The sequence below is a fragment of the Megascapheus bottae genome, chromosome 21 (genome assembly GCF_031878675.1).
Source record: "Megascapheus bottae isolate mThoBot1 chromosome 21, mThoBot2.hap1, whole genome shotgun sequence".
In the NCBI taxonomy this organism is placed as follows: Eukaryota; Metazoa; Chordata; class Mammalia; order Rodentia; family Geomyidae; genus Megascapheus; species Megascapheus bottae.
Window position 1 is genome coordinate 35,455,541 of NC_143529.1, and position 53,928 is coordinate 35,509,468.

The following is a 53,928-nucleotide window of genomic DNA, read 5'->3' on the forward strand; positions in this document are numbered from 1 at the left end:
CTTGGGATATGGCCAAAATCAAATGAACTTGGCTTACCTGGCAGACCTTTGTCTAATGGAGAGGCAGATGTAAGTCAGTGAGTTACAGGCTATGAAACATGCTCTGAAAGATTATGGACTGCAAACAGGACTCATGGGGTGACCAGGCTTCCAGGACTGAGAGGAATTAAGGGAACAGCTCCCTCTATGCTTCCAGAGGCCTTGAACTGCTTCCGTGTAAGTTCCCTGGAGTGTCAAAGCAGGATGCTCATACCCTCTGGTCCCAGACCTTTTCTTTTTTGTGTGTGTGGGTCAGGGAGCTTGAACTCTGCCTGGGCTCTGTCCCTTAAGCTTTTCAGCTCAAGGCTACTGCCCTACCCTTGAGCCCTACTTAAGATTAATTGGAGATAAGAGTCTCGGGTCCTTTTGTGCCAGGGTTGGCTTTGAACCTCAATCCTCAGATCTTAGCCTCCTGAGTAGCTAGGATTATAGGCGTGAGCTACCACCGCCGGCTCCCAGCTTTTTTTTTTTTTTTTTTTAAGTTTTGTGTGTGTATTGTATTGGGAATTAAATGGTACAAAGTATCTGTTTCACTTGTAAAAATAATTTCCGGATGTTTACAGTTGCTAATTGTTATATTTGTAATCTGGACAAAAAGGCTTTGAACCTTGATCCTCAGATATCAGCTTCCTGAGTACCTAGGATTACAGGCATGAGCCACCACATCGACCTTTGTAAGCAGGAGACACTGCTGGTGCCTCTTTCCTTGGAGAGCTCCAAGAAGGTCAGCCCCCCACGGGGCCGGGAGTTTGGCCTAGTGGTTAAAGTGCTTGCCTCGCATGCATGAAGACCCAGGTTCAATTCCTCGGTACCACATACATAGAAAAAAGTCAGAAGTGGTGCTGAGGCTCAAGTGGTAGAGCCCTAGCCTTGAGAAAGTCCAAGGACAGTGCTCAGGCCCTGAGCTCAAGCCCAGGACTGGCAAAAAAAAAAAAAAAAAAAGAAGGTCAGCCCCCAACTTGGACTTAGTTGAGACTTGGAATGCCTCAAGTAGTGAACAAGCTATCTTAGTTGTATTTCTGAAGCCAGCTCCGCACTTGGGGATTCTTCCTTTCCAGTCTAAGCTCACACAATTCCAAAGGCCTGGGTTAGGACAGGCCCTGGCTTGACTAGTGCTGAGCAAGTCTGTTCTAGTCATTCTGGAAACTACCTTTTCCTAGGACAGCCTCATTTCCCCAGCCATCATACTCTGGGCCCTCCCAGAGTGTTATGTTTCACAGGCAGAACAAACATGACCTCCCACCCTGGGAGCCTGTTGAGAAACTCAGGAAATGAATTGCAATACTGTCTGATCTGACTGGAGGCAGACACCAGGCTTTTTGACTCCCTCCCGGGCTGTCACCACCTGCTGGCTAGATTCACACTTCTTAAACCCTAGTTTCCTAAAGGTGAGTAACTATGTGTTGTGATACTGTGATTTATAATGGGAAATGCATATATATTCTTATTTGTGTTTCCAGTTCCTCCTGGCCAGAGCTCTAAAACTTTGTAAATTCCTGAGCAATGGAAGGACAAAAGTGGGCTGAGTTATTTGTAACAGGCCCCTTTAGACCACACCTTAGTTCATACAGGGATGGGCAATGACTTCTGGGATCTGCCTAAGGAGGAGAGCTGGTTGCTAGGAAACCAATCAGAGATTTGAAGGAGAGGAAAAAGGACCTGAAGGTTGTGCTGATCATTTACATAATAAATAATACCAATTACATAATGAAGGCCACATGCAAACTCAGCAGAGCATTTGAAGAGCACCCTATTTACTGAAGGTGTGGAGGGAAAGGTGTGTACCCTGGGAGTTCAGTTTTAGCTCCCTTCCCACATACATGCCTTCCTCCTTGTGTTTCTTAATCTGCTGTTCAACTGTATCCTTTGTAATACATCAGTAGTTAAGTAAGCTGTTGTCCTCAGTTCTATGAGCCACTTTAACAAGCAGTCAAACACAAGAAGGGGATTAGATGAACCTCTGGTTTGTAGCCACATCATACGGAAGATGTGGGTGTCTAAGGGTGGGTAAATCATGTGGAACTGAGCCCTAACTTGTGTGGCTTTTTTTTTTTTTTTTTGCCAACTCTATAGCTACTGTAGCTAGCATGGTAACTGAATTCTAGCCACCCTTCTTTTTACATCTGGGGTGTTCTGGGATGAGTGGGCAATGAAAAAGGAGCTGGTCTTTTCCTTATATGCCTGTTATAGAATCAATATGACATGTTTCAGATTCCTCTTTTGTGGTGAACCTCACTATTTGAGTGAACATCGAGCGTGGGAATAAAACAGTCTTACCAGCCTTTGTTCTCCCCTGTAAGAAGATGGCTATGCCTACAGCCTAGGACCGGTGCCAGTGTCCCTCACTCCCCCAACTCTCCCAGAAGATACATTAAAGTCTTTTCTAGTGCTTTCAAAAGGACCTAGAGTCATTACAAATGTAATTAGTTGAGATCATTTTGGATGAGACCTAACTCTATAAGACCTTGGCATAAAATATGCACATAGGGAGAAGGGGAAGAGGAGGCAAGGCCAGGTGAGGCTTTCACCTACAAAGAAGCACCACAGATTGCCAGCAAACACCAGAAGCTAAGGGACAGGCTCTCTATCCACCAAAGCAAGAAGGCAGTGGAGTCCTCCCAGATGGTTCTAGGCTGTCTGATACACATTTTGTTGTCATTGTTGTTTCTACCTTTGGCTGTTTGAGCCACAAACACTTGAATGTCTTGCTGTTTTCCCACAATATACATTTCCACAGTTTCTTTTTCTTTTTTCTTTCTTTTTTTCCCTCTCTCTCTCTTTTTTTTTTTCTTTTTTGCCAATCCTGGGACATGAACTCAGGGCTTGAGCACTATCCTTGGACTTCCTCAAGCTAGAGTTCTACCACTTGAGCCACAGTACCACTTCCGGCTTTCTCTATGGATGTGGTACTGAGGAATTGAACCCAGGTCTTTGTGCATGCTAGGCAAGCACTATACCACTAAGCCAAATTTCTGGCCCCACTTTCACAATTTCTTCTCTCTTTTAAAAATTATTAAATATTTTATTGTTATTATGAAGGTGATATACAGAGTGGTTACAGTTATATGAATCAGGTAAAGAGTACATTTCTTTTTGGACAATGTCACCTTTTCCCTTGCTATGTCCCAGTTTTTCCCTTTTCTCCTCCACCAGACTTCTTCCATCCCCTGTACTTTTTTTTTTTTTTTTTTTTTTGTGGATCATGGAGCTTGAACTATTCTTGGGCACTGTCCTTGAGCTCTTCAGAAGCTCAATGCTACTGCCCTACCCCTGGGCCTGGGCATTGTCCTTGAGCTCTTCAGTTCAAGGCTACTACCCTACCCTTGAGTCAAACCCCACTTCCTGTTTTCTAGAGGTTAATTGGATAAGAGTCTCAGGTCCTTTTGTGCCCAGGCTGGCTTTGAATCTTGATCCTCAGATAGATCTCAGGCTTTTGAGTAGCTAGGATTACAGGCATGAGCCACCTCGCATGCCTGGCCCCTGTACTTTTTCTTGTTCACTGGAGAGAACAAGATCATAAGTGCACACACTGTCTCTCTCTCTCCCTCTCCTTCTCCCTCTCAGGTTTATATATATATATATATTTTTTTTTTTTCAAACAGCACCATACCAGAGTTCATGCCAAATTAAAACTCAGCTTCCTGGTCAGAGCATGCAGGTGGGACCCATCCTCACACGCACTTGCGCTCACCACAATTAGCTCAAATCATTCTTTCATCACCCTGGCATGGGCACTGATGCAACCTCCACTGCTGAGATGTGGCAATTAGAATACAGAGCTATGAGCTCACCCAGCTGGGAAGGAGAAGAGGCTGTCTACTATCCACACTGAAGGGGAAAATAGGGTCTCAAAGTACAAATCTGAAAGAACTAGACTTGGTTATATGTAACAGAAAATCCCCAGTCATAATGGCTGCAGCAAGAGAACAGGGAAAGAGGTTAACATAGCTTCTTCCAGGGCCCACTTGACTTTCTGCTGTACGCTGTTTCCTCCAGCCATCTCTGCAGTGACCTGAATCTGGAGGCATCATCACTGTTCTGTGGTCTCAAACCTTGAAATCTTTGTCTGTTAATTCTCCTGGGTGTTCTGTGTAAAGTTGGCGTGCATGTGGCAGAGCATTGACAGCTATTAATGTAGGCATGGTGAGGACTCCAGTTCAGGACAGAGTTCTGGCAAAGGTCCCGGGGCACTCCCCAACATGTCTTCAAACTGGAGAATGACTCTTTGGAGAGAGGGAAAAGGAGAGAGAGAGAGAAAGAATAGAGACAGAGAAAGGTGAAGAGGTAGGTGGCGATAAGAAAAAAAAGAAAGCTACACTCTCAGGGGAAAGCTAATAAGGGCCTGTCTGATCAGAGTGGACTATGTGTTAAATATTAATTTAGCTTCTTTTGTATAAGAGGGCAAGATTTGCCAGCAGGGAGAGGCAGGTAGATTCCGATTATATAAGGGAAGTAGCCAGGAGCCCTATGCTTTAGACTGTCAGCCATTCACTAGTGTCACTTTAACTCCCTCCAGGATGCCTTGTCTCCTTCCGGCCTTTCAGAGAGTCCGTGCAGGGCTTGTCTTCTTAACACTTTGGGGCACGATTTTAGGTGGCAAGGTTCTGGTAGTCCCTCAGGATGGAAGCCACTGGCTTAGTATGAATGATATAGTGGAGCATCTCAGTGTCAGAGGGCATGACATCATGGTACTGGTACCTGAAGTGAATTTGTTGTTGAAAGAATCCCAATACTACACGAGAAAAATCTATCCAGTGCCGTATGATAAAGAGGAGCTGAAGAATCGCTTCCGTCTCTTTGGGAACCACCACTTTGACAATCGATCACTCCTGACCGCCGCCCAGACAGAGTACAGAAACAACATGTTTGTTATTGACATGTTCTTCTTCAACTGTCAGAGCCTCCTGAAGGACTCAGCCACCTTAAAGTTCCTCCGAGAGACGAAGTTCGATGCTCTGTTCACAGACCCGGCCTTGCCTTGTGGTGTGATCCTGGCAGAGTACCTGGGCCTGCCCTCTGTGTACCTCTTCAGGGGCTTCCCCTGTTCCCTGGAGCATGCATTTAGCCAGAGCCCAAACCCTGTGTCCTACATTCCCAGGTGTTACACGACATTCTCAGACCACATGACTTTTCCTCAGCGAGTGGTCAACTTCATTGCCAATTTCCTGGAGAGCTATCTGTTTCATTGTCTGTACTCTAAGTACGAAGTCCTGGCAGCAGAGCTCCTCAAGAGAGATGTGCACTTACCTGCCTTGTATCAGGATGCACTGTGGCTTTTAAGATATGACTTTGTGCTTGAGTATCCAAGGCCAGTCATGCCCAACATGGTCTTCATTGGAGGGGTCAACTGTGAGAAGAGTGGAGAGCTGATTCAGGTGGGTGGATTTACTAGTTTTAATTGCCCTGCTTCTTCAAGAGCAGGTGTAGTTGGCACAGGCTGTTCCTCTCTCTCATTTGGCTCTTCCAGCCATCTCTAACCTGGGATAATAAAATACATTGAAGGGGATGCCAGGAAAAGTATTCCTGAGTCTGAGGAGGTACCCAGGAATTTGAATGGACAGAGGAAGGGCTTGTGCTTAGCAATAGGAAATTTACTTGGCTGGGTGGTTTGAGGACAGTCACAGGACTCCTGAATGATCTTTGGAAATGTTCTAGTCCAAGAAGTGCAACTTTGAGCAAGAGGATCCGTCCAGGTCAAAAGTCACTTTTCATGTTTGTCCCATGTTCCCTGTGCTCTAAACCTGAGGGTCAGCAAACAGAGGCCAGGGGGCCACATTTCCCAGATGTGACTAAGTATCCAGGAGCTCTTTGGTTTGGAGGCTATACAGAATTTACTATCAGTCAGCCAGTTTTTATATTTTAAAGGGACTTAGCCACAACAACAAAGGACAAGTGGTGGGAATGAGTTTGGCCTGTGACGTGTTTCTTTATGTCTTCCTGATGTAGGACCCAGATTTGGAAAATAATGATCTGTGGGGTGATTTTTATTTTGCGTTTCAAATTCTTATTCCTTTGAAAGATTTGTCATTTCTTTTTTTTTTTTTTTTTTTTTTTTTTACCTGTGCTGGGCTTGAGCTCAGGGCCTGAGCACCGTCCTTGGACTTTTCTCAAGGCTAGAGCTCTATCACTTGAGCTTCAGCACCACTTCCAGCTTTTTTCTATGTATGTGGTACCAAGGAATCGAACCTGGGTCTTCGTGCATGCTAGGCAAGCACGCTACCACTAGGCCAAACTCCCAGCCCCTTATTTCTTTCATGCCAAATTTTTCTCTTTTGTGTGTGTGTACAAGTTTATTTTTTAAGTTGTATACAATAATTATACAAGGGGTTAATGTGCAAGTCTTAATGTAGACCAAGGTATTCGTTTCTCCTGGGTTAATTTGCAGTCAGGAATGTTTGTATTGTGTTTTAGGTATGAATTGAGCTTTTCTTTTCTTTTTCCTCTCTTTTTTTTTTTTTGGCCAGTCATGGGGCTTGAACTCTGAGCCTGGGCACTATCCCTGAGCTCTTCAGCTCAAGGCTACCATTTTACCATGTGAGCCATATCGCCAGTTCCTGAATTGAGCTTTTCTTACTATGCAAAATTGTATTCCAAGGGGGCATATTATACATACTGCATGTCCAAATGTGTGTGCCAGCTATACCCCCCACCAAGTGTCATCTTACCCATGTGTCAGCTCTAGGTGTGGTCCTGTGAGTATAGTACTATCCTTGTGAGCCCAGCTTTAATGAACATTTCTTTAATTTGCATTTTCTCAATGACTAATGATATTCAGCATATTACAGGTTTTTTTTCTTTATGTTTGTTTCTTTTTTGTTTTTTGTCAGTTGAGGGATTTGAACTCTGGGCCTGGGCTCTGTCTGTGAGTTATTCAGCTCAAGGCTAGCACTCTACCCCTTGAGCCACAATACCACTCCCAGTTTCCTGGTGATTAATTGGATGTAAGAGTGTCACGGACTTCGGTGCCCAGGCTGGCTTTGAACTTTGATCTTCAGATCTCAGCCTCCTGAGTAGCTAGGACTGTAGGTGTGAGCCGCTGGCACCTGGCTTATTTTGCTGAACTTTGACTTTTGCTTTCTAAGGAATTACACTATTTCTTTTCCAGAATTTTCTTTGTTAATGCGCTTTTCATCTGAAGGCCTCCAACAGTCCGGTACTATGAGTATTGTGATTGGATGACTTGAGACCAGGGCTGGAGAGCTAGAGGGTACTTAGCATGTATGAGACCCTGGGCTCAATCCTCAACAGCCCCCTTCCCATCCTCTGGCAACAGCTGCACATTCTGTAGTCTTACCTCAATCAATGACTTATGAAAGAAGAGATGATCCAGGCTTGGCATATACATGTGAAGTCTTTACTCAGGAGGCTGAGGCAGGAGGGTTATGATTTCCAGATCTGCCTGGGCTACATAGGAAAACCCCATCTTAAAAGAGAGCAAGAAGAGGAAGAGCGAGAAAGGAAAAGCCATGAGGGGTGAAACGAGAGAAGAGAGAGGAGCTATACTGAGGATTATTAAAAAAAAGCCTTGATTTATGGCTCCAAAAACACACCCATTCTACTTGGCAAACCCAAAATGCCAAGTCATTCTTAACAGGCACTTTTAAAGTCATTGCCCAACACAGAACAAAGTTTATAACACCACACTTTCAGTGTCTCCTGTGTATTTAATAACTGTTGTTCTTGGAAGATAGTAGATGTGAACAGTGCTGTTGGCTGCAGGTTTCCTGTGGTGAGCCCTCCTCTAGTGCAGCAAAGTGCTAGCTGAGCTTGTGTGTCCATAAAGTTAACAAAAGCATTAAGAAGGCTTGGGGGCTGGGAGTTTGGCCTACTGGTAGAGTGCTTGCCTAGCATGCATGAAGACCCGGGGTTGATTCCTCGGTACCACATACATAGAAAAAAGCCAGAAGTGGTGCTGAGGCTCGAGTGGTAGAGCTCTAGCCTTGAGAAAGTCCAAGGACAGTGCTCAGGCCCTGAGCTCAAGCCCAGAACTGGCAAAAAAAAAAAAAAAAAGAAGAAGAAGAAGAAGAAGACTTGGTAATGCTAGAAGAGACTAAATGATTTAAATTTTAAAAAATATTTTTATGTAGTTTAAAAGAACATCTGTCTTTACTGGGATATAATTCATACATGGTTGAATTCGCTCATTTAAATTTTTTCAGTCGCCCCTTACCTATAACGGATCATTCTTCCTATGTCCCTACCCCAGTCTTAGACAACCCTTAGAATCCTTTCTATCCCCAGTCTTGTACATCCTGGACATTTTGAATAAACTGAGTTTTATAATATATAAAATTTGGGGCTGGGAGTTTGGCCTAGTGGTAGAGTGCTTGCCTAGCATGCACGAAGACCCGGGTTCGATTCCTCTGTCCCACATACATAGAAAAAAGCCAGAAGTGGTGCTGAGGCTCGAGTGGTAGAGCTCTAGCCTTGAGAAAGTCCAAGGACAGTGCTCAGGCCCTGAGCTCAAGCCCAGGACTGGCAAAAAAAAAAACAAACCCACAAAATATATAAAATTGATGTCTACATTTTTAGCATATTTTATTTTATAGTTTATCTGTGTAGTGGCATGTATTACTATTTAATTTTTTTAGGCTGATCCTGGGAATCACACGTATGGGCTATGCAGAAGGCATCTTTGGGAACTGTTCCTGTAGTAACCCTGGGAAGTTTAGGCTATTGCATAAAAGCAGCCATGTGTAGTTCTGCATCAGCTCCATTTGGCCCTTAGTTGCAGTAGTTGCTCAGAGCAAATGATTACTGAAATCTCAAAGGGCTGGGTATATAGTCCCTGAGGGTGCCCAGGCTGGCACCTTGCTGGTAGGTTTAAGGAAACATGGCAAGATTTATTTTCCTTTGCTTTGCTCTTCTCTTTCTTTCTTTTTTCCTTCCTTCCTTCCTTCCTTCATTTTTTCTCTCTTTCCTTTCTTCCTTCTTTCCTTCCCTCCCCTCCCTTCCTCCCTCCTTCCTTTCTTTTTTCCTACATGCCTATGTCCACAGCTCCTCAGGAGGTAGAGGCAGCAGATGGTGAGGGGGAGCACTAGCAAGGCCTGATCTCAAAAACAAAAATGAAACCAACAAACCCCACTATAAGGGACAGGGACAGAGCTTAAGTGGTAGAATGCCTGCCCTGGGCTCAATACCAAGTCATATACACTTGCACGCATGCACACACACACGTACAAAAGAAAAATTAGATACAGAGTTTGGCCTAGTGGTAGAGTGCTTGCCTAGCATACACCAAGATCCGGGTTCAATTCCTCAGTACCACATACATAGAAAAAAGCCAGAAGTGGTGCTGAGGCTCAAGTGGTAGAGCTCTAGACTTGAGAAAGTCCAAGGACAGTGCTCAGGCACTGCGCTCAAGCCCTGGACTAGCAAAAAAGAAAGAAAAGAAAAGAAAAAAGAAAAATTAGATACAAGTCTTTTTCTGTTAGTGTATCTTAGAATATACAGGTAATTGAATGGTAGAATTTTTTGCCTTTTAAATCTCAGGAAACACATTTTATTCATTTGGAAACATGTTTTATTCCTTTAGAAGTTCATTGGTGTTTTCAGCACATTCTGTTAAAATAAAAATATAGAGGTATTATTTATGTGCAATGAAGCTCCTAAAGTGGAAATTTTAAATTTTCATACAGCCCAACTTAATGAAATTTAAAGCTTTTTTTTCCTTTTGGTGTCCCGAGAGAACTTAAAAGGTTTAAAGATTTGGTCCCATGTGTTCTTAGACAAGTCTAATGTGTGATAACAGGTGAGTGGACTGATTTAGATCAGGGGGCATTGTAAGCCCATTCACACACTGACTTGTATCTACCTGAGGGGTACAGAGTGGACTCAGACATTTATTGGGATTAGGGGAATGTTTCAAAAATGGCTGAGAATCATTCTCCAGAGCCCAGGGTCCTCACAACTCTCAGGGCACCATCCTCCTCCCCTGACCCCTAGCTATAACCCTTGAAGCTCTGCTACTCTGTCCTACTCTTTCTGCTACCTCTGAGCCTCGAACACCCCCTGGTGGACAATTACATCTACTGCCCTTCATGTGGGTCCATCCAGGAGGCTAAGGTCTGAGAATTGTGGCGTGAAGCCAGTCTGGACAGGAGAGTCTGTGAGATTCTTATCTCCAGTGAACTTCAAAAATTCAAGTGGAGCTGTTCCTCAGGTGGTACAGTATTGGCCTTGAGCACAAACTATCAGGGACACAACTAGGCCCTGAATTCAAGCCCTAGGACACTCACATTCACTCTTGTCTTTCTGTCTCTGTCTCCCTCTGTCTCTGTTTCTCTCTGTCTCTGTCTCTTTCTCTCTGTCACACACACACATACACACACACACACACACACACATTGGGGAGACTTTTACAACTATTGCTAAGGGGTAGTACTGGTCAGACAGGAGCAATGACTCTTATTAGACAGTAGAAGTTGTTCTAGGCATACTTTGAGATTCTTTTTTCATAATAAAAGCTTCAGTGAGATGATTTTAGGTTTGGAATCAGAACTATAGCCTAATTGGGGATACTGTTAAGCACGTTATGGCATTCACTTTTTGCTTTATATATCTTCATGATTGTAGTCAGGACTGACATGTCTGATTGAGAACAGCAGATGCCATGACTATGACCTAGTCTATAAGTAAATGTTTCTTCTGACTCAGCCTATGACACCTGTGAGAGGAAGGGCTGTGGCCTCACAGAACCTTGCAGTGACATAGCTACAGTGTCATTCTGGTATACACAGCAGGGCTGCGCTCCCTTTGATGACTTGTGGATATCTCTTGCAGTCCCATGTATATAGGAGATAACTGAGTATGGGCAGGGGTAGGATTCCATGTGCAGAAGCTTGCTGCCTCTTCCACTGGATGTGGTGTTTGACAGCTTCCCTTGTGACAGCAGCTGCTACATCAGCAACCACAGATCCCAGTTCTGATTTGTCAGCTGTTCCACCCACTCTCTTGCTTTTATAGCCATACCATATGAATTAAAGACCCTCAGCCTAGACTCAAGTCTTTTTGCATAGGTCTTAGTAGAAGGGAACAAAAGATAGGATTTGTCTTGTGAGTAGAAGGGCAGAAAAATATGTAGTTATGTGGCTGTAACTGAAGGAAAATTCATTTTAAAAAATAAGTAGATGGGGCCGGGAATTTGGCCTAGTGGTAGAGTGCTTGCCTAGCATGCACGAAGACCCAGGTTCAATTCTTTGGTACCACATACTTAGAAAAAGCTGGAAGTGGTACTGAGGCTCAAGTGGTAGAGCTCTAGCCTTGAGAAAAATCCAAGGACAGTGCTCAGGCCCTGAGCTTAAGCCCAGGACTGGAAAAAAAAAGAAAAAAAATAAGTAGAGAGGTTGCTGTTGAAGAATAAATAAGAGAATCGGGATCCTGGACTCCTGGGCTCTAAAAATAATCTCAAAGACTCCCCACAGAGAATATCCTTCCCAACCACACGTCTGCCCAGTGACTTCCTCCTGAAGATTCCCCCAATGGCTGGATGAAATAGGCAGAATGACACATAAATGATGAGATAGAAGGCTAGACAACAACAGGGAGCCTGGCTAATGTAATTCCAGGGCAATAAAATTAAGAGTAGTAGCAATCTACTCAGTATGTTTGAGGGAAACTCCCTGGGAGCAGGAAAAGCATTCTGGATTTGTGAGCTGTATCCATGGATAAAGATTTGCCTCATAAGGGTCTCCTGTAGGACTTCTTCATCTTAAAATCTGAACATAAGGCCTCAAATCCTCATGTGGACTTGATGGAGTGAAGTCCAAACACAGACCTCAGGAAGCATCGAAACAGCCAACATGAATATGCACCCTGGTGCCACACAGACTGGGGTCCTCAGCATAGTGGAGAATCTGGCTCCCTCTGGTCCTGAAGTGAGCAGCCCATGGGAGAAGGATGCTTTCTGAGCCCACTGTGTGTCACTGCTTAGGCTTCTGCTTAGGCTGGTTGTGTCCATGTGTGCTTTCGACTTTGGTGACTTCCATGAGGTGAATAAGGAATTCTTAGCAGACCTGTCAGTTGTGAGGGTCACTTCTCGACTTTGCAATCCTCCAGCTACTCTCATATTTCATAGCAGGAGTAGAGCCCTGAAACATCCTGGGTTTGATTCGTATCTCCCACTGTAGCAGATGAACCTGAGATCCATGAACCACTGTTTTGTGGAAGTTGGTGTAGGGGCATTCTGTGTTTTATAATGTACAGATTGCTAGGTATAATGGGAGAGAAGAATTTAAAGTCTCCTAATAGAGTTGTGCATTCGTAAGACTTTCCATTGAGAAAATCAAGTTAAAAGAGGAAAGGCTCATTTTGGCTCCAGGGTTCAGAGGTTTCAGTATTTGATTGGCTCTGTTGCTCTTTGACCTGTGATAGTACTGAAACATCGTGGCAGATCTGGCATGGAAGAGGCAGGAGCTGCTCACCTCATGGCAGCCAGGAAACAGACACAGGGAGAAGAGCATGTCATGGACAAGATGGATCCTTCAAAGGTCCACATCTAGTTATCTGCTTCTTCCAACTATCTCGTATCTGCTAAGGTATTGTCCTCAGGATTCCAACACATTCATGAATTGTTCAAGTAGAGTTGAAGTTATCAGCTCATGAACTGGTTTGAGAGATCCTTTAAATCTAACCAAAGGCCAGAAACATCTACAAGGGAGGTTATACTAGGGACAGAAGCATCTACCACTTCTCATAGCTCAGTGGTACCTTGTTAGAATGCAGCAAACAAAGGGAAGACAAAAAGCAATTGGTGCTGACAGCCATGTTTGTGGGGTTGAATGACAGCTGAGAAGTGAACTAAGTTGTGTCTCAAGGGGAGCTGGAATTATATTGAGATTTTGCCATTGTTTTTGCATTACACATGCAGCTAACTGAATAGTGTTTATAAATTTAAGCCTTCCTTGATATGGTTTTGGTAGATCATGGGGTTAAACTCTGGGCCTGGGTGCTCTTTAGTGCCCAGAGCCTGAGCTCTTTAGCTCAAGGCTCTACCACTTGAACCATAGCACCACTTCCAGTTTTCCAGTGGTTAATTGGAGATAAGAGTCCCATGGACTTCTGTGCCCTGGCTGGCTTTGAATCATGATCCTCAGGTCTCAGCCTCCTGAGTAGCTAGGATTATAGTTCTGAGCCACAAGCACTCAGCTGGAAATGGATTTTGTCATTAATTAACCTCCCTATATTATTTGGGGCCAGCGATGCTATTTTTACACTACTACTTTTGTTATTCGGCTTATCTCCACACTAGGAAGTATCCTAATTCCCTTACTCTGAAAGTTCACTTAGAAGTTCCATAAAGGAAAAATAGTCCTATATCATTCTTGAATGGTGGATTTCCTTTGAGCCAAGGAAATTCTTCAAATTAAATACCTGATAGTAGTTTAAAAGGCAGTTTTCCCCTTTATAGCCTCACCATTCCACGACATATCAAACCTCATTGTGGCATTTGCTCTTAGCTATTAAAAGTAGGCTGAGCTGCTACAGACCCCTGCCAGGCTCTTTGCTTACCATTGAACTCTTTGTTACCATCTTTAAACCTGTTGTGTAGAGACAAACACTCGGTTCTATCCTGTCTGGATTGGCCATTTCCACTACAAACTACCATGGAAGGGGGCCTGTCCTACTCATCCCCTTACTCCTGACATCCCTTACTGCTTCGGAGCCCAGCTCTCCACAGCAAGCCACTCTGAAAATCATCATTGGTGGGTGTTCCCTGGCCTGTAAGGAAACAAGAACATCTTTTCACAGTCCTGGTAGTAGGCCCTTTTCAGATTCTTCACATTAACTTACCACAGCAGGAAGCATCCACCAAGATCCTTCTGTGATTCCTTGGATATGGTTTCACCAGATGCTGAACTGGGGAGTGCTGAACTCCTGTTGCTGCTGTACATGTATCCTGTCATGCAGATCAACAGTTAAAGGTGCCCAAGGGCCTCCTACACGTTCCCGCACAGCCCTAGTGTGTGGTGGTGTGCTCACTTGTGCATCTGGAGCGTGTTTTGGTAACCCTTTTCTTCATGTCTTTCACAATGCGCAGAGATGGCTATGAAAGCAAGGGACGCCTTGTGATAGACTCCCCCAAGGCAGCGAGGCCTGCCTCAAAAGGTCTTCACTGGCACATCAGCTTGGTCAACAGAGGGAACTTCTCGGCTCTGGGAATGACCCTTTACCCATTCAGCATTTCAAGTGAAACATGGCATTTGTCTTTTTGCATTTTCAGTATCTGCTGTAAATATAGAACCACATTAGGGCTGAATAAAATTCTACATGCTTGGGGCCGGGAGTTTGGCCTAGTGGTTAAAGTGCTTGCCTAACATGCATGAAGACCCGGGTTCGATTCCTCGGTACCACATATATAGAAAAAAGCTGGAAGTGGTGCTGAGGCTCAAGTGGTAGAGCTCTAGCCTTGAGAAAGTCCAAGGACAGTGCTCAGGCCCTGAGCTCAAGCCCAGAACTGGCCAAAAAAAACCCCAAAAATTCTACATGCTGCTATATATGCTATGGTACTGTTAAGTTTAAATTAAGTTAGGCCAATGAAAAGAGAATGCCACACAATATTCAAACAGGAAGGAAAAAGTTTATTATTCTGAACTGCGCCCTGCCATGCATGGTGGAGATGCATAGCTGAAGGGGCATGTAACTGCTTGGCCCCAACTTCTGGGGAAGGAGCCACGGTGTGGCCAGGTTAGGGGAGCTGTGGCCACTCTGGATGCAGATATGACCTAAGAGCCTAGGACCCTCCCACAGACCCATGGCGGGGGGGGGGGGGTAACTGGAGGTGATCTCTGGGAAGGGGGAGGCCTCCATACTGCCTTCTTGTGATGGACCTTATAGCTGCCCAGCCATGTGACACCGCAGCAGTAACCTCAGTATTTTACTCTCAGTCCTAAGAGAGTACACTATGGGCAGTACTACTTTCAGCCCAGTAGAATGTATTCCAGAATCCTCTCCTGGAGAGAAGAAATGGGTATGAAAGAAAGCCACCAAAGTTGTAGTAGTTTGCTACAGCAACCATAAGAAACCAGTAAAACATGCTCTTCTATGTCGATTACTTCAAAAATAGCCTAGGCTCACCTAAACAGTCATCAGTGGTTTCTGGATCATCAGCATTTCTATACAACTAATGACCTCTTCATGTTAAACCTGAACTATCAATGTATTCATATTTTCATCACTATGAGTTAAAAACCTGAGAGCATAGTGATTCATAGCATGCTGTCTCTCTAGCTCATTTTGAAGCAACATGGGAATAAAGCAAGATTCAAGGTACTGTGGTGAATGTTACTTGCTATAAGCAGTTAAATCATTGCTTTTAATTTGAGCTAGACAATAACGTAGGGATATTTAGAACTGTTTTCAAGAAAAACAAGTTAAAATCTAATTGGAATGCTCTCAAAAATTACAACATACAGACTTTGCTGTGTACTGTTTGTAAACTCTTTGTATAGTTGTTCTGAAGTAGTTTTCACTTGCAGTCTCAAAACAGAAAGCCTGCCTTCTGCTCGGTCTCCCTCTTCCAGCCTGCCAGCATCATCCCTTGTATGGGGTTGGGAGGTCATAAAATCATTTATAGTTTCTCAGGGCCTTGTCCATGCCAGGAAAGCACTCTACAACTTGACATATGCTCCTAGCAATTTCGCTTTTATTTTTATTTTAGGATAAGGATTTCTGCTACCTTTGCTTGCTGGCTTGCAACACTAGGCCCTCTTTCCATACTTCTGTAATATCTTGGATTGTAAGAGTGAGCCACCGTACCTTTAATTTTTAAAAATTATGAAAATTTTTGAAAATATTTGAGAATTTTCAAAAAAGACTCCAGTCTGGTGAGAATTCTTGCCCTTTCACACAATGTGTTATCATTGATTTTCTCATTTAGTGTAAGTTTATTCTCTTCACATTGTTTCCTTTAAATTTCTGCTTTGCTCCGTGTGTGTGTGTGTGTGTGTGTGTGTGTGTGTGTGTGAGTGTGTGTGTAGCTGGGTGTTACTATAGCTTGGCTGGCCTGTCAGGAAGCTAAAATATAGACCAGTTTTCCCTTGAATTCTGTATCTTTTCTAGCTATGAATATACCTGCCTAATGATTTGTTTCTTAATTTGAATAGCCCTTTCTAGAAAGTATATGTAGATTAATTGTAGCTTGTTCAAATCCTTGGTTCCTGGATCTTCGTTCATTTAGAAGAGCCTGTGATGCACTTAGGTGAACCCGGACAGTCTATCTCAAAGCCCTTAACACTGTTGTCAAAGTCCATTGGTCATGTCACGTGACACATTCACAGGCTCCAGGGGTTAGAACTCTTCTGTGAGTTTGTGTGAGCCCACAAACAGTAAACCTGAAGGTAGTCCCAGAACTCAATCAAAACAAGGAGGTTTTTCTATTAAGCATTTAATAGTTGGGCTGATTCCTAATTTACGCGACACTTCTTCAAGATCTGGGTTTGACAGTTTATTTTTTTATCTTTCTAAACTCTTCTGATTGTGCTCTGAATTCTGGGAAGAATAGCAGCTCAGTGATTGCCTATTTTTATCTTTTCCTTTAAGACTTTTCATTGTTATTATAAAGGTGATATACAGAAGTCAGCATTTCTTTGGAGGCAGTGTCACCCCTTCCCTATTTTCTCCAGGTATTTCCTTCCCATTCCTACCCATAAATTTTTTAGTTCATTTTCAGCATCATGCCCAGTGAGTACCATTGCTGTATTTGTTCACCCTTTTTCCCTCCATTGTTGTGCTTCCCCTTATACTCCCAATGTTCATTTTGATAAATATTATTTTGTATGATCAGATGCACACAGGCATTTTGCTTTTCTTTTTCTCTCCTAAGAGTGTCTTTGGTATCTAGAGACTTGTATAATTTGTTACATCCCAGTATTTTAGATCTGCCTTTCACATATGAGAGAAAACATGTGCCATATGTTTCTCTGAGCTTGGCTTATCTGACTTAACATGATATGTTTTAAGTCCTTCCATTTCCCTGTGATTGCCTATTTTTAACACTGAACTTGTTTTCTGTACTATGAATTTGGTCTTTTGTTTTCAATATGCACTTGTGAAAAAAAATAATGATAACCTTGCCGGACATGGTGGCTCACACCTGTAATCCTAGCTACTCAGGAGGCTGAGATCTGAGGATCAAGGTTCAAAGTGAGCCAGGCACTAAAGAACGTAAAGAAAGCTTTGAGCTGAAATGCTAAGGGACAGCACCCAGGCCTAGAGTTCAAGCCCCATGACCTCCTTTCCCCACCACACACACACACACACACAAATCTTTTCTGCTTCCCTTGAATTTGTTGTTTCACCATCATTTCCCCCCAAAAAATTCATAAATCCTAAAGGAAAAAATTTTTGAGTTACATAAAATGTTGAGATTACAAAAGAAATAATCTCCATGACTTTATGTGATTATTCTAATTTCCTAAGAGGAAACAAGTAATGAGGTGAGATCCATCTGAAATCCTGACTTGTATGTGTAAAAAAGGGAGAGTGTGGGCTTGTGTTTGTGTCCTACTTCCCAGAGTCCTTTCATACCTAACTAGTAGTGACTGAGGTAATACAAGAGGGTTGGAAGAGGGCCAAGAGAATAGGGAATTAAGGTACTTTGCATTTATTGGGAAATAATGAAATATAAATTCAGACATTTCTGGGAATGTCTCAGATGTGTGTCCTAGGGATTACAGGTACTTGTCTGTACTTGAGAGTGAGAGATGGGAACATTGTGGGTCAAGGCAACAAGTCAACAAAACACTTTATAAAAATACTCTGGGTAGCAGGGCACAGTGGCTCACACTTGTCATCCTAGCTACTCAAGAGGCTGAGATCTGAGGATCAAGGTTCAAAGCCAGCCCTGGCAAAAAAGGACCTGAAACTCTTAATTCCAATTAAACTCTAGAAAATGGAGCTTCGCTCAAAGGTAGAGTGGTAGCCTTGAACTGATAGAGCTCCGGGGCAATATCCGGGCCCAGGGGTAAGACACTAGCCTTGAGCTGAAGAGCTCAGGGACACTGTCCAGGCCAAGTTAAAGCCCCCAGATTCCCCCCACCACACACAAAAACCACTTTGGGTATGGTACTTCATACCTATAATCCCATATACTTAGGAGGTGATAGGAGGAAGATCTTGGCCCAGGACTGACATGGGCCAAGCATGAGACTACAACTGGAAAAGAAACTAAAAAAAGAAAACCTGGAGGTGTGGTTCTTCTTGGAAGGGCCAACAAAGTCACGTGAACAATTTCCCCAGATGAGGACCTGGTTTCTTAACTAATTTGTGGACAGAAGATTAGAATTAGGGGGAAGAAGATAAACTGATCCTTTAGTGGCTCTTCATTAAATAAAAATTGAACCAGACATTTATACTTTTTCCCAAAGCAAACTATCCATCTATAATAGTACTAATCCAGGGCATACTAAAATTCATTGAGTGTGGTCTCAACTGTCAACTCTAGGTAGAATTGCTATAATCCCAGGACCTCTGAGTGACCTTGGTAATCCAATTCCAGGTTCTTTTCCTGCCTGGAAACTTCTGCAGATTTTGTGTGTGTGTGCGTGTGTGTGTGTATGTATGTGCATGTATGTGCATGTATGTGCACGCCTGTTCTGTGATTTTAACTCAAGGCCCAGGCACTGTCCCTGAGCTCTTGTGCTCAGAGCTAGCATTCAACCACCTGATCTACAGCTCCACCTTTAGCTTTTTTGGTATATTTTGGTAGATAAGAGCCTCAGATTTTTCCTGTGGCTTTGAACCACAATTGTCAGATCTCAGCCTCCCCAGTAGCTAGGATTATAGACATAAGTCATCAGCACCTAGCCATATTTTTTTTGTCTTTGTTGTTGAGACAGGATCTCACTATGTAGCCCAGCCTATCCTGGAATTCTTTCTTTCTTCCTTCCTTTCTTTTTTTTTTTTTTTTTGCCAGTTCTAGGGCTTGAACACTGTTCTTTGTCTTTTTCTCAACGTTAGCGCTCTGCCACTTGAGCCACAGCACCACTCCTGGCTTTTCTATATATGTGGTACCAAGGAATCAAACCTGGGTCTTCATGCATGCCAGGCAAGCACTCTACCACTAGGTCAAACTCCTGGCCTATATCCTGAAATTCTTAATCCTGCTTCGATTTCTGGATGCTACAATTACAGGTTTGTTCCATTATGCCCAGGTGCTATGAGCTCTGTAACTCACAGGGCATGTCACAAACAAGTTGGCTGGAGTCCATCTGCTGTACTAGTAGAAATCCTGGGAGCACAAAGAAAAGCTTCTCTAGGTATCCTGTGCCCTTTGCTGCATTTTCAATCCCAGAGTGCCGTGGCAGAGGATCACAGTGAGCAGCAGCAGCAGCAGACGTTGCCCTCTTTGGCCAGCTTTAACTTGGGGTGGGGATGGGAAGTGCTGAAGTGCTGTTGTCAAGTGCTTCCACTGTGTGTCAGGGAGGCAAGACCCTCGTAACCCCTTAGAGCTCTTTCATACCTTTGGGTCAGGACTCACTGTGGGATGTCACTCGCTGCCAACAACCCTATTACCAGTCTTACTCTTAGTGCAGGTTCTTCTCTTCTTCATGTTTCCAACTCACTGGCACTTCTAGTGATGAAAATCAAAAGTAGACAAGAAAGCTTACTCTAGAGAATATTTAGACCCAGTGAAACACAGATTATCTGCTGGCTGCTCTGAAAGTAGGCTGAACAGACTGCTTGTGACAAAGGTATCTGCACCAATCAAGGCAGTTCACTCATGCCAGTAAAGTACCAGTCAGGGCAGACCCTTGTACAAATGAAAGACTATGTTTGTACCAGCAATTTTCTGCAGGGCACGCACACTTTATCTAACCTAAGTGTAAATCACTGCAAGGTCATCTATAGTTTGTTGAAGCTTCTGATAGAGAAAAGTTGAAGCAGGCTGTTTACTGCAGCCAGAACTTGCAGGAGCTAGAGTCACACTTTGGATTCAAAGTGCCAGTGCTGGCACATGATGGAACAATCTGGCTTCATGATTGGCAGTCCCCTCACTAAAGTAAGCCTTAGAGATGGATGTAACAGTTGTCAATGAAAGGGTTATATCTTCTCCAGCTCTCTAAGCCCCAGCACAGTATTAGGGAAAAATATCTTTCAGAAATGCTTATAAGAAAGCACATCATAATATTGCCAGTGCTGTAACAATATTTAAGAGTGCCATGTCAGTGTTTAACTCCTGTCCTGTTCCAATGTAACTACAAATGCCTTCCTTCCTACCTGGAATAAGACAAAATGTTGCTGAATATTGTCCCACAGATGCCCACAGCAGACAAGACTTAAAGAAAAAACATCTTGAATCTGGGCAGTAGAGCCCCACAACCAGGAACTTGATGCCTCTCTGAAGAGATATGGTAGTAGCAAGTTCCTTGGTTAAAAGCAGCAGTTTCAGTCAAAGCTACCTGCTATATCTCTGTCTTGCTTGTATGGCCATAAGAATTAACAGCTTCCATCTGAACTCAGGTCATTTGGCATGGATCTCAGTAAAAAGAAAATGATCAAATTGGTACTACCAGTAGAAGGATAAAACACTTAGGCTTAGAAAAATACTTATTTTTTTTCTGAGACAGCAGGAGCATCCAGAAAAGCTAGCAGAGAAGTAGTTGTTGGAGCCAGGCATGGGTGGCTCACTCCTGTAATCCTAGCTACTCAGGAGACTGAGATCTGAGGATTACGGTTCAAAGCCTGGTCGGGCACTAAAGTCCATGAGATTCATCTCCAATTAACCACTAAAAAAAAATGGAAGTGATGCTGTGGCTCAAGGGGTAGAGCAATAGCCTTGAGCTGAAGAGCTAAGGGGCAGCACTCAGGCCCAGAATTCAAGCCCTATACTGACAAAAAAAAAAAAGCGGTTGTTGGGAAAGAAAAGAGAACGAGATTTCTGGATTTCTAGGTTATGAAAAAGAGTTAAAGCCAAAGGCTTCCTATGCAATGATGGCTGGCTGGATACACATAGAAAGAATTCTGCAAAACACATCTTTCCAGCCTTAGAATCTGTTATCCCTGTGAATCTCTAATAGGGTGAATTCTTACCAGAGAACATCAATGTAGATGAATGGCTTACAGAAGGATATAAAGTGAAGACCAGTGACATCCTGGTCTATCCAGTGTAACCCCAGGGCAAATAGGGCAAGAACAGGGCAGTAATCTGCTGAACATAGAAGAAATTTTCTGGAAAATCAGTAGTGGCCTGAGCTTGTGAACTGTGTTTCTCCATAGAGTCTCCCCTTATCAGGAAAATGCAGAGTGAACTAGAATGTTCCTGAGAGTAAGCAACAGGTCAGATGAGTTTTTCAGAGAAGAAGCAGTAAGATAAGGCTTTGCTTGGATAGAAAAGAAGGTAGGGCAGTTATGAAAGCCAGGGATAGATTTATTCTGTAATAATTAACCTAACCATGGCACTATGCCACCCTATGACAGTTGACAGGTGGCAGCATTAATAAAGCCAAAGAAGTAAACCAATAGACATCAGAACTTGGGTGGAAAGCATTAGGCTTTAGTCTATAGGCTTTTGAGGAAATGGTCATGGGACTACATGTAGCCCGTCGAGGGCTCAAAGGACTGCTGTGCTTGCTGTGTGTCCTGCCCTGGGCTGAAGGTGGAAAGGTGCTGGTGTTTCCGATGGAGGGGAGCCACTGGCTGAGCATGCGGGATGTAGTGAAGGAGCTGCACAATCGAGGCCATCATGCCCTGGTCGTGGCCCCAGACATGAACATACACATCAGAGAAGAGGACTTCTTCACCACAAAAACATACCATTTTCCACTAGCCAAAGAAGAATATGATCGCAAAATGCATGACTACAGTGAAATGGTCTTTAAAAATGAACATTATCTGAAAACCTTTTTAAACTACACCACGCAGTTAAAAACTCTAACGAAGCTCTACATGAAGTCTTGTGAGAACCTGATTCACGACGTGACTCTAATGAGTCATCTGAAGTCCAGTTCCTTCGATGTGCTTTTAACAGACCCTATTTATCCCTGTGGAGCAGTGCTGGCAAAGTACCTGAATATTCCGACTGTGTTTTTTCTACGGTCCCTGTTCTGTGATATGGACTCTGAGGCTACACAGTGCCCAAACCCTTCATCATATATTCCCAGGTTCCTGACAAGGCATTCAGACCACATGACCTTCTTGCAGAGGGTCAAGAATTTTCTCTACCCTTTTCCTATGATGTATATTTGTGATTTTTCTTTTTCTCCGTATGCACGCCTTGCCTCTGAGCTCTTGCAGAGAGAGGTGTCCTTGGTGGATGTTTTCAGTCATGCGTCTGTGTGGCTGTTCAGAGGGGACTTTGTGTTGGACTACCCCAGACCCATCATGCCCAACATGGTCTTCATCGGGGGCATCAACTGTGTTGTCAGGAAGCCACTCTCTCAGGTCTGTATCCAATCAGTGTTCCACATAGAAATCTTAAAAAAAAAAAAAAGAATTCTGTTCATCATTCCAAATCAATGTCTTTCCTTCTAGTCATCTTTGTTGACAAATTCTGAACTTGTATACATTCATTTACTTCACCACTGAGAGCTATGCAAGGCAGAGGGAGAGCATCTCCTAACAGGATGGGTGGTGGATCAATCGCAGGAATTCTACCACACATAGCAGTGTCTTCATGGTGATGAGCTTAACAGAGTTGAATTGGGTCTGACCTATCAGGGGAATATTGCCTGCAGATATTTGCAGTACAAGTTTATGGACCTAACATATACTATCATTGACAGGGGCTCACTTTAATCATGCTATTTGGGAAAGGATAGGGATGTGCTCACAGGAGGTCTAAATAATCACTGGAATTTGAGGTAGTCTTACATGCAATTTATTGTATAGCATGTGGTAATACAGTAGCAGAGCTCAACAGTCATGTCGTTAGTGACTACAGAATGATGCTGAATGTGTTTCTTGGTGTGTGTGTGTGTGTGTGTGTGTGTGTGTGTGTGTGTGTACACTATGTGTGTATACACAATGTGTTTGTGCTGGTCCTGAGACTTGAACTGTGGGCCTGAATGCTGTCCCTAGACCTTTGCTAGCACTCTGTTACTTGAGCTACAACTCCATTTCCAGCTTTTTTTTTTGGTAATTCATTGGTGATTCTGAGTCTTAGAGACTTTCTTGCCCCATTCAGCTTCAAACTGTGATCCCTAGATTTCAGCCTCCAGAGTAGCTAGAATTACAGGAGTTAGCCACCAGCATCTGGCACAAACTGTATGCTTGCTTGCTTGCTTGCTTTCTCTTTCTTTCTTTCTTTCCTTTCTTTTTTTTGTGTGTGTCATGGGGCTTGATCTTGGCCTGGGCGCTGTCCTTGAGCCCATTAGCTCAAGGCTACCGCCCTACACCTGGACCTGGGTTTCAGCTCAAGGCTACCGCCCTACCCTTACCCTTGAGCTAGGTCCTACTTCCCATTCTCTAGAGGTTAATTGGAGATAAAAGTCTCAAGTCCTTTTGTGCCCGGGCTGGCTCTGAACCTTGATCCTCAAATCTCAGCCTCCTCTTGAGTAGCTAGGATTACAGGTGTGAGCCACTGCCCAGCTAAATTGTATATTTTCTATATGAAAATCTAAAAGCACAAAGGGAACTCTGCTTGAGGAATTCCAGTGTAACAAATCTTATGTTTTACTAGGATAATGTAGAGAATGGGCTTGTGTGTTTGATAACCACTACACTGACCACTTCCTACTTTAGTCCTAGTAAACTAGTAGCAATCTGTTATGCTGAAATGATTTGAGATGGAAGAGGAAGAAAATCTCTTTATTCCAAATCCTGATGAGAAACAATTAGCAATTTCCAACAAGCAACTCAATAGTTTCTCAAGGTGTAAGGTGTTTCTCTACCAGTCTAGAAGTATAGGGCCTAGTGCTTATTGGGTAGGCAGGTACTTTACTTCTTGAGCTGCTCCCACAGACTCCCCTCCCCGCCCCCTTTTTTGAGATAGGGTCTTACTTGTTGCCCAGACCAGATTGGACCATTATCCTCCTGTGTCTCCCAAATAGCTGTGATTACAGACATATGCCACCACCCTATTGAGAACCTTGTTTTAAATAGTAACTCATTTTTTTTTTTTGCCCTTGCTGTTCTAGAACCAAAATCTTCCCAATCTCAGTAGTGCTACAATTACCAGCATGAGCTATCTTGCCCACCACTTGTCTACCATTTGGAGAGAAACCAGCTTTAATGGGCTAGGAGTGTACCCTAGTGGTAAAGTGCTCACCTAGCACGCATGAAGCACTGGGTTTGATTTCTTAGTACCACATACACAGAAAGAGCTGGAAGTGGTGCTATGGCTCAAGTGGTAGAGTGCTAGCCTTGAGCAAAAAATGTCCAAGGACAGTGCCCAGGCTATGAGTTCAAGCCTCAGGACTGGCAAAAAAAAATCAGTTTTAATAAATTACTTTACGTGGTATTTGAACAGCTTGTCCTTTTCTAAAGTTTTCATTGTAAGGGGTAAACTAAATCCCAACTCACTGTGTTAAAAGCTCTGGCCACAGGAAGTGTGTGGCTCTTGGAATATTTGGATTCTGCTGAGACTGCTTAAGTATGTGGGTTTATTGGGTCCCACACGTGTGTGACTCTCCTCGCATGGCACACTCTGGGGGATGGTGATATAAGTGCATGAAAAGCATCCATGGCAGTGGACTAGAGATGGTGCCTCTCTGTACAAGAGGAAAAAGCCTTCTTTCCTGTATTCACTTGACCCTTCCACAAAAGGTGAATGGCCATGTACAGCTATATAGTAGTGTATGTTCTTTGAGCCTAGAGAATTTATAAAAAGTTATTTGAGTGCTTTATAATTTTATAAAAAGTAGGTCATTTACAACAGTACAAATCTAAGACATATGAAATCTAACTGCGAACTCTTGTTAAAAGTAGCCTAATTTGCCACAGCTCTATGACCTCTGAATGACCTTATATGCCAGGCTCTTTGCTGACCATTGAACTCTGTTGACTATCTTTTAACTCACTCTGTAGAGACACACTCAATTCTGTCCTGTCTGGACTGGCCATTTCCACCATACACAGCTATAGAACTTGACCTCTTCCTTCATCCTCTAACTCAGTAGATATCTTCACTAGTAGGACTTTCCTTGCCTGTAAGTAAACAAACTTCATCTTTTCAAATTCCTGGTAAGTTCAAATCCTGGTAAGTTGCTCATTTATCACATAGGAAGCAGCTGCCCAGGTAACTCTGGGACTTAAAAAAAAAATTTCTCCAGCTGCCTCATACTCCCATACTCAAACCATGTATTATGTGTCCTGTCATTGAGGTCGGGGTACGAAAGTGTATCTAAACCTATTTTCACATAGTCCAAGTGTGCGACAATACACTAAGGTCCCCTGACCTCTCTGCAGTTACAAACTTTGTGTATTTTTAGCCTTCTTCAGCTTTCCTTTTGAAAGGGCAATGCAAAGAGATGAAAATGGAAGATGAGACACTTTATGGTGACCTTACCAAGACAATCAAACCCCAATAGGTCCTCACATGGGACATCAGATGCACTAACACGTGACTTCCTCAGCTGTATATTTGTCACCTCACCTGCTCAACATTTTCAGGGGAACCTAGCATTTACTAGGCTACTTTAAATATGTCCCCAGCATAGCAACAGGTTGGTGTGGCCTTGGGAAATTTCTTTTGTATTCCCAGAATGTGTCAGACTGAGTGCAGTCCTGATAGGTCACCAACACCACGAGTCTTTTAAGAAATGACTTAAATATTTTGCCTTCAGCCTTCATAATTTGTTATAGAAGCCCTAGGACTAGTTACCAGGTTTACTTGCTTGTAAAAGTCTAGGTTCAACATTTTACCTAAGTAATAGTCAACTTTTCCTATAACTCTAGCATTTATGTACTACTTCAACCCATCTTCAATTTACTTTCACCTATATGTACTGTACATTTTAGGAAAAAGTGTTCAAAAAATTAAATCATTCAGAAGTTAAATCATCCAGAGCATGCTACCTAGCTGCTTTCCAACAAATGGGGAAAAGTGAGGCTCAAGTTGTGGAGAACAAGTTTTTCAGGCACTTGGAAATTATCTTCATCTGCCTTTAAATTAAATAGTAAAGTGCATATAGTTACAAATTTTAAAGACCCTCAGAGATCCTATTTGTATGGTCCAAACAATAATTACAAATAGGCTTTGGTATGAACTGTTTATATAATCTTAGATACACTTGTTCTGAAAATAAAGGTCACTTACAATCTTAAAAAAATGCTATTTCTCAAAATGTACTAAATCAAAGGGAATTATATAGGTGTCAATGCAACTGCTCTTTGCCATTTATTGCCTGCTCTTTGCCAGAGATTTTAACTCTCAGTCTTCTTCCACTTCCATCCTCTGCTGGCCATTCTCCACGATTCTTTTAGTGGTGATACTTTTGCTATTAACTGTTTCGGTGGAAGTGGACGCAGGCTTGAAGCTGTATATCCCACCACTGCCACAGGACTTGGTGAAAGAAGAAAGACCTCCACTTCGCATTGAACCATAGGGTGTGAATCTCGTGTGGAATGGAGAGAAGTGACCTCCAAAAGCTGGGAATTCAGTGAAGGTGGAGAAAAGGGGTGCGAACCCCCTGTTTCTGGTTCTGCGGGGGAACCTCAGGCCTCCGAAAATGTTCTCCAGCGGGGCTCCGAAGAAGTCGAAGGAGAAGGGGTCCTGGCCCGCAAAGAACTCCCTGAAGACGTCGGCAGGGTCGCGGAAGCTGAAGACGCACTCGAAGGGGTCGTGGCAGGGGCGGCCCGCGGCGGCCCGGCCGTCCTCTCCGGCCTCGCCATAGCGGTCATAGACGCCGCGTTTCCTGGCGTCCGACAGCACCTCGTAGGCCTGGGCCACCTGCTTGAATCTCTTCTCTGCCTCCTCCTTGTTCTCCGGGTTCTTGTCGGGGTGCCACTTGAGCGCCAGCTTGTGGTAGGCCTTCTTGATGGCGTCGGTGGAGGCCTGCCGGGGCACGCCCAGCACCTGGTAGTAGTCCACCATGGTGGGGAAGAGGAGGGCGGGCAGGGCGCGGCCCTGGAGCCAGGGCAGGGCAAAGGCAGCTTCTGGGAGCCTGGCTGCGGGCCCAGGCTGTGGGCGGAGGCGGGGCGGCGCTCTTGTGACGTGGCCGCTTCTCATTGGCTGAGGATGCTTTGGCTTATCCCAGAATGCAGTGCTCCAAGGCGGGGGAGGGCGGTTGTCTTGTTGCTTAGTAACCATAGGGCCTAGGCCAAGGTAGACTTTGCTTCTGCCCACCTCTTTACCCAGGCTCTCTGTCCTATCCAGAGGTTTGGTCCTCCAAATGTGTGGAATATGGCTAACCTTAATGAGGAGACATTGAGGAATCCGGGTGCCTTAGAACATACTTGTTTTAAATTCAAGTAAATATAAGTTAGGCTATCCCCTCAGCCTGAGGGGATAGGGATTGATATGAATGGGTTTTTCTTGAACCTGGCCTGAGGAAAGTGATGTCTTGTATGGGCCTTAGTACTCGTTTGCTTTTGTTCAATCTATCATATACGTTTCAGGCCAAAATACAGACAAGATAAACATGCATTCATTAGTGGACATAAAAATTGTCACATGAGGGCCAGGGGTTTGGCCTAGTGGTAGAGTGCTTGCCTAGCATGCATGAAGACCCGGGTTCGATTCCTCGGTACCGAATACATAGAGCAGAAAGTGGTGCTGAGGCTCAAGTGGTAGAGCTCTAGCCTTGAGAAAGCCCAAGGACAATGCTCAGGCCCTGAGCTCAAGCCCAGGACTGGCAAGAACATTTTTTTAAATGTCACATGAGCATGTAAGAAAATAACTTTGAAAAGAAAAAATTCAGGAATAAGTGGAGTTATACATATTTTGAAACTCTTAATATCCAGCTTCATAGCAGAGAGCTGGCTTCTCTTCTCTGTTCGACCTCTGTGGTATCACACATAAAGTCACTTCTGTAATGTGCTTATGAGAGATTATGAGTGAAACATTTAGATAACATCATAGCTTGGGCTTTGTAAATTCTTTTTCTGAAAAGTATCCTCAGGGTATATTCTGCTAACAATTGGTTTAGTAAATCAAAATCATTCTATCTTTGTTGGTTGTTTCATGTTGTATATAAACATTTGGATACACGGATCTACTCCACAAAAATTGCTGAATCATGATATGATTTCCTTTTTGGTGTTGCTTAACATTTGGGTTCTTGGCATCTAAGTTCATTCACTACCCTATCTCATTCTCTCCTGAACAATATATTCCTTGCTTTGATCAGTGGTGAAGCAACACACCAGTGGAGATCACTTAGTTCTAACGGGAAAATGAATAACCAATGAACTTTCTAAAGTTTCATCTTGAAAGAGTGTAGGTCTAACTGGGTGTATTGTCAGGACAAAGTGCCACTTCAGTTTATATCTTATCAAATGACTGAACTTGAAACCCTGGAGGTGGATCTTGATAAGCATGCAGTAAACAGAAATAGGAAGCCAATCAGGAATAAAGTTCAGTATGAATAAAGCAATTACCAAAGTACAAAATACAATTAGGGAAGGGTGATCAGAATGGCTGGGAGATAAGGGGAAAGAGGGAGGGCTCCAACCTAAAGGACTACAGAGAAGGAAGGAGCTTTAAAGTTACAAGTTTCTCTGTGATCCTCCCTGCACAACCTCCAAAATGCTGGCAAGTAATGTCCATGGACAAAATATTGGGATTGTGTAGGATCGAGATTAGTTTGGACAGCAATGGAATCCCAAAGAAGAGAGTTTAGTACTCTGTTCTGTCTGCATTTTGTCCAGTTGGGGAGAGGGGCATTGCTTTTAAGCAGCCTATCACACTTGCTCCTGACACTTCCCTTGTGTTCAAGGACACACCAGGCACCTATGCCTGGTGGTACACGAATACCTCCTTGGTTCCAAGGTCTTTCCATCTGCCTTTTATCCCCCCATTTACTCTGACGGGTTTTGCCTATCATTTTTTTAATGTACTACTGTGGATCTTTTTTTTTTTGCCAGTCCTGGGCTTGAGCTCAGGGCCTGAGCACTGTCCTTGGACTTTCTCAAGGCTAGAGCTGTACCACCTGAGCCTCAGCACCACTTCCAGCTTTTTTTTCTATGTATGTGGTGCCAAGGAATTGAACCCGGGTCTTCATGCATGCTAGGCAAGCACTTTAACCACTAGGCCAAACTCCCGGCCCCACTACTGTGGATCTTGTAGAATTGTGAAAAACAGAGAGTGTGCACCAGCACATAGGATTTGGTTATTAGCTCTGTCAAGAAGCTTCCACAGGACTCTAGCAAATCTTTTGTTCTTCTGTACTTTACTGTCTTTGTTTGTAAAGGGAGGAAGATACAGTCTGCCTCTTCTGTGGGACCAGATAAGATAGTTATAGACAGTACTTGACCATATACCATGGAATTAAGAAATACAATTCTTATAGATTTTGTTCACTGGTCTCATTTGATTATCAAAGTGATTATCACAATTTTCACTGAACCTTGGCGTGGTGTGAGGAGCCCAATTGAAATTGTTTATTTTGTGTGTGTATTTTTAATTTCTTATATATAGAACATTTTCTCTATCCTTGAAGCAGTCTTTGGAGGACATATACTGAGGTGAATTTCCTCTTCTAATCATTCTCTGTCTGAGGACAACACCGTTCAATCCCATCCTAACACATCTCACAATCTTTAAGGCCCTGCTTCATCTGTTTCAGTTGTGAGTCAGTTTCTCTTTATAGAATGTGTGGTGACCATCTATGGTGATCTCAACTACACTATTGGGATTCTGCACTGTGTGGAATTCAATAACTATTTGTTAGATAAATGAAGAAAATGGTAGAGATAATCAGTCAGAGTCTGAAATGAGCAGTGTGGAAGAGACATTCTCAGGAAAGTCTTAAGAATTGCACTACTGTGTTTTGTTTTCTTTCAAAAAGGTCTTCTGAAGCTGGGCTCTGGTGGCTCATGTGGATAATACTAGCTACTGAGATTTGAGGATTGCAGTTCAAAGCTAACCTGGGAAGAAAAGGTTTTGAGACACTTATCACCAATATAACACCAAAAAACCCAGAAACTTAACTCAAAGTGGTAGAGTGCTTGCCTTGAGCAAAAAAGAGGTTAGAGAGGTTGTTCTTGTTTTGTGGATATACACTCTTAAATATTTCGGGGTAAAGCAATGTTTGCTTAAGTTAGCTACACACAGATGACACGGGAAAAATTACTAGGGTAATACTTTACCAAATCCGGAAAATGAATATTTCATAGGCCCCAAAGTTCTAGTGATATTTTATATTCTGTGCTCATTCATGAAAGTGATTAGAGGAAATAATTCAACTCTTGTAGCTTAGTAAATAAGCCAGTAGAATTCCACACTCTTTCATTCAGACAGTTTACTTTCTGCACTGCTTTGTGAATGTTCCATTATACTTGGAATACAGTGAAACATTAACGTCAGGTGCTAATTATCTCTTGCTGCACATGTGCAACTGAGGGTGAACTGCTGGCCAGACTAAAAGAAGACACATAATGTTTGCAATGTCTGAAGGCCTCCGTCCGCTTCTCCTGGGCCTGCTGCTATGTATGCTTGGCTCCTCTGTGACCCTCGCAGGGAAACTGTTGTTAATCCCACTAGATGGCAGCCGCTGGCTCAGCATGGTCGGGGTCATCCAACACCTTCATCATAGGGGACATGAAATAGTGGTCCTAGCACCAGAGGCCTCAATGTATATAAAAGAAGGATCATTCTACACCTTGAAGAAGTACCCTGTGCCCTACACGACGGAAGACTATGAAAGTATTCAGCGTGATCGAGGGCTCAGCGTTTTCATGGAGGAGCCCTTCCTACAGCGTTTTGTCAGACTCTACAAACAAGCCCAGAAGACTTCTGCAATGATGCTGACTATCTGCTCCCACTTACTGCACAACAAGGAGTACATGGCCTCCCTTCAGGAAAGTGGCTTCGATGCGGTGTTGACAGACCCTTTCCTTCTCTGCGGCCCCATTGTGGCCCAGTACCTGGCTCTGCCTTCTGTGTACTTCTTGAATGCAATTCCATGTGGACTGGACTCAGAAGCTACCCAGTGTCCCAGACCCATGTCCTATGTGCCCAGGCTTTTTTCCTTAAACCCAGATCGCATGACCTTCCTGCAACGAGCAAAGAATGTGCTTTTTGCTCTGTCAGAGAACTTTCTGTGCCATGCAGTTTATACTCCCTATGAGCCACTTGCCTCAGAAATCCTCCAGAGGGTTGTCACTGTCAAGGACCTTCTGAACTCAGCAGCTATCTGGCTGTTTAGAGATGACTTTGTGAGGAATTACCCAATGCCCATCATGCCCAACATGGTTTTCATTGGTGGGATAAATTGCCTTCAGAAAAAACCAGTATCACAGGTGTGTATTTAACAGGGACTTGTATGTGACTATATCTGTAAAATCAAAGGTGAGGATAGAAGAAATTTCCATATAAATATACTGAGTGAACCAACTGAATTCTGGTTTTCTCCTGGTTAATTGAGGATAAGAGTCTCACTGATTTTCCTATATGAGAGTGCTTCAAACTGTGAACTTCAGATCTCAACCTCCTGAATAACTATAGAATTGCAGGTATGAGCCATTGGCACCCAGCTTCTGTTATCTTAATAATTTACTTCTGCCTGGGTCACAGACTAACTTTGTGAAAGGCAGCAATTCTGAGGCAATGGGTACACATGTTGAAAACTGGCCAAATGGTAGATTTGGGAAGCCAGAGGCTTTAAGACAGCCAAGGACTGGAAGACACACAGGATGACAGGAAGGCTGCAAGTAGCTGTGTGCTTGCCTTGGAAGGCCACATGGTGAAGTGACATGTTTCTAACACAAAGTCTAAGTGGATTCCGGAAAAGCAAAAATGTTTTGGAAGGGAAATTCTCAATAGAATTTAGGCAGTGTGTTAAATGTCTCTTGTGAGCCTCGAGGTAGCTTCAAATGGAAAAAGTCCCTCTCACTGGAGAAGGGTCTTATCTCTTAGAAAGGCTTAAGAATTAGGACAATCAAAGGTTAGTTGTTGTTTTCCTAAACCTCATGTTCAGTTGACATGTTGGTTTGCCTTGTGGCTCTTCTGGGGACTCTGAAGTCAGGACAAAGTTCAGGGCAGGTTTTCAAGTAGGGAGTGGGTTTGCCCTTTAGGAGCCCATTAAAGTAGTGCAGAGGGCGTTGGGCACTATTCCACACTCTGTTGTTTGCTTTGCTATTTTCTGTACATAAACTTGCGTGCCAGTGAAAGTCTGGTTGACCACGGTTATTCAATATTGCGTGTTTGGAACCCTGTGGGTTTTGATTTTGTGTTAATCAGTGCTTGATTCCGGAGAAGTCCTGTCTTGCTAGTTGCTGAGCAGGTGTCAGGGGATGTAAGGAAAGGATAATGGGTGAGAGCCTTTCAAGACAGCTGAAAGGAACAAAGCTTCTTGTCAGCCTTGTTCCATCACTCATTGGAGAATCTAGAGTATGCGATGAAAGAAACTGCCTCTGCTGAGGAAAGAGGGAGTGAAGGAGAATACTGATGTGGTGCCTTCTGGGGCAGAAAGGCCACACAACAACCATCCTCAAGATGTTCCTGCTACAGACAAAAGATGCAGGATGTGGCAAAGAGGATGAACCATTCTGACTCTTTGGGTGGGCCTAGAGGACTTGGCCAAAGTACAACAGCTGGGAAGGGCATAGGATCAAAGAGGTGGTGAGAGAGAAGCATGCCTAGAGGAAGTTGCCTAGAATCCTGTTCAGATTGAACTAGTTAAAGAGCTGGGTCTCTGTCCATGCATGCTGAAGCCCTTCAGAAAACAAGTGTTCCACAAGTAGGGAGACCAAGGTTCATGGTTATCCCTGGTCTTTGCACAGGGAGGAAACCCACCCGGTGATGCCATCTGTCAGTCAGGGTGTGGGTTTTCACTCAGTGTGCCTGTGGGATGCATGGATATATTTGTGTCTCTGCATTTTTGCACATGTGCATACAGGTGCCTTAGCTTTTCTCTTGGATAAGGAGCACATGGATTCTTCATGTCAAGGGAACTCCACAGAGACAAATGAAATCGACTTCCTTTGGGGGAAGAAGTAAGGAAGGAGATCAACCTGCAGAACCTACACCTCAGTAGTTTTTGTGTAGCTGAGCAGTCCCACACACCAGTGGTTGTGATACTCTGAAGACTGCAGCAGGAGGATCACCAGTTCGAGGCCTGCCTAAACTATGTATGGAGTCTGTCTTGAAAATAAGTTTGTTTTTCCGCCATACACATGCACGCATTATTTCCATACACACATTTTAACACTTTCTTAACAGGAATGAAGCAAACTCAGAGATTTATTACATGATCACACTGAAGAATATGAGAAAAAGTGAACTGGAAAATTCTCTTTTGGTTGTAGGAATTTGAAGCCTACATCAATGCCTCTGGAGAGCATGGGATCGTGGTTTTCTCTTTGGGATCCATGGTTGCAGAGATTCCCGAGAAGAAGGCGATGGCAATTGCTGAGGCTCTGGGCCAAATCCCCCAGACGGTAAGTCCATTCTCCATGATGACTTAATGTAATTAAGGTTTTTTTTTTTTTTTGCCAGTCCTGGGACATGAAACCATCACCTGGGCATACTTTCTGAGCTTCTTCTGCTGAAGTCTCCCACCCTACCACTTGAACTCCAGTGCCACTTCAGGTTTTTCCTGTGTATGTGGCACTCTGGAATCAAAACTAGAGTTTCATGCATGCTAGCCAGTCCCTCTACCACCATGCCATATTACCAGGTCCATGATTGCTTAATTTTGCACTCATAATTAGATCTAATCCCTAACTTCCAGGATCTCAATACATTTAAGTAGTTTAGCTCAACTATTCTTGAAGCATAGGCCACCTTACTCAGAAGGTTGTTTGTCTTTTTGGCTAATTGACAAGAATCAAAACTGTTAAAGAGAATTTAGTAAAAAAATAACAACATGGTATTGGTTCTTCATGGAATGTATGAGAATTTCTCAAAAGAATGCTGGCTAGGACACTGGCTTGATATCCTATGTGTTTGTGTGGATAGTTTTGCAAGGATGTTTTTTATGAAGTGAAGAATGTTTTGAGAAATCATGAGGTGTGGCAGTGATGACCTGGTGTGTTTATGCAGGGATCCCACTATTCTCATCACGCTCAGGAAGAAAGTGTAGGACGTTTCTAGCCAGGGAGCATTCTTAGTTACTGCACCCCAACTCTCCAGAGCTTCTATTCATTCTGAACCCTGTTCATGTTCTGGAATCCATACACTTTGCCATTCTTTGCTAACCTAGACTACATGCCACAACCTTTAGCAAACTGTAAACATAGGAGCTAATGTTAGTTGAAAGAATAGAGAATCATCACCAGGAAGACGATCCTGCATTTACTGGCCTCCATTTTCTATTAACCCTTCTTGGGTCTCTTAAGTCTATTGTTACATAGAGGTCTTAGCATATTTAGCATATAGTTCTAGCATATTTGTTGCATTCAATTGAAATATATTTGTGCCAGGAACCACTAGGTCACCCCAGTAATCTTAGCTACTCAGTAAGCTGAGATCTGAGGGTTGAGGTTCAAAGCCAGGCCAGACACATCATGAGACTCTTTTCTCCAATTAACAACTAAAAAACTGAAGTGGAGCTGTGACTCCACTGCTAGAGTGCCAGCTTTAAATGGCAAAGCTCAGTGGTAGTGCCCAGGCCCTGAGTTCAAGAATCAGGACACATACACACACATTATTCACCAAACATATTTTGAGTACCTACTGTGTATAAGGATCTAATATAACCAACAATTATATCCTTTTTGTTCCCTACATAGCTTATAAATGGCAAAAGTTAATGAGGGAAATAATTACCAAGATTTATCTGACACCACTTTCAGTCAAAAAAAATCTTCTCTGGGTACCAAACATTCAAATCCTTCAGTTTTGTCCTTTACTCTTATTTTTCTTCAACCCTTGATGACTTATCCAACTTTATAGCAAGAATGCAGGCTTGCCTCACTGGATGAGGGGTCAGAAGAATGGATGGGTCAGAATTTGAACTAATGAGGGGACAGGTCCAAGAGACAGGGAACGTGCAGCCATCCTCCCTCAGGATTTTCCACCTGATCTTTCTTAAAGACTCTGACTAACTAACTATGAGAGACATGAATTATATAAAACTATTGCTGATGGAAAAAAAGAATAGAGAATCAAAAGAAGACGTAGCAGGAAATTAGGCCCAGACAGTTTATATGGATCACATGAGGACGCACGCTCAACAGAGCTATGGGAGATTTTCCCCCTTTGTTTATAACAGATGATGGCAAAACATGTTCTTGGATAAAGCTGTGTTCATTTTGTCCCTGCAAGGTCCTCTGGCGCTACACAGGAAGCCGACCATCAAATCTTGCCAACAACACGATACTTGTCAAGTGGCTACCCCAAAATGATCTGCTGGGTATGTTGGGAGAATTTGGTGTGTAGCCCCCTTTGGGTTAAATTAAGAAAATGCATAGACAACGGTTTTCAAAGAGCATTGTTAACTGGAAGATACTGCAGCTAGACTATCTCACACTGCTTTTTAGTGTGTGTGTGTGTGTGTGTGTGTGTGATCCTTGAACTTCTTATCGTTTTGTCAAGTGCAGCACTGGACATGAATGAGTTCTCAGCATATAATCAGAAGTTAGACAGTGACAGACTAGAAAATGCCGCCACTGGACCACCAATGTGCCTGCCTGCTCGCTTTCCTTCTCAGGTCACCCGAAGACTCGTGCGTTCATCACACATGCTGGCTCCCATGGCATATATGAGGGAATATGCAACGGCGTCCCTATGGTGATGATGCCCTTGTTTGGTGACCAGATGGACAATGCAAAGCGCATAGAGACCCGCGGGGCTGGTGTGACCCTGAATATCCTTGAAATGACTTCTGATGATATAGCAAAGGCACTCAAAGCAGTCATCAATGACAAAAGGTAAGAGTAAAAAGAAAACCTAAAAACCCAAAAGTTAAAAAAAAACCTCAGACCTGCAATCTACCCTTAGTATATACATTTTAATGGTAGAAATCTTGACTCACTTTTCTCTTTTACTAACATAGATTATTTGTACACATGACCTTCTTCATTCAGTTTCCACCTGCACATTTATCTTGATCACATCCACTCGATTGGTGACTCATGGAATCCTGTGGGAAAGTCATGAAGCCTGTGATTACTAGCTCTTCAAGGCTCCCTCATGACAGGGCACCACTGCTTGGCAAGTAAAGTTGCAGCACAACCAGCGCACAACCAGGAGTCCCAATCCTGCTTCCTTCCCCACAAACCATCCACCTGAGCACAGGCTAGTGGAGGTCTCATTCATGGGTTCCCATTGTCCCCTTGTGCCCTGGCTTGTCAGCATCCAGACATCCAGCTCTCACCTGACAGTGCCCAGCTTCTTCTTCTTCTTCCACCTTATAGACACCTACTTGGAACCTGAACAATGACCTGGAAGACATTCTGTAGTACGTTTTTTATTTACAATTGCAGCATGAGTTAATTGATGGTATTTTTTTTAAAGTCTTTCTTTCTTTTTCTCTTTTCTTTCTTCTTTTTTTTTTGGTGGTCAGGGGGCTTAAACAGTTCCCAGTAGCCATATTAAATTTTTGCTCCAGGTCAGTACTCTACTACTTAAAGTCATAGCATCATTTCCACAGTTATCTTTAACCCACGTATATCAGATTGAAATCTACATGCTTGCTGTGCTTTAAACAGGAAGTTATACTTCAACAATGTGAGAAAAGAATAGAACAATCTGAAAAATCATTTTGTGTTGACTAACTAGGCCATAATAGGTTTTCATTAAATATTTAATAAATGGCTCTATGGAAATCTACCACCAGAGGATATCCATATAGAAAGAAACTGTGTACCAGAATATCAGTAAGTCGATATTTTTCCTTCATTGTACTTTCTTACCCAAGATGCTCATGACTTAGGGGTGAACTGAGGAAGGCCTTGCTTTCCTTTTTCTGCCTCTTTTGTTCTCATCTTCTTGAGTCTCCTCGGGCTCCACTTCCTTGTTCTCATGTGTCCATACCAAACACTTGAGCCCTCACCACATTTTAGACTGAGTTGTTCAGGACCACCTGTTAGCACTGTTAAAACTAACAGAAATCACTCCCTAGGAGGAGGTTATACAGGCCCGATGTCAGGCTCAGTTCCACATATGGATTCACTTTGTTGAGTAAAAGTTTTCCACCATCTCTTGTTTTGGCCAGATGTACTTGTTTGCAACTTCAAATGTGCTTCCACTGGCAATTTCTGGCATGTCTGTCTTTTTCCTTTAAAAAGAAAGTCTAGGGCGGGAGTTTGGCCTAGTGGTTAAAGTGCTTGCCTAGCATGCATGAAGACCCAGGTTCGATTCTTCGGTACCACATACATAGAAAAAAGCCGGAAGTGGTACTGAGGCTCAAGTGGTAGAGCTCTAGCCTTGAGAAGTCCAAGGACAGTGCTCAGGCCCTGAGCTCAAGCCCAGGACGGGCAAAAAAAAAAAAAAAAAAAGAAAGTCTATGCATTTTCTGTTTTGCTATAATGTACAATACAATGAATGATGCATATAATTCAGGCTTCTTCTATTTACTAATACCAATCTGAAAGGAGCGTAGAAGCAAGAATTGGAGATTCTAAAATTATAATGTTGGCTTCCAGTTCTTTCCCTACCTACTTCTGTGGACATGTATCAACTTTGTGTGTGTCTGCGAGCATGTACACACCCAAACACGTTCACACATGTTCTTTTCTGATTACTAAAAAGCACATGCCTCCCCTGGTTGAGAAACCCTGGCAGCCTCCCTGGTGGGAAGCCAACAGAGGAGCACGGTGCATTACATGGTGCTCCCGCATTCACCTCCCTGCTCCCTGTCCTTGTGTCCAGCTACAAGGAGAACATCATGCACCTGTCCAGCCTTCACAAGGACCGGCCCATAGAGCCCCTGGACCTGGCTGTGTTCTGGGTGGAGTACGTGATGAGGCACAAGGGGGCGCCACACCTGCGGCCTGCAGCCCACGACCTCACCTGGTACCAGTACCACTCCTTGGATGTGATTGGCTTCCTCCTGGCCATCCTGCTGGCAGTGGCCCTCACCATCTTTAAATGCTGTGCCTTTGGCTGTCGGAAGTGCTTTGGGAAGAAGGGGCGAGTGAAGAAACCCCACAAGGCCAAGGCCCACTGAGAAGTGTTGGAAAGCGAGGGGAAATCTTGATGTGGTCTCCAATCATTTAGATGCATGGAAACACATTCCATGTCAAATTCATTTCATTCTTACCAAGGAAATTCTTCATATAATTGAGACATCCTCAGAGAACTTTTCTTTGAAAAGAATTAAAAAAAACTGAACCATGTAATTGCTGGACCACGTAGGGGTAAAATGTTGAATATGAAGTCTGCCTCTCCAGGTCCTTTAATATGACTGAACCTGTTAGCCCTCAAATGAATTACAGACCCCAAATGGCCCATTTTGTAATTTTTATGGCCACACATGTGTTGATTTTAGGGACAGATGACTCAGACCCACCCTGGCTCTGGATGGCTTTTCCCACTGGCATCTGCTTTCTGTGATACTGTGATCACTTCCCCACCAGGGATTGTTGGTCCTTGCCCGTATCCATACTTCTTAGAGTGTCACCTGGTGTGTTTATAGAAGGAAGTTTTAGGACCAGTAGGGTGTACTTTGTAGGAATACATGGCTTGGAGTCCTTGAGACCAGGTGTGGTTTGTGACCTTGGGGAAAAGAATGATGATTATAAAATTGCTGGTGTTGTTTTTGAGAGGATGACCATTCCTGCATGAAATGAATCTGATGAAAGTTGTGGGGTTGGGTTAAAAAAGTGCTCTTTGATATTTCCCCAAGCAAGATGAATAAATTCTTACATATATATGTTTCCAAAGTGGTTTTCTCTTCATTGGTATTGCATTTATGTGTCGTGATATGGTGTTTTGTAATTATGACTAGAAGGCATAATTTCGAGAGGAAATTTGAAACGTGTAGATGTTCACACAGACACATACATCTACATGCCATGCACACGTATACTCATGAGAAGACAAAAATCACCTCTCCCTGCATTTCCCAGAATCCCAGTATTACTGCTGTAATTACTTGCCTTCCAAAGGCTTCTGTGTTGAAGGCGGGGCCGTCAGCCACTGACACCTCTGGCAAGTGGTGAACCTTGAAGGGAATCTTGGGACTCTGGTCCCTTTCTTCCTGCTCTGCTTCTCAGCTCCCAGAAGGTGAGCAGCTTCCTCCACTTCAAACACATTCCCACCCTGAAATACCTCAGTACAGGCCTCCAGCATAAAGGTCCAGCGATCGTGGACTGAAGCTCCTGACACCCTGGGCCCAAAGAACTTTGCTGTATAAGATGGCTCAGTGGGGGCCGGGAGTTTGGCCTAGTGGTAGAGTGCTTGCCTAGCATGCACGAAGACCCGGATTTAATTCCTCGATACTACATATATAGAAAAAAGCCGGAAGTGGTGCTGAGGCTTAAGTGGTAGAGCTCTAGCCTTGAGAAAGTCCAAGGACAGTGCTCAGGCCCTTAGCTCAAGCCCAGGATGGCTCAGTGGGTATTTTAATAGCAGGGGAGAGCTGATTGAAACATCATAATTTGGAAAATTCTCATAACTACATGAACTTCCTCCACTCTAACATTGTGTATTAGTCTGTCTTGCACTGCTAACATGAAACACCTGAGAAGAGAACAGGTGTGTTTATCTCACATTTCTGGAGGTTTAGTGGTGAGGAGCCTGCATTGGCTGAGTTCTGGTGAAGCTGACAGAGGTGGGGCAGCACGGCAGGTCTGCATACAAGTTCTGGGAAAGATGAGGAATAATGAAAGCAGGATGACACAAAGATGCTTTGTATTTATAATCTGACTTGTTGAAGTGAAACTTCTCTCGTTAAATAAAAAGAGAGAGGTTCTGGGAGTTTGCCCTAGGAGTAGAGTCCCTGTCCTGCGTGCAGGAAGAGGCGGGTTCGATTCCTCAGTACCACACACATAGAAAAAACCAGAAGTGGTTCCGTAGCTCCGGGTCATACGCTAGCCTTGAGGAAAGCCTGAGGACAGTGCTAAGGCCCAGCTCAAGTCCAGGACTGGCCAAAAAAAAAAAAAGAGAGAAATATGTGCTTGCATATTGAAGCAGAGAAAGGGGTTCTGGGAAAGAGCTGAAGACCATTGGAGTGTCAGGTCCTCTCCGAGTTTACATATTGAAGCAGAGAAAGGGGTTCTGGAAAGAGCTGAAGACCACTGGAGTTTCAGGTCCCCTCTGAGGTTACATTCCAGTGGCCTTAGGCCCTCCTTTTAGGTCTTTAAGGTTTCTACCTCTCAATAGCACTGCTCTGGTTGGAAATCTTAGCCAGAAAGGCCTTTGGAGAACCTTTCAGAGCCAAGCCAAGGCTTCCTGCTACTGGCACAAAGGTTTGTGTTTGTCTCACAATGCAAAATTCATACTTCTACCCTCTGGTTCCCCAATTCCACTGTCCCAACCGATTCAATCCAAAACCTCATGGGAGACTCAAGGAAAAGTCACGTATAAGCCTATCTAAAAATAATATGCTAGTACTTTACCAAAAAGATATAATCACACTACCAAGAAGATATAGTACTGAATCAGGGCAAGGAAGCATTCCTATCCCACTGTAGAAGGATAGGATCATTGAAATGAGAAAGAAGGGGCAGGGAGGCTTGTCTAGTGGTGCTGTAGCTCAAGTGGTAGGGTTCTAGCCTTGAGAAAACCCAAGGACAGAGCTCAGGCCCTGAGCTCAAGCCCAGGACGGGAAAATTAAAAAGAACTAAGAAAGAAGGGTTTTGTACATCATTTTGTGTATCCCTGCACATCTTGAGGAATTGTTAAAAACAGAGATGTGCCCTGGTCCATTGAAGGGTTTGGTTATTAGCTCTGTCCAGAAGGTACCACAGGACTGTAGCCATTTGTTTCATTCATCTGTATTTTAGTGCCTTTGTTCATAAAAGGAGGAAGATACTGTCTGCCTTTTCTATGGGACCGTTTAAGATGTGTTATAGATAGTACTTGCCATGTACTCTGGGCTCATTAAAAACTATTTTTTTGTTGGCCTGTTCCCTTTGATTTCAAAGTGATCATCAGAATTCACACTGTACTTGGATCAATCTGAGGATTTCAATTGAACTTGCTTAATTTACTCCTGTGTTTTGCTTTTTTCTATAGGAAGCATTTTCTCTTCACTTGAAGCAGTCCTTGGAGCACATACGCTGAAGTAAATTTCCTCTTCTGGTCCTTCTCTACTCCAGAACAACATTGTTCATTTCCATCCTAACACGTCTCACAATCTCTCAGGTTCTGCTTTGTCCATTTCAGTTGTTAGTCCATTTTTCCTTATGGAATGTGGTTTCTGGAGAGGAGAGACTTGGTGTAGATGATCTCAGCTGCAATATTGGGACTTTGCACTGTGTGGGACTCAGTAACTATAGATAAATGAAGAAAATGGTAGACATAACCAGGCAGAGGCTCGAATGAGCAGCGTGGAAGAGACATTCTCAGGGCAGTCTTAAGAGATTCACTTCTGGGTTTTGTTTTCATTCAAAAAGACCTTCTGAATCTGGACTCTGATGCCTCATATCTGTAATCTTAACTACTCAGAAGGCTGAGATCTGAGGACTGTAGTTCAAAACCAGCATGGGCAGAAAAGTTAGTGAGACACTTATCTCTAATTCATCACCATAAAAGCAAAATGACTGAAAGTGGTAAAGCCCTACCCTTGACAAGAAAGAGCTTAGAGACAATGGCTAGATCCATGGTCAAATCCCTTGACTGACCAAGGAAGAAACAAGCAAAAACAAAACTCCAAAACTGAAAAAGTCTTTCTCAAAACAACAACCACAACAAAAAAACCCCGTCTATTTTGTTTCTGGGAAGGAAATTTACGTAGTCACCTAGGGTCCTTTTCCTTTTCTGGCAATAATTTTCTTTTTCTTATTCTGCAAAATTGATTCTTGGGCTATCAATTCATGAAAAACTAGGACTAACAAATGATTCCAGATTAAAATGGATGTAAGATATAAAATAATAACACTCTCAGAAAGAATTCTATCAGGAAGAGGAGAAATTCATATAAAAGATATTAGGAAGAGCACATAATACAATACAAACTACATATTTTATATAAGCATTACATTTCCTTGATAATTGGTCATTCTTGTTTTGTGGACATACACTCTTAAATATTACAGGGTGATGGAGCATTTCCTTTTGTAACCTACACTCAAATGGTACAGGAAAACATAGTGTGACAAAACTATCAATTTCTGAAACAATTTTCTGGAGTCTAAGTTCCAGAGATATTTTATCTTATGTGCTCATTCTTGAATGTGATTTGAGGAAGGAATTCAACTCTTGTAGCCAAGTAAGAAACTTGGTAGAGTTCCAGCCTCTTCATCTCACAGAGCCAGCTTTCTGGGCTGCCAGTAGTTTTGCAGAGCTGTACTTTTAGTCTTGGAACAGAGTCAAACATTAACTTCAAATGCTACTTATCTCTTGCTGCACATGTGCAACTGAGGGTGAACTGGTGGCCAGCCTAAAGGCAGACACATAATGTTTGCAATGTCTGAAGGCCTCCGTCCGCTTCTCCTGGTGGTACTGCTATGTATGCTTGGCTCCTCTGTGACCCTCGCAGGGAAACTGTTGTTAATCCCACTAGATGGCAGCCACTGGCTCAGCATGGTCGGGGTCATCCAACAGCTTCACCACAGGGGACATGAAATAGTGGTCCTAGCACCAGAGGCCTCAATGTATATAAAAGAAGGATCATTCTACACCTTGAAGAAGTACCCTGTGCCCTACACAAAGGAAGATTATGAAAGTATTTTTCAAAACTTTGGGCTCAGCGTTTTCGTGGAGGAGCCCTTCCTACAGCGTTTTGTTAGACTCTACGAGCAAGCCCAGAAGACTTCTGCAATGATGCTGACTATCTGCTCCCACTTACTGCAAAACAAGGACTACATGGCCTCTCTTCAGGAAAGTGGCTTCGATGCTGTGTTGACAGACCCTTTCCTTCTCTGCGGCCCCATTGTGGCCCAGTACCTGGCTCTGCCTTCTGTGTACTTCTTGAATGCAATTCCATGTGGACTGGACTCTGAAGCTACCCAGTGTCCCAGACCCATGTCCTATGTGCCCAGGCCTTTTTCCTTAAACGTGGATCGCATGACCTTCCTGCAACGAGCAAAGAATGTGCTTTTTGCTCTGTCAGAGAACTTTCTGTGCCATGCAGTTTATACTCCCTATGAGCCGCTTGCCTCAGAAATCCTCCAGAGGGTTGTCACAGTCAAGGACCTTCTGAACTCAGCAGCTATCTGGCTGTTTAGAGATGACTTTGTGAGGAATTACCCAATGCCCATCATGCCCAACATGGTTTTTATTGGTGGGATAAATTGCCTTCAGAAAAAACCAATATCACAGGTGTGTATTTAACTGGGACTTGTATGTGACTATATCTGTAAAAGCAAATGATGAGGATAGAAGAAAATTCCGAAGAAATATACTGAGTGAACCTACTGAAATTGTTTTAAATGCTGTGATTCTTTTCATTTCTTTTCTCATGAGTCTCTGAGGATTTAGTTTCTCAGTTTTTAGTATTCTCTTCCAAGTTATTGCTTTCATATCTTAAGTTTGCCAGAAAGTATATGTTTGGGCATTGTATTCTGTGTAATTTAACTTAATGGAAAGAACATTCTAATGCAACAACCATCCCATGTTCTATGCCCAGAATTCACCTTGCAGAGAAGTAGGGTGTGCAGCACACATCCTGGCTTTGCCAGGAGCATGTGGCTTCTTTGAATCATTAGAAGTTCAGATCTGTTGAGAGAGTTCTCTGAATTTACACATCTTGGCAAGGGATCTTGCCTTTTGGTTCCACTTAAATGTGCCAGTTTCTACGTATATGAGAAGAAGCAAGATACTGAAGCCTTTCTTTCCTAGTAAATGACAAGGCCTTTCTTCTGCCTGGGTCACAGACTAACTTTGTGAAAGGCAGCAATTCTGAGGCAATGGGTACACATGTTGAAAATTGGCCAAATGGTAGATTTGGGAAGCCAGAGGCTTTAAGACAGCCAAGGACTGGAAGACACACAGGATGACAGGAAGGCTGCAAGTAGCTGTGTGCTTGCCTTGGAAGGCCACATGGTGAAGTGACATGTTTCTAACACAAAGTCTAAGTGGATTCCGGAAAAGCAGAAAATGTTTTGGAAGGGAACTTCTCAGTAGAATTTAGGCAGTGTGTTAAATGTCTCTTGTGAGCCTCGAGGTAGCTTCAAATGGAAAAAGTCCCTCTCGCTGGAGAAGGGTCTTATCTCTTAGAAAGGCTTAAGAATTAGGACAATCAAAGGTTAGTTGTTGTTTTCCTAAACCTCATGTTCAGTTGACATGTTGGTTTGCCTTGTGGCTGTTCTGGGGACTCTGAAGTCAGGACAAAGTTCAGGGCAGGTTTTCAAGTAGGGAGTGGGTTTGCCCTTTGGGAGCCTATTAAAGTGGTGCAGAGGGCGTTGGGCACTATTCCACACTCTGTTGTTTGCTTTGCTATTTTCTGTACATAAACTTGCGTGCCAGTGAAAGTCTGGTTGACCACGGTTATTCAATATTGCGTGTTTGGAACCCTGTGGGTTTTGATTTTGTGTTAATCAGTGCTTGATTCCGGAGAAGTCCTGTCTTGCTAGTTGCTGAGCAGGTGTCAGGGGATGTAAGGAAAGGATAATTGGTGAGAGCCTTTCAAGACAGCTGAAAGGAACAAAGCTTCTTGTCAGCCTTGTTCCATCACTCATTGGAGAATCTAGAGTATGCGATGAAAGAAACTGCCTCTGCTGAGGAAAGAGGGAGTGAAGGAGAATACTGATGTGGTGCCTTCTGGGGCAGAAAGGCCACACAACAACCATCCTCAAGATGTTCCTGCTACAGACAAAAGATGCAGGATGTGGCAAAGAGGATGAGCCATTCTGACTCGTTGGGTGGGCCTGGAGGACTTGGCCAAAGTACAACAGCTGGGAAGGGCATAGGATCAAAGAGGTGGTGAGAGAGAAGCATGCCTAGAGGAAGTTGCCTAGAATCCTGTTCAGATTGAACTAGTTAAAGAGCTGGGTCTCTGTCCATGCATGCTGAAGCCCTTCAGAAAACAAGTGTTCCACAAGTAGGGAGACCAAGGTTCATGGTTATCCCTGGTCTTTGCACAGGGAGGAAACCCACCCGGTGATGCCATCTGTCAGTCAGGGTGTGGGTTTTCACTCAGTGTGCCTGTGGGATGAATGGATATATTTGTGTGTCTGCATTTTTGCACATGTGCATACAGGTGCCTTAGCTTTTCTCTTGGATAAGGAGCACATGGATTCTTCATGTCGAGGGAACCCCACAGAGACAAATGAAATCGACTTCCTTTGGGGGAAGAAGTAAGGAAGGAGATCAACCTGCAGAACCTACACCTCAGTAGTTTTTGTGTAGCTGAGCAGTCCCACACACCAGTGGTTGTGATACTCTGAAGACTGCAGCAGGAGGATCACCAGTTCGAGGCCTGCCTAAACTATGTATGGAGTCTGTCTTGAAAATAAGTTTGTTTTTCCGCCATACACATGCACGCATTTTTTCCATACACACATTTTAACACTTTCTTAACAGGAATGAAGCAAACTCAGAGATTTATTACATGATCACACTGAAGAATATGAGAAAAAGTGAACTGGAAAATTCTCTTTTGGTTGTAGGAATTTGAAGCCTACATCAATGCCTCTGGAGAGCATGGGATCGTGGTTTTCTCTTTGGGATCCATGGTTGCAGAGATTCCCGAGAAGAAGGCGATGGCAATTGCTGAGGCTCTGGGCCAAATCCCCCAGACGGTAAGTCCATTCTCCATGATGACTTAATGTAATTAAGATTTTTTTTGTTTTTTTTTGCCAGTCCTGGGACATGAAACCATCGCCTGGGCACACTTTCTGAGCTTCTTCTGCTGAAGTCTCCCACCCTACCACTTGAACTACAGTGCCACTTCAGGTTTTCCCTGTGTATGTGGCACTCTGGAATCAAAGCTAGAGTTTCATGCATGCTAGCCAGTCCCTCTGTCACCATGCCATATTACCAGGTCCATGATTGCTTAATTTTGCACTCATAATTAGATCTAATCCCTAACTTTCAGGATCTCAATACATTTAAGTAGTTGGCATCCTCTGCTATTTCCTAACTGCTAATTAGAATTTTTACAGTTTAGCTCAACTATTCTTGAAGCATAGGCCACCTTACTCAGAAGGTTGTTTGTCTTTTTGGCCAATTGACAAGAATCAAAACTGTTAAAGAGAAGTTAGTAAAAAAAAATAACTGAACATGGTATTGGTTCTTCATGGAATATATGAGAATTTCTCAAAAGAATGCTGGCTAGGACACTGGATTGATATCCTATGTGTTTGTGTGGATAGTTTTGCAAGGATGTTTTTTATGAAGTGAAGAATGTTTTGAGAAATCATGAGGTGTGGCAGTGATGACCTGGTGTGTTTATGCAGGGATCCCACTATTCTCATCACGCTCAGGAAGAAAGTGTAGGACGTTTCTAGCCAGGGAGCATTCTTAGTTACTGCACCACAACTCTCCAGAGCTTCTATTCATTCTGAACCCTGTTCATGTTCTGGAATCCATACACTGTCACTCTTTGCTAACCTAGACTACATGCCACAACCTTTAGCAAACTGTAAACATAGGAGCTAATGTGAGTTGAAAGAATAGAGAATCATCACCAGGAAGATGATCCTGCATTTACTGGCCTCCATTTTCTATTAACCCTTCTTGGGTCTCAAGTCTATTGTTACGTAGAGGTCTTAGCATATTTAGCATATAGTTCTAGCATATTTGTTGCATTCAATTGAAATATGTTTGTGCCAGGAACCACTAGGTCACCCCAGTAATCTTAGCTACTCAGTAACTAGCTGAGATCTGAGGGTTGAGGTTCAAAGCCAGGCCAGACACATCATGAGACTCTTTTCTCCAATTAACAACTAAAAAGCTGAAGTGGAGCTGTGACTCCACTGCTAGAGTGCCAGCTTTAAATGACAAAGCTCAGTGGTAGTGCCCAGGCCCTGAGTTCAAGAATCAGGACACATACACACACACATTATTCACCAAACATATTTTGAGTACCTACTGTGTATAAGGATCTAATATAACCAACAATTATATCTTTTTTGTTCCCTCCATAGCTTATAAATGGCAAAAGTTAATGAGGGAAATAATTACCAAGATTTATCTGACACCACTTTCAGTCAAAAAAAATCTTCTCTGGGTACCAAACATTCAAATCCTTCAGTTTTGTCCTTTACTCTTATTTTTCTTCAACCCTTGATGACTTATCCAACTTTATAGCAAGAATGCAGGCTTGCCTCACTGGATGAGGGGTCAGAAGAATGGATGGGTCAGAATTTGAACTAATGAGGGACAGGTCCAAGAGACAGGGAACGTGCAGCCATCCTCCCTCAGGATTTTCCACCTGATCTTTCTTAAAGACTCTGACTATGAGAGACACGAATTATATAAAACTATTGCTGATGGAAAAAAAGAATAGAGAATCAAAAGAAGACGTAGCAGGAAATTAGGCCCAGACAGTTTATATGGATCACATGAGGACGCACGCTCAACAGAGCTATGGGAGATTTTCCCCCTTGGTTTATAACAGATGATGGCAAAACATGTTCTTGGATAAAGCTGTGTTCATTTTGTCCCTGCAAGGTCCTCTGGCGCTACACAGGAAGCCGACCATCAAATCTTGCCAACAACACGATACTTGTCAAGTGGCTACCCCAAAATGATCTGCTGGGTATGTTGGGAGAATTTGGTGCATGTTGGGAGAATTTAACCCTTTGGGTTAAATTAAGAAAATGCATAGACAACGGTTTTCAAAGAGCATTGTTAACTGGAAGATACTGCAGCTAGACTATCTCACACTGCTTTTTAGTGTGTGTGTGTGTGTGTGTGTGTGTGTGTGATCCTTGAACTTCTTATCGTTTTGTCAAGTGCAGCACTGGACATGAATGAGTTCTCAGCATATAATCAGAAGTTAGACAGTGACAGACTAGAAAATGCCGCCACTGGACCACCAATGTGCCTGCCTGCTCGCTTTTCTTCTCAGGTCACCCGAAGACTCGTGCGTTCATCACACATGCTGGCTCCCATGGCATATATGAGGGAATATGCAACGGCATCCCTATGGTGATGATGCCCTTGTTTGGTGACCAGATGGACAATGCAAAGCGCATGGAGACCCGCGGGGCTGGTGTGACCCTGAATGTCCTTGAAATGACTTCTGATGATATAGCAAAGGCACTCAAAGCAGTCATCAATGACAAAAGGTAAGAGTAAAAAGAAAACCTAAAAACCCAAAAGTTAAAAAAAAACCTCAGACCTGCAATCTACCCTTAGTATATACATTTTAATGGTAGAAATCTTGACTCACTTTTCTCTTTTACTAACATAGATTATTTGTACACATGACCTTCTTCATTCAGTTTCCACCTGCACATTTATCTTGATCACATCCACTCGATTGGTGACTCATGGAATCCTGTGGGAAAGTCATGAAGCCTGTGATTACTAGCTCTTCAAGGCTCCCTCATGACAGGGCACCACTGCTTGGCAAGTAAAGTTGCAGCACAACCAGAGCACAACCAGGAGTCCCAGTCCTGCTTCCTTCCCCACAAACCATCCACCTGAGCACAGGCTAGTGGAGGTCTCATTCACGGGTTCCCATTGTCCCCTTGTGCCCTGGCTTGTCAGCATCCAGACATCCAGCTCTCACCTGACAGTGCCCAGCTTCTTCTTCTTCTTCCACCTTATAGACACCTGCTTGGAACCTGAACAATGACCTGGAAGACATTCTGTAGTACGTTTTTTATTTACAATTGCAGCATGAGTTAATTGATGGTATTTTTTTAAAGTCTTTCTTTCTTTTTGTCTTTTCTTTTCTTCTTCTTTTTTTTTTTGGTGGTCAGGGGACTTAAACAGTTCCCAGTAGCCATATTAAATTTTTGCTCCAGGTCAGTACTCTACTACTTAAAGTCATAGCACCATTTCCACTGTTATCTTTAACCCACGTATATCAGATTGAAATCTACATGCGTGCTGTGCTTTAACCAGGATGTATACTTCAACAATGTGAGAAAAGAATAGAACAATCTGAAAAATCATTTTGTGTTGACTAACTAGGCCATAATAGGTTTTCATTAAATATTTAATAAATGGCTCTATGGAAATCTACCACCAGAGGATATCCATATAGAAAGAAACTGTGTACCAGAATATCAGTAAGTCGATATTTTTCCTTCATTGTACTTTCTTACCCAAGATGCTCATGACTTAGGGGTGAACTGAAGAAGGCCTTGCTTTCCTTTTTTCTGCCTCTTTTGTTCTCATCTTCTTGAGTCTCCTCGGGCTCCACTTCCTTGTTCTCATGTGTCCATACCAAACACTTGAGCCCTCACCACATTTTAGACTGAGTTGTTCAGGACCAACTGTTAGCACTGTCAAAACTAACAGAAATCACTCCCTAGGAGGAGGTTATACAGGCCCGATGTCAGGCTCAGTTCCACATGTGGACTCACTTTGTTGAGTAAAAGTTTGCCACCATCTCTTGTTTTGGCCAGATGTACGTGTTTGCAACTTCAAATGTGCTTCCACTGGCAATTTCTGGCATGTCTTTTTCCTTCAAAAAGAAAGCCTATGCATTTTCTGTTTTGCTATAATGTACAATACAATGAATGATGCATATAATTCAGGCTTCTTCTGTTTACTAATACCAATCTGAAAGGAGCGTAGAAGCAAGAATTGGAGATTCTAAAATTATAATGTTGGCTTCCAGTTCTTTCCCTACCTACTTCTGTGGACATGTATCAACTTTGTATGTGTCTGTGAGCATGTACACACCCAAACACGTTCACACATGTTCTTTTCTGATTACTAAAAAGCACATGCCTCCCCTGGTTGAGAAACCCTGGCAGCCTCCCTGGTGGGAAGCCAACAGAGGAGCCCAGTGCATTACATGGTGCTCCCGCATTCACCTCCCTGCTCCCTGTCCTTGTGTCCAGCTACAAGGAGAACATCATGCACCTGTCCAGCCTTCACAAGGACCGGCCCATAGAGCCCCTGGACCTGGCTGTGTTCTGGGTGGAGTACGTGATGAGGCACAAGGGGGCGCCACACCTGCGGCCTGCAGCCCACGACCTCACCTGGTACCAGTACCACTCCTTGGATGTGATTGGCTTCCTCCTGGCCATCCTGCTGGCAGTGGCCCTCACCATCTTTAAATGCTGTGCCTTTGGCTGTCGGAAGTGCTTTGGGAAGAAGGGGCGAGTGAAGAAACCCCACAAAGCCAAGGCCCACTGAGAAGTGTTGGAAAGCGAGGGGAAATCTTGATGTGGTCTCCAATCATTTAGATGCATGGAAACACATTCCATGTCAAATTCATTTCATTCTTACCAAGGAAATTCTTCATATAATTGAGACATCCTCAGAGAACTTTCTTTGAAAAGAATTAAAAAAAAACTGAACCATGTGATTGCTGGACCACGTAGGGGTAAAATGTTGAATATGAAGTCTGCCTCTCCAGGTCTTTTAATATGACTGAACCTGTTAGCCCTCAAATGAATTACAGACCCCAAATGGCCCATTTTGTAATTTTTATGGCCACACATGTGTTGATTTTAGGGACAGATGACTCAGACCCACCCTGGCTCTGGATGGCTTTTCCCACTGGTTCTGCTTTCTGTGATACTGTGATCACTTCCCCACCAGGGATTGTTGGTCCTTGCCCGTATCCATACTTCTTAGAGTGTCACCTGGTGTGTTTATAGAAGGAAGTTTTAGGACCAGTAGGGTGTACTTTGTAGGAATACATGGCTTGGAGTCCTTGAGACCAGGTGTGGTTTGTGACCTTGGGGAAAAGAATGATGATTATAAAATTGCTGGTGTTGTTTTTGAGAGGATGACCATTCCTGCATGAAATGAATCTGATGAAAGTTGTGGGGTTGGGTTAAAAAAGTGCTCTTTGATATTTCCCCAAGCAAGATGAATAAATTCTTACATATATATGTTTCCAAAGTGGTTTTCTCTTCATTGGTATTGCATTTATGTGTCGTGATATGGTGTTTTGTAATTATGACTAGAAGGCATAATTTCGAGAGGAAATTTGAAACGTGTAGATGTTCACACAGACACATACATCTACATGCCATGCACACGTATACTCATGAGAAGACAAAAATCACCTCTCCCTGCATTTCCCAGAATCCCAGTATTACTGCTGTAATTACTTGCCTTCCAAAGGCTTCTGTGTTGAAGGCGGGGCCGTCAGCCACTGACACCTCTGGCAAGTGGTGAACCTTGAAGGGAATCTTGGGACTCTGGTCCCTTTCTTCCTGCTCTGCTTCTCAGCTCCCAGAAGGTGAGCAGCTTCCTCCACTTCAAACACATTCCCACCCTGAAATACCTCAGTACAGGCCTCCAGCCTGAAGGTCCAGCGATCGTGGACTGAAGCTCCTGACACCCTGGGCCCAAAGAACCTTGCTGTATAAGATGGCTTAGTGGGTATTTTAATAGCAGGGGAGAGCTGATTGGAACATCATAATTTGGAAAATTCCCATAACTATATGAACTTCCTCCACTCTAACATTGTGTATTAATCTGTCTTGTACTGTTACCATGAAACACCTGAGAAGAGAACAGGTGTGTTTATCTCACATTTCTGGAGGTTTAATGGTGAGGAGCCTGCATTGGCTGAGTTCTGGTGAAGCTGACAGAGGTGGGGCAGCACAGCATGTCTACATACAAGTTCTGGGAAAGATGAGGGATAATGAAATCAGGATGACACTGAAAGAAGCTTTGTATTTATAATCTGACTTGTTGAAGTGTAACTTCTCTACACAACTAGTTAAATAAAAGGAGAGAGAGAAACAAGTGCTTTCATTTTGAAGCAAAGTAAGGGGCTCTCAGAAAGAGCTGAAGGCCACTGGAGTCTCAGGTCCCTTCTGAGGTCACATTCCTGTGGCCTTAGGCCCTCCTGGTAGGTCTTTAATGTTCCTACCTTTCTATAGCATCACTCTGGCTTCAAATTCTATCCAGAAAGGCGTTTGGAGAACCTTCCAGAGCCAAGCCACGGCTTCCTGCTACTGACACAAAGGTTTGTGTTTGTCTCACAATACAAAATACATTCTTCCACTGCCAGGGTCCCAAAATTCGACTGTCCCAACAGAGTCAATCCAAAACCTCATGGGTGACTCAAGAGAAAGTCATGTATGAGCCTTTGTAAAAATAATACACAAAGTACATTTCCAAAAAGATATAATCACATTACCAAGAAGATGTAGTAAGGACATCAGAGCGAAGAATCATTCCTACTGCTGAATGATAGGAACATTGAAATAAGAAGGAAGTCTCCAGACATGAGAAAGTGTATCAATGTATGTGAAGTAATGCACCTTCCATCTCGCGAATGTAATGTAACCCTTCTATTAATTACAATAAAAAATATATGGAAAAAATGAAGGAAGTCTCCATTCAAAGCCAGACTTAAACCCAGCTTGGAAGACACTGACTCCTGAATTTTCTTTTCTTTTCTTTTTGTTTGACTCCTGAATCTTAATGTGTGACACCTGAGGCACACTGGTGGAGCATGAGCTCTCAGAGTCTTGGTCATCTTCACCACTTTGGCTTTGCTGACCCTATCTTCAAGGCTGCTCTCTTAAGCTGGTTTTCGCCATCCCCGGTGTAGGCATTTCCAGCTCCGTCCATTTTTTTTTTTTGGGTGGGTCATGGGGCTTGAACTCTGGGGCCTGGGTGCTGTTCCTGAGCTCTTCAGCTCATGGCTACCACCCTATCCCTGGAACCACCGCCCCACTTCCCCTTTTCTAGTGGTTAATTAGAGTCTCACATTCTGTAGTTCCTGGGCTGGCTTTGAACCATGAACCTCATATCTCAGCCTCCTATGTAGCTAGGATTACATGTGTGAGCCACCATGCTTGACACTCCATCTTTCTTGAGTTTTGGCGTTGTATTCACTTGCTGAGGTCCATTACATATTACTCTACTGGGTAAGTCTACTCTCTTCTCTCTCTCTTCTTTTTGATTGACATGTAATATTATACATACTTATTATGTACACATTTTCTTGTAATGGAGTGGATCTTAATCTGTGTTATGATCAATTCATCTTTTATTTTTTTTTGCCAATACTGGGGCTGGTATTCAGGGTTTGAGCACTGTTCTTGGGCTTTCTCATGGCTAGTGCTGTACCACTTTAGCCACAGCACCACTTCTGACTTTTTTCTATGTATATGGTACTGAGGAATTGAACCCAGGTCTCTGGGTACGCTAAGCAAGCACTTTACCACTAGGCTAAACTCCCATCCCAAGTTCATCTTTTTATCATTTATTTGTGATTAGTACATTCAATATACTCTCATCTGTTCATTTAGAGATAAACAATGCATTATTCCTAACTACTACTCACCTTATTGCACAATGGGAATGTCAGAGCTTGCTCTTCCTCTCAAATGTAACATTGTATCTATGGCCAACTTCTCCCCAACCTGTGGAAATCCATAGCCTTCTCATAGTATTCATGAGATGGATTGTTTATGAGTTATGTGTGAGTCAGATCACGTGAACCTGTGCCTGGCTTATTCCACTTAACATGTTCTCCAAGGCCATACACATTTTCCCAAGTGACAGGACAGGATTTTATCCCTTTATGACTGAATAGTATTCCAAATATGTGTACGTATTATATGTAACAGGTACACACACATACATGTATATGATGCATGTGCATATGCACACCACACACATCACACATATACATGTATATAATGTATCATGTGTGTGCATATCACATATGTCAACACATGTAATAGCAGGTGTATAATGCA

General features: G+C 43.2%; 3 protein-coding genes across 5 annotated transcripts; 2 read left to right on the plus strand and 1 right to left on the minus strand.

The window, feature by feature from the left end:
- The first annotated feature begins 1,322 nt into the window (after positions 1-1,322).
- LOC150048950 (UDP-glucuronosyltransferase 1A6-like) lies at positions 1,323-38,904 on the plus strand. 3 transcript variants are annotated; one of them, XM_090355077.1, is made up of 6 exons: positions 1,323-1,427; positions 4,556-5,414; positions 33,385-33,516; positions 35,345-35,432; positions 35,730-35,949; positions 37,892-38,904. In XM_090355077.1, exons 2-6 carry the CDS (start codon positions 4,557-4,559, stop codon positions 38,187-38,189), a joined length of 1,596 nt encoding a protein of 531 aa, XP_090211203.1. In that variant the 5' UTR covers positions 1,323-1,427; position 4,556; the 3' UTR covers positions 38,190-38,904. The 3 variants fall into 3 exon arrangements, with proteins under 3 accessions (XP_090211203.1, XP_090211202.1, XP_090211201.1); XM_090355076.1 differs by lacking the exons at positions 1,323-1,427; positions 4,556-5,414 and adding an exon at positions 21,496-22,419; XM_090355075.1 differs by lacking the exons at positions 1,323-1,427; positions 4,556-5,414 and adding an exon at positions 30,472-31,377.
- Positions 26,300-27,122, minus strand: LOC150048951 (dnaJ homolog subfamily B member 3-like). Its single transcript, XM_090355079.1, has one exon. The coding sequence runs from the start codon at positions 27,008-27,010 to the stop codon at positions 26,348-26,350; it is 663 nt and encodes a 220-aa protein (XP_090211205.1). The 5' UTR covers positions 27,011-27,122; the 3' UTR covers positions 26,300-26,347.
- Positions 38,905-42,500: 3,596 nt separating the features above from the next.
- Positions 42,501-51,103, plus strand: Ugt1a1 (UDP glucuronosyltransferase family 1 member A1). Its single transcript, XM_090355080.1, has 5 exons — positions 42,501-43,447; positions 45,736-45,867; positions 47,741-47,828; positions 48,141-48,360; positions 50,092-51,103. The coding sequence occupies exons 1-5, from the start codon at positions 42,584-42,586 to the stop codon at positions 50,387-50,389; spliced, it is 1,602 nt and encodes a 533-aa protein (XP_090211206.1). The 5' UTR covers positions 42,501-42,583; the 3' UTR covers positions 50,390-51,103.
- Positions 51,104-53,928: the final 2,825 nt, after the last annotated feature.

Coding starts and splice junctions, on each gene's coding strand:
- LOC150048950 (XM_090355076.1), top strand. CDS start 21,556: ATGGTCATGGGACTACATGTAGCCCGTCGAGGGCTCAAAGGACTGCTG. Junction 22,420..33,384: donor TCAGGAAGCCACTCTCTCAG/GTCTGTATCCAA, acceptor TTTTGGTTGTAG/GAATTTGAAGCCTACATCAA. Junction 33,517..35,344: donor TGGGCCAAATCCCCCAGACG/GTAAGTCCATTC, acceptor TGTCCCTGCAAG/GTCCTCTGGCGCTACACAGG.
- LOC150048951 (XM_090355079.1), bottom strand. CDS start 27,010: ATGGTGGACTACTACCAGGTGCTGGGCGTGCCCCGGCAGGCCTCCACC.
- Ugt1a1 (XM_090355080.1), top strand. CDS start 42,584: ATGTTTGCAATGTCTGAAGGCCTCCGTCCGCTTCTCCTGGTGGTACTG. Junction 45,868..47,740: donor TGGGCCAAATCCCCCAGACG/GTAAGTCCATTC, acceptor TGTCCCTGCAAG/GTCCTCTGGCGCTACACAGG. Junction 47,829..48,140: donor ACCCCAAAATGATCTGCTGG/GTATGTTGGGAG, acceptor TTTTCTTCTCAG/GTCACCCGAAGACTCGTGCG.